Source organism: Stigmatopora nigra, chromosome 21 (assembly GCF_051989575.1).
Source record: "Stigmatopora nigra isolate UIUO_SnigA chromosome 21, RoL_Snig_1.1, whole genome shotgun sequence".
NCBI classification, from domain to species: Eukaryota; Metazoa; Chordata; class Actinopteri; order Syngnathiformes; family Syngnathidae; genus Stigmatopora; species Stigmatopora nigra.
The window spans coordinates 5,014,306-5,085,618 of NC_135528.1; the positions used below are offsets into that span (position 1 = coordinate 5,014,306).

The 71,313-nt window shown below is 39.9% G+C and overlaps 4 protein-coding genes across 11 annotated transcripts; 3 read left to right on the plus strand and 1 right to left on the minus strand.

The window, feature by feature from the left end:
* The first annotated feature begins 6,835 nt into the window (after nucleotides 1-6,835).
* LOC144214825 (hippocalcin-like protein 1) lies at nucleotides 6,836-26,301 on the plus strand. Its single transcript, XM_077743521.1, has 5 exons — nucleotides 6,836-7,235; nucleotides 20,787-20,958; nucleotides 21,642-21,923; nucleotides 23,062-23,167; nucleotides 23,258-26,301. The coding sequence occupies exons 2-5, from the start codon at nucleotides 20,863-20,865 to the stop codon at nucleotides 23,353-23,355; spliced, it is 582 nt and encodes a 193-aa protein (XP_077599647.1). The 5' UTR covers nucleotides 6,836-7,235; nucleotides 20,787-20,862; the 3' UTR covers nucleotides 23,356-26,301.
* A 369-nt stretch (nucleotides 26,302-26,670) lies between these two features.
* Nucleotides 26,671-29,675, minus strand: LOC144214901 (transmembrane protein 54-like). Of its 2 annotated transcripts, none has more exons than XM_077743631.1 (5): nucleotides 29,399-29,675; nucleotides 28,731-28,795; nucleotides 28,442-28,501; nucleotides 27,981-28,172; nucleotides 26,671-27,474 (listed from the first exon to the last, which is right to left on the minus strand). In XM_077743631.1, exons 1-5 carry the CDS (start codon nucleotides 29,409-29,411, stop codon nucleotides 26,983-26,985), a joined length of 822 nt encoding a protein of 273 aa, XP_077599757.1. In that variant the 5' UTR covers nucleotides 29,412-29,675; the 3' UTR covers nucleotides 26,671-26,982. The 2 variants fall into 2 exon arrangements, with proteins under 2 accessions (XP_077599757.1, XP_077599756.1); XM_077743630.1 differs by having other exon boundaries at nucleotides 28,599-28,795; nucleotides 29,399-29,656.
* A 765-nt stretch (nucleotides 29,676-30,440) lies between these two features.
* Nucleotides 30,441-38,066, plus strand: LOC144215147 (homeobox-containing protein 1). 6 transcript variants are annotated; one of them, XM_077743967.1, is made up of 11 exons: nucleotides 30,441-30,723; nucleotides 31,124-31,380; nucleotides 31,865-32,309; nucleotides 32,571-32,656; nucleotides 32,769-32,879; nucleotides 33,353-33,562; nucleotides 34,067-34,220; nucleotides 34,871-34,953; nucleotides 35,370-35,465; nucleotides 35,530-35,648; nucleotides 35,714-38,066. In XM_077743967.1, exons 2-11 carry the CDS (start codon nucleotides 31,299-31,301, stop codon nucleotides 35,846-35,848), a joined length of 1,521 nt encoding a protein of 506 aa, XP_077600093.1. In that variant the 5' UTR covers nucleotides 30,441-30,723; nucleotides 31,124-31,298; the 3' UTR covers nucleotides 35,849-38,066. The 6 variants fall into 6 exon arrangements, with proteins under 6 accessions (XP_077600093.1, XP_077600092.1, XP_077600095.1 ...); XM_077743966.1 differs by having other exon boundaries at nucleotides 31,267-31,380; XM_077743969.1 differs by having other exon boundaries at nucleotides 31,267-31,380; nucleotides 35,533-35,648.
* A 6,227-nt stretch (nucleotides 38,067-44,293) lies between these two features.
* khdrbs1b (KH domain containing, RNA binding, signal transduction associated 1b) lies at nucleotides 44,294-54,419 on the plus strand. Of its 2 annotated transcripts, XR_013330290.1 has the most exons (11): nucleotides 44,294-44,667; nucleotides 45,717-45,838; nucleotides 46,137-46,253; nucleotides 46,557-46,703; nucleotides 49,299-49,429; nucleotides 49,502-49,703; nucleotides 49,788-49,855; nucleotides 50,005-50,063; nucleotides 50,144-50,341; nucleotides 52,457-52,530; nucleotides 54,084-54,419. XR_013330290.1 is itself a non-coding variant. In XM_077743526.1 (9 exons), exons 1-9 carry the CDS (start codon nucleotides 44,571-44,573, stop codon nucleotides 50,251-50,253), a joined length of 1,053 nt encoding a protein of 350 aa, XP_077599652.1. In that variant the 5' UTR covers nucleotides 44,294-44,570; the 3' UTR covers nucleotides 50,254-51,573. The 2 variants fall into 2 exon arrangements, 1 of the variants encoding a protein (XP_077599652.1); XM_077743526.1 differs by lacking the exons at nucleotides 52,457-52,530; nucleotides 54,084-54,419 and having other exon boundaries at nucleotides 50,144-51,573.
* Nucleotides 54,420-71,313: the final 16,894 nt, after the last annotated feature.

Genomic DNA, 71,313 nt, shown 5'->3' on the forward strand with positions numbered 1-71,313 from the left:
AAAATGAAGTAAACTCATTAAGCTGCCGCAACGTGGTTACTGATGCATTATGCAAATTGCAAATGGCTACAAACACCAATACAAGTGGTGAATATTTTAACTTGTTGCGCCGGGTAACGAGACGTAACTAAAAAAAATGTATCGCTTTTGTTTGTTTTGCACTGATCCGTATCGCACAGCTATCGTGTTTCCTCCCAGTAAAAGAGGGAACGTGAACACGGATATCGTTTTATCCAGCAGGCTGACATGAGGAATTAAGATAGAGAACGCAAGGGGGGGTGTTTTTCGAGGCTGGGAGAGGCAAATGTCATAATATTTGCTTCGTTAGGCTCAAGAATGTTGTGATCGGTGGATGAAAAATAATGATGATACTGATTAAGTGTTGTGTTTGTGAGAGGAGATGGCGGACCTCACAAGTTCTCGGATGAAATTGCATTTTGGGGCCATTGGGGGAGATGACAACAGACGTCAATCACAGGCAATATTGCACGGAAAAGTTTGTTTTTACAATTTTGGTTTCTGTAAGAGTGGGCTGTCTTTTTGAAGGGAAGTGATTTAATAGTTTGTAGTTTCAACAATGTAGGAGATTTATTTCTTTTACACAAATTGGGTTTTTTTCCAGCATATTTTAGATGGTTATGTTAAAGAAAATATGACAATACGTGATTGTGGATTTAATTGATTGAGGCACAGTGCTGTTTTTCCAATCTAAAATAAAGTATACAATTTTAAAACTTTTTTAACGCAAGTACAACAAGGAAATAAATCAGACTACCAATATTAATACAAATCTTAAAATTAGATTAATGTACTTCAATTGCAATCTATTTTTGCTACTTTTGGTCAGGCCATTTTATTTAATTTACTGTATTTTAAAAGGATAAAAATGTCTTCAACCACTGTATGTAGTTGTTATTGATGATGCTCATAGTCATTTCAGCCATTTCCAATAATGTTTAGTCGAAGAGGCTTCACAGGGATATTCTTAATTAGAAAAAAAGTGTTATGGGGGATAATAGGGGGGGAAAAAATGAAAGTGCCTCTTGTTTTGTGGAACTGCAGCTCCAGATGAGTCATTCCTGCTGTGCACAGCTCATCAATATTACACAAGCTTCTCAATGCAGCCAGCCAGCCCAGTTCGCATTATTAATTTAGTTTTATTTTTCTGTTTTCTACTCCCGCCTCACCTTTAATTCAGAAGCAGGATAGGATCTAAAGCTCAGCATCAAGCCTTTGATTAAATTAACAGATCACACCAGGGAAGTTTAAAAGAAGCAATGCTATACGGCTGCCTGACATTCATGGATATATTTCTATGTTCCCAGAAGGAGAACATAGCGTTCACTTGTCCGTTAGCGATTCTGCGATTGTGGATTAACGTGATTGACAATGCACCGCCAAATGCGTTAACGACGACCTTTACGTCGCTAAAATTTGATATCTACATACCCCAAAATAAACGACTAAAATCTCGTAATATTATGATTTTAACCCTTAAAAAAACAGACAAGGAACGACTTCATTCTCTTCATATTTGAATTGAATTGAATTTGGAATACAAACGTTCCCCTACTTACGAACAAATTAGGTTCCGAGCGCTTGTTCATAAGTTGAAAGTGTTCATAAGTAAAGAAAATGTTCAAATAGAAGTTGATTCAGTGCTATTTTTTGTATTAAAATTTATGTTTTTAGGCCTATATAAGTATATTGAAGGTTTATAAGAGTGCATTTGCCGTCCCCTGTAAACCACCAACAGGCTTCGAATAAACTCTAGCGCTTTTATTTTGGCGAGCACGCACTGCTACTGTATTACATAAGCATGCAAGAGTCTGGCCCTCGTCTCCACTAGCTGCTATTAACTAGCCAGGGGCAGAAAGCCAAGTTTAATCCTCTCATGCAATCAGAGGCACGGTTCTAACCGGCGACTGCAGCGGGCAACAGCTGTGTCTCGCATCACACATCAGTACGCCTGCTTTTCATTATCTGTCTACCCGTGTGAAAGGCAGTCAAAAGGGCTCCAACAAGGGAGAAAAAGCCAAAATGACATGTTTTAAAAATGAGAACGGTTCATTTTTGGGCCTTCAACGTTCAGTATTTAGGGGGTAAGATGCCATGCAAATGCAGAGGGGATTAGGCAAGAGTTTAACCTATTAAATATTCAGCTGCATTTCTTGGCATTTGCGGTGAATACACACCCACAGGCCGTAAGGTTAGCGATACACCATCTAATTATATTCAATGAGAGACATGCACCCAAAAAACGGGCCATTACCAGGATAATGGTTGCTTTTGATGAATGGGTATTTAGGTGGATAGTACTGCATTTATGGGAACAGCTGTATATAACGCTAAAGATATTTTGGACTATTAGCTAAAAGGTTAAGAGGATTGTATTGGGAATGAAGTTTGATGGACTAAATGCCAAAAAAATGAAACATATTTGGCAAATTTACATTTTCTTTTTTAAATGAGTCTGAAAGCAAAAATGCCATCGTGATCCATAGTCCAATGATGGTGGAATATATTTTTCAAAAAGCATATATATGCCCACTAAAAACAAATCCATCATAGGATTATTTACTCATTACTCAAGTCACCTAAATTCATCATCATCATCCAGATTTAGTTTCTATGCAATTACCCACAAGTTCAATTCCATCTTCAAATTTCATTACTAAAACACCATGATGTGTTTAATATAATTAAAGAAAAAAAAATACCTCCCTTCATCTGTAAATAAATGCCCTTAGGTCACTATTTTTGTAAATATAATACATCTTGGTAAAAACAAAAACTTTGACACGGATTATTTGGGACATTAGAAGCAATGTGGCATAATACAGTTCATTTTTAGACCTTAGAAAAAAAATGAAGCTTACAGAAATAAGAAAATGATCATTTGCACTTTGAGCAGAGTACTTTGACAAGTGTGTGTATGTGTGTGTGTTGAGGGGGGGGGGGGGGGGGTTCCTTGTTAAAGCTCCAGACTTTCATCACGACACGCTCACTCTCCGAGTCACATTTGCAGCTTTCTCTCAAAGCATTAATATAAAAGATGACACGCTCCGTGTCTGCAACAAAGACAAAACTTCGGCTCATCATTACCAAGAAGCGAGAAACTCTCTGACTTTCAATCCCGGCAATATTTCCCATATTACCATTGTTGCTTCTATTACGAACACGGCGCTGTTTATACTAGTGGAGGGTTTAATATCGATATAATAGAAGAGCTCGTTAAAGGCAGCCAAGCGTCATTTTACCCCCATCGTGCATCGGTGCCTTTTGTCAAGTATTCCTGTGTTCGTCTTATAGGTGAGGGAACATCTTTTTCCTGACTGGAAAAGCATATTTAGACGCATTAGTGAGAGTTACTAGAAGGAATATTTGATACTGCATGGTCAAGACTGCCGAAATAAAAGAGCTCAAATGTTTTACATGCTAATTCATTTGTCAATTTCTTCAAAATGGCACTGCGATTCATTTCCATGCAGAAAATGATGCGAGAAAATGAAATATGACAGTTTACAGGTACGAGTATGGTCAAAAAAACTATGAGGGAACCTTAAAATGCCCAAAAACAGTTCCAAAATCAATAGGAAATGACAAACTGGTTTGACTCAGATCTAGTTGGCTTTAAGTTGATATATATTTATATATATATTTGTACTTTAGCCTTATTGGCTTAGACATCCAATCCATTTTGGAGAAATCATTTGACAAGGCCACGTTATGAGTAGATGCACTTTGATTTCCCTTCTGTTGCCCTTTACTCGTAACGTTAAACAATACATTTGAGTCCACTGCAATCTCATTTTTGACGATGTTAAAAGAGAATGTTGACCTTTAAAACCGACACTGCAATATGCCTCCTCCGTTCATACTCGATAGTCAATAAAACAATCATCAGGCCAAGGAAATAATTTGTTCCAATCCCAATTTGACCCAAGAGAAATTCAGGCCAGCGCAGTGCTACTCTAATTAAAGGTTAGAGTTGGACTTCCGGACTATAGAGAGCGAAAAATACTCGAAATATTCCACCTGTCGAAGAGAGAGCAGTTAGACTCTCATCTTGTTGAATGGATCGTAATTCTATAAGCAAAATTAAATGATCCACTTTCATTTCCTGAGTATTTCATTATCAATATCGCCGAGAATACGAGCTGTTCCTTAGCAACGGTGGTTAAAATGCCTACTTTGCGGGTGCCGCCCGGGTTTTGAATGGCATTTGAATGTAGTTCTTGGGGGATTTGCGACAGCTCACTGCGCATTGGTAATAAGGTGGAATGGGAATGGCTGGCAAATGGGAGGAAAGGTAAAAAAAAAAAAGTACCATTTCACACTTCAGTCCCTTGAATAACGTTAGTTGCCATCAACAGTTTTAGCTTTTTTGACTTTGCCAGGCTAAACCGGATTGGCCGCCTCACGATTTTAGAAGCCGTGAACCACGTTAGGATTTAAATGGATTGCGCGAGTCAATTGCAAGGCCTTTTAAAAGAAATTGCAGCTTTGCAGAAATGCATATGTGGCAACAAATAATCTTAGGGGTGATTCGCCAGGATCAATATCAATGATTTTACAAAAAGAAATAATACATAAACAGTGCAGTTGCCGTCCAGGAGTGAATAAATGTTCACCGCATACTTTTAATTGATAGCAAGGTGAAAAATTGAAACAAGGAGGTTTAACCGCCCTCACAAGCTTTGTTGATTTGACATTTATTCCACCCACCTCGTATAATAAGACTACATGATGAATGATATTAAATAACCAGTCATACGCTGGCCCTGAAAAAAACTTGAAAAGGTCACATTCTGAGAGGAGAAATGCAGATGTAAGATGACATCAAAGCGTCACGGTATCGTAAATCTTGACGTGTTGTCACATCAGGAAAGTCCAAAGTTTGCTTTCTTTGTATAGAATTTATCTTTTTCGGGATAAATTCCGTTGAAACCAGCTCTAAAAATTATATTCATGAGAGTTTAATATCTAAGAGAGAGAGTTTAATATCAAAGTACTGTTTAATATCTAAGTACTGTTTAATATTTAAGTACTGTTTAATATCGAAGTACTGTTTAATATCAAAGTACTGTTTAATATCTAAGTACTGTTTAATATCGAAGTACTGTTTAATATCGAAGTAGTGTTTAATATCAAAGTACTGTTTAATATCCAAGAACTGTTTAATATCTAAGTAGTGTTTAATATCTAAGTAGTGTTTAATATCTAAGTAGAGTTGAAATTAGCTCTCAAAATTATATTCATGAGAGAGAGTTTAATATTTAAATATCTACTGTTTTCAACAGTACTTAGATATTAAACTCTCTCTCATGATTATAATTTTGAGAGCTGGTTTCAACAGTAAACTCTCTTTCACCATTTGACTGACGACCAAAAGACCGGCGACCAAAACGTCCGAGCAACGGTTATGGAAGCCTGAGTTTTATGATTTCAGGAAGGTAAATTCTTGAGTCTGTCTTTCCAGCAAAATAAACTGAAGGTCAGTTTGCCAAGGCCTGATGGACATCTGACCACTCCGCCATGAGGAAGAGGTATTGCTGTTATGCAAGAGCGCCAAAAAATGCAGCAAGTGCAGAAGAGAGTAAAGTGCCAACAGAACTAAAAGGGAAGAGAGAGTCGCTGGGTAATTCAATCACGATGGTGTCCTCATTCACAAGACAGAAAGTCATGGCCGGTTAATTAAATAAGCAAAAGCTGACTTGGGTATTTTTCCGGGTTTGAAAAAATGGCCTTTCTTTAGAAATGGGATGTGCAAAGTATTTGAACTGGGAGAACTGGTGAGTTATTATAGTGTATTTGGTGGAACGGATGTTACAATTTTTCCAGCCGGGTAACAGACATGACTACTACCCATGAATGTTTCCTCTTGGCGCCACGCATGAAAATTGCTATTCTGCTCGGGCGGCTTACCGCTGCGTTTGATCTACTTTGATTGCTATGCCGACTCTCCCTCATCGAAATGCGTCGTCAATAACAGATGTCAATAAATCGCTCTTTTTGATCCCATGCGCAATTCCAACTTTGCATTCGTGGTGGGTTTTTATTCAGCGTTGGCCATAAAAACAACTTAACTCTGACGGTCGGGGTGATGGAACACAAAGGAAGTCTGAAATTGGAAAGTAGAATTGCTCCCCATTGGATGTCGTGTCAATTGAACTGATTTGTTCCAGCAGTGAAATGATATTATCACACAATGATTATGGGAGCTGAAAAAATGTATTGTTTTGATTGATGTAATGAAACACAGCAGGAACATCAAAAAAACAACCAACTGTTCGAAATGTTAATGTCATTGTGCACCATTAAGTTGCATCCACTTCTACACAAATGATAAACATGAATTACATGTTTTTTCCATATTTCTTACAAACCCTGAATGTAAACAATTAACAAGCTAACATTTTCACCACCATTGACAGTCAACTACAAAAATGCCACATTTATTAATGAACAAGTATCTTCACTTTGTTCAAAAACCACAAGAAGTAATAGCCAGTCTATATTCTTTATCCTCTGCAAAGAACAACTACTGCACTTTAGCCTATATCTTCTCCACATATGTCAGTAAACATGTATTCTAGTGACCCCTACTGGCTGAGACATATGGTATAAACACACTAATCCCCAACTACATATATAGCAATCAAACATTCAATGTTAGCAATGCATGTTTTGATAAAATACTATACGAGTATCCTGCCATTAATCTGATTGGTCCAATTTAGGAGAGAGATGGGGAGAAAAAAAGTAGGCGGAGCTTGACACCACATCTATGCCAATAGGGAAAAGGCTACCTAATTAAAGCTCAAGCAAGTACTATAATCCCGGACAGCACCACCCGATCTCCTCCCCCCCTCCCCTCGGGTTTATCATCCACTCCTCCGGCTGGCAGCATTGAAAAACACGGCGCCGTCCTCCCAGCGACCGCAGACTCCGCTAGAGGAGATCAGGCGGAACATGCTCAGCGGGATTGGGCTTGAGTAAGACTGGAGTGCTTGGTTAGAAGGGGGGGAGCAAGCTTTCCACCACCCGTGGCGAGCGCGGATGTGTGCATCCAGGAGCCACAGAAGTCGTGTCTGAAAGCGGGTCGCCATCCAGTCAGCATCACCGGACCTCCGGGAGGAAGGAAGGGGGGAAAGCACCCAGCATCCTCGCATCCGTCCGTGGCTAACCGGAGCAACGAGGACATCCTACCCTCGCTAAACGGTTTCTAGCGGGTAAGAGAGTGCTCTGTTTTGCATTTTTTATCTGGAGGAAGGTCGCAATTGTCTTGTGTGACTTGTGTCGGCAGCCAATTGGAGCTGAAACATTCACTCGCACGCAGCGTTCACTATTAATGCTTTAAAATGGATCGTTATAGCGGTTTTGTTTATTCCTACAATAGAAATACAGGGTTTTTTACTATGAATGTTCTTATATGTGATTGCACAGAAAGGAGTAGTCACTGTTTGGGACTTTTGGGAGGCGGTAATTCAAGAAATAATTGGATTTTGCTTCTATTTCTCGTCCGAGTTAATGATATGTCACTTGGGGTATGTCGGGTCACGCCCTGAAAGTCCGATTTATCGGCGCGAGTCCAACGGCGTTGTCTTTTTTAGCAATTGGCAACGATATACGTAGATGAAGTCAACAGAGGCAGCGGGTTCGCTAGAGTGAGGATGCTAATTATCACCTGTCATTGAGAGATGCCACCGACGGTCGGGATAACGAGGATGAGCTACCACGAGAAGAGTAGAGTGGGGGGTATGAATTTTCTAACTGTAGTTTGAACAGAAATTGAAGCAAGATTTGGATCTATTCAAGTTGTCAGCAGTTGGTTCATTAAAATCAAAATAATGGCAAATCATTCTTGCCATTTTTTGTGTTTTGACATACATGGTATTTTATCATTTCCAGTTCCATTGGGAAATATTTGGTGCCTAAAATAAGTGCCAAATTGTTGAAGATTGTTCAAAGTTTTGGTTAAACAATTGTGTTTTTTTGCTGTCATAATTGTCTTAAAATAAGATGCTATGCTGGTGGTTAAGAATAATATAATAAAGCAATTGTCCCTTAAGATCTAAAGTGAAACCTTCAAAGTACAGTGTTGTTGGGTTTTTTAGCAACTTGCTTATATTTAGAATTTAAGAGAGACAGAAAAGGTAGGAAATATGCTTTTTGTTTTTGATTGACACTTCAAATTGCAAAATTGGAAATGACTTCTACGAGATGGGAGTCTCAAAAGAGATGCCATGTTGGCACCTAAGCAAAAAAAATGACTATTATGCCATTTCAGGACTATAAAATCAAGAAGTGATGAACAGTCCGATATACATTGGCGAGCTGACATGGCTGAATATCAGTGCCAACGTGGGCATCATGCGGCATCGGCATGTGATGGGCGGCTTGCTTGGACAGCCGCACCATCTGAATTATGCTGCGGATGCGCTTTGAGGCCGAGGCAGCGTTTAGCTTGCATGCGCTAATCTCACAGTTACATAAGTTGGCGTCATTTGTGCGCTCGTCAGTCGGTCACCCCCCAAAAAAACCAAAACAACTGTGGTTGTTGTCGTTTTTGGGAAAAGGACTTGGGAAATGTAGGTATTTTCTTTCTTCCATATGTTGGCAAAGTGACGCCACATGTTGCCGGTGCCGACCGACCTTGATGCCGGCAGTCACGTCGGCCACGTGTCAGCACGTATGCAGAAAATAGAGGAGTAGCAAAGTCACTTTGAATGAAGGCTTGTCCCTGTAAGGGAGGTCAGTGCTGGTTTATGAGGACAAAAGCAGCAGGAGAAAATCTACTTTGCTTTCTTCCAACAGCGTGATGGATGTGGCAGGCAGACCAAGTCATCTCAGAGGACAACGTTAACCACTTTGTGGGGAAATAAGTCTTGCAAAAACATCCATATCCAAACCAGAAGGTCAAATAGAGAAAAAATCTGGCCTTTTCTTGTAAGAAAACTAGAGTATTGCTTCAGTTTTTGTACTGTACTTTGGTTCAAGAGGTTTTTCCTCCACGGTTTTTTAGTTACTTTCTCAAAATGTGTCCTTAGGATAACTTCAAAAATGCCAGATGAGTTCTTTTGAGGACGAGATGGGAGCATGTGGCTTACGGTAATTCTCCGTGCCAAGAAAGACGGCAATGCTGGGGGTTGGAAAAGAAAAAAAAGAAAAAAAAGAAAGCAATTGCCCCAAGGGAGGCCTGTCACAAAGTCTTCAACTGTTTCATCATGAAACTAGTGAGAATCCAAGAGGATTTAAAAGAGTAATTCCACCCCCATGTGACTGTTTTCATCTGCAGAAAGGGGAGGTGGAGAGGTGGGTGTGGCCAGCCTGGGCCGGTGGGGGTCTATGCATTTCCCCCTCATGATAGTTTATAATCTCTTCTGATCCCTAAGGTAGGGGAGGGGCTGGGGACGTCTGGATCTGGACCGGGATAAGGCCCGAGAGGGAGCAGACGCTGGGCTGAATGTGAGAGACGGAACTCAAGTTGCGAACAGCTGAGTCAAGGACGTCCTCGTGCTCGGCTTTGGTTCGCGTCCAGACAGTCGGTTGGTGGCCGTGTACTGGAGGTCCTCCAACTGGGAATGCTTCAGCTAAATCAAATCGGCTCTCGAATAGTCCAAGGTTAACCATGAATAAGCACTGGAATTTCATGACGTTTGGTCGCTGGTGTTTTGGTCACCAGTCAAATGTACTTAGATATTAAACTCTCTCTCTTAGATATTAAACTCTCTCATGAATATAATTTTGAGAGCTGGTTTCAACAGTAAACTCTCCATCACCATTTGACCGGCGACCAAAAGGGACCAAAAGACCTGCGACCAAACGTCCAAGCACCCTGGAATTTTTGGTTCTGAAGTTTGGGGACGTAAGTCAAATAATTCAATTGGCACTCTCGATTGCGAGTCCAAAACAAGAAACAATTTAGCCGGAAATGTTAAATAGACAGCTGCTTTGGGGCATACGACAATTGACTGTGTTAATAATTAACACTGTTCATTGTCTATGACACATAAAACTAATTTACCATTTAGTCACTGAGCAATAAAATAGTACACTTGTCTGAATTCAGATTCACACATCGCCGAAATACAGTTTTTTGTTCAAACTGACCTTTGTTGCCTTAATTAAAAGAGAACAGACGCCACAAACTGGTCAACTTCCAACACTAAAAGCCACATCAATTTCCTCCATTCTCTTTTTAGCCAACTAAGTTGTAAATAAGCCTGACCACTAACGAAACAGTACCCATCGCCCACCCAAAAAAAACCTAGAACGCGGCATTATTTTAGATTAGAATGCTAAAAGCCCATCTCGCCGCTTCAACCCGCGAGGCAATCCAATCAAAAACGGGCGCCGGCCCCAATGAATAGACGCATTCTCGACGTCACCCAGACCCAATACGAACTGAAGAACTTGAAAAGCAGCCACTGTAATCATGCACACACAAAAAAAAAGCAAATAGGCTTTCAAAGAACTGGCAGTCATTTAGAGGTTGCGCTTCTGTGGCCATTAGTAGGCTGAAAGGGCAGCCATTTAATGAAAGAGATCGACATGGTGAGACTGAAAGAAAAGGAGGCTGCGCAGACCAACGTTCCTCGTCATGAAAGGGCCGACTCAACTCAAATGGCGCACACGCTCTTCTATTCAGATCTTATCTCCAAGAGGCCTCCTTTTTTTTCTCCACAGTACGTCCATCAATTCCGCTTCATGCCATCGATGCATTGCAAGCCCCAGGAGGGAAGGGCCTATTTTTCTCTTCACTTTGCCCTTCATCTTTACCCAGATCGGATTTTATTGTCCTCTTGGTTTGAAACGACTCTTAGCATAAAAATACAGGAGTCTGACATCACTCTTTATGACAATGGTAAATGGATTTGTGGGACTATAATAGTAAATCATAAGAGTTGGTTCCAAAATTAAATATGTGAATTACTATGAGTGAAGGATAATGCTACTGGGATACAAATATAGTTATTGACAGTATGGGAAGTATGAAATAAGAAAGGTGGAAAAATTCAAATTGAGGCGGAAAGGCTAGTAAATTAAAGTCATGTGATTTTGCATCATTAAGAAATGATGCTGTATGCATAACTGGAAAAAATACTCCTTAAAAAAAGGAGTGATGCTAATTAATCACAACTAAACTGCAATTGCACAAGTATAAGTACACAAGTATAGAGAAAAATAAAGTAAAGGCAAAATAATACTCCTTAAGAAAAGAAGTGATGCCAATCCATCACAATGAAACTGCAATTGCACAAGTATAAGTACATAAGTATAGAGAAAAATAAAGTATAGGCAAAAAATACTCCATAAGAAAAGGAGTGATGCAAATTTATCACAACTAAACTGCCATTGCACAAGTATAAGTACACAACTTATATTATATATGTTAATATAAGATTGCAAAGTAACAAAAAATATCTTTGTCAATACTTTACAAAAGCCTAAATATTAGCATTATTATAGGTATCATTCATCCAAATAAATATCAATTTAAAAGGCCCATGAATAAATAAATCAATATATATATAGATGCAGTAATACTACTTAAAACCAGTAAGTGGTTTTAGTATAGTAGCATGCTGGATATATTTCTTGTACTTCACTTTTTTTTAATACACTGGAGGTTAAAGTTCTTGGTGAAAAATGTTGTGATTTTGGAGCTATTTTTTTTAAATTTACCACACCGCCTGTCACGGGTCTCTCATGGGCAATAACAGGCCAATCCCAAGAAGGAAAAGCGATCAAATGGAAGCGACATCGGCCAGCTCGGGCGTACTTCCGAGCGTGCGTAATGACTGCCGACTCATTTACGCCGTTGAGGGAGCAATCGTACTGCAAGTTTTTATTCTCTAGAGCGAAAAGCCTCGGGTCCAAGCTCGGGTGATAAATGATGAGCCGCTCTCACGTCACTTTGGATAAAACACTTGAGTTGGATCTCATTTCATTGCGCACGAGGGGCAGCACCACCTGATGTTTTTCTACTCAACTGTAGTCTCTTGTATTTAAAAAAAAAAGGAAAAAATGGATGCGCTGATGATAACACGGTAGTCTCACTTTTTTTTTTTACACACTGAGTAATACTCGGTAATTCTCACACTATGGGATCAGCCGTCGGGCTAACGTTTGTACACATGAGAGCGTATACGTGGGATGAAGAAGTAGAATTCGTAAACTGGGACGTGAGAGATCGGAAGGACTCAAGCTGTTCTTTCACGAGGTGGTGAAAGAGAGAAATGAAAGCGAGAAAATAGAGAGAAAAGATGTCCTCAGCGTAGGTTTTTTAATGGAGAAATGATGGAATTTTGATCAAATTTAACTCCATTTTTTTTCTTCTCCAGGACAATTTGAAATCCTCCCACTTTTATTTGGTCAATTTGATCATAATCAAGTTAAAAAAAGACTAAAAAACAAACTGAAATTATTATTTATGACAACATTTTGTCTGATTTTGACTCTAAAATTAAGCAGCTACACTGTTTAATTGACTTGCTCAATCTAGTGTTCAGTACAACAACGTAGGCTAAATTCAAGATTCATGTGCGGGCCAAATGTAATGATATTTTCAACATATTCCCATGAAACAATATAAAGTTTGGACGCAGCAAGCTCGGGTTAAAAATGCTGCAAAATCTTTCTAAATCTAGAAGTACCTGAATGCATGACAAAAATCCAGAAAAAAATCCCCCTAAAACCAATAAACAGTACTTTGTGTGGACGCCTCACTGATATTTAGGCTGCTACACGTCTAGTGAAAAAAAAATGCTGCTAAGAAGCCACGATGTGACAAGCGAGCCTTCAGGTGTTGAAATAGGCAAATAGCGAACGTGCCAGCGCAAAATCTGAGCCAGAGCGAGCGAAGCTGGGATTTCCTCTGATCTTTTCCAGCCTCGATCTTGAACACGAGCGAGAATCCCCCACAATGCACGGCAGCGGGCCTCTTCAGCTTCCCACATAATCTCCCATGAAGAGTGTGCGCTTTTCTCAACGGGTGCTGAAACTAGACAAGCGTCAGACTCAAGTAACAGAAAATCTGGTCCGTGACACCATCCGTAATTCAAATCTATACGTCAGAAAACCATTTTTTTATTTTAATTTTTAATTTCCATTTTTTATCGGCCACAATGTGCGATATTATCCAATCCAGAACAATCCCGATAGATAATGTCATAGATAAATGTCATAGATAGAAGCAATACCATACAATAATGATACCCTCCAAGGCCTAAAAATGTGACTGTTGCCGAGCCAATTAAAAACAAAAATGTCTATTTTTTCCACCAAAATGAATCCTAGGGGTTATGAAATATTCATGATACGTCATCGGAAAACAAAAAGTAACCGCTGAATCCATTAATATTTAAATGAAGTTATTTCCTTGGGAATCTATGGGAGAAAGTATGCAGCATCACAAGTTTGGTTGAGGCAACAAAACAGACTTGAATTGACTTCTATTTTACACTCTAATAAATGCTGATTTAATATTTGACATTTTGGGGACTTATAATTGATAATATTGCATAATTCTGGCCAGTTTTTGATTTGCAGTTTCAGTGAGTAATGTGAGAAGTTACCACTTTAGTCTTGTAGTTCTGATTTTAAGTCTATCTTTTAAAGGTAACACTGTTCATGCTGTTTTTTCTATTTGTTTTTGCGAGTATAGCATTTCTAAACTTTATGATGCATCACTGCAATGATCACCCTTGCCCTGAATTTGTGAGAGATTGCCTCCAGCTCCAAAAAGGCTGCTGCGATAATAATTACCATCTCCATCTGGGGATGTGTGTCCTCGCCACATGGCCCAATAATGTGCAACGTTCTCCTTTGTCTTGCCGATGCAACGGCGGAATTGAATTTTGAAACATTTGTTGCACTGCCTTGAAAGATATAGTCGATATATTAGTTTGGATTTGTAACTGTTAGAGGGCAAATGACAGTACAGTGAGATAGTGGATGGTTAGCCATCACTGGGTACCGTAGTGTCCTCGATATATAGATTCTCTCATTTACATGGATCGCGAATGTACTATTGGTAAATTGCCTAAGAGTCAGTTTGAATCCTGTATGGGAATTTTCTTCCGGTTCAACGACATGGCTATACATTATTTTGAATTTGCATATCTAACTCATTTAACAATCATTAGATTCTCATCAGGATTTGAGGTGAGGTGCCTAACACAAGCATGGGCAAACTACGGCCCGTGGGCCACATCCAGCCTCCAAGGCCTTTTAATCTGGCCCGCCAACGTTGTCCAATTTATTATTTCTTTCCCCAAGATGGCGTCGTCAGACGGAAGCTTGTAGCTGTGTCCACTCGTATTGGTTTTTCATGTACTACAGCCCCTCTATCTTTTTTTAAATGACATTTGAATATTTCTTAATACATTCCTTTTGACTTGACTTAGTACTTTATACTTTAATGATGAGTAATGAGTATGTTAATACTTTAGTCATTTTTTTCTGTTTATATTTCATATGTACTGTTAACGGATGCACTTTTTTATATGTATCATATCTTGTGCTGACCCGGCCCATCTGTCCAATTTTTAAAGTCAATGTGGCCCCCAGACCCTGGCCTAACATAACCCACCTATCACAGCTACTTCGATGGCGAACAGATAACAGACTTTCCGCATCTATGCTTCATTTCAGCGCCCTTTGTTAGTAATGAGACGCATCTCAGTTGCCTTTCCCTTGACCTTTTTTTGTCCTCACGACTATGACGGGTCTCCTTACAAAAGCAAACCACTTTATAGGATGCAAAATAACACTACTAAAAAGCTTTAGCAATACAAATTCTTGCCTTTATATTGAACATAATACACAACATTCAATTACGGTTCAGATTTCATCAAAAAAACCTGCTTTTTCTTTAAAAAACTGACACATTTTTGTGACTCAGTGCAGTGCGTGGGCATGCATAGCCACGGGCTGGTCCATCTCATTAAACCCGCTCGCTAATTTGTCAGAAGGGCAAAAGATTGATTGCCTACGCCAGTGTCCACAGCCAGGTTGGCATCCGGCACCCCCTGTGGTTGTTTAGTAACGGGGACAAAGGCCAATAGGCCGAACTCTGTCGTGTTTGCCACTTCCTAAAAGATCTAGAACGGTGCTACCGTGGGGATGATTGCAACATGGTGGCGAGCCAGTGGCCCATAAGCATTTAGCCCAGATCAAGCACTGGGGGGAAAAAGCTGACATTTGAGAAGGGTTGTGTTTTTTTTTTTTTTGGGGGGGGGGGGGGGGTAGGAAGATGGATAGCATGCAAAGGAAAGGGAATAAGGGAGACCACACGGGAGTAAAAAAGAGGAAAAATGTAGGTGTTGCGTGTCATTGCATCGATTGCAGAGAAGGATGGAAATAAATCTCCATTCTTTGTCGCCCCTGCAGCAGTAGAAAGCGGCGTGGGGGGGCTTTAGTGGACTAGAGGTCATTCTACCAGGTCTGGTTGTTAGTATGTGTGCCTTACAGGTCAATAATTGGACAGTATGACTTATTGTTGTTGTTTCTAGACTATATACACCACTCTGAGAAATGTGCCTGTGATTTTTAATACCTGCAGTATATGGTATTGCAAAAATTGCGGATTTATTGAAGACTAAGATGCCTAAATTTCTTATTTTGGCAATATGCCATTGACTGGTAAACACAGGAATGTATGGAAACTTTGCGAGGAGGTTTTTGCATGCTCATCATTGATAAGAGCCGTTCTGGTAATCTCTCCATAATCTGCAATGTATCTGTGGGATTACATGACAAACTCCTATGTGGACACCTGTACAAATGGCGCTCAATAGTTGAATAGATCTTGTTCAAGCAATATCTTGTCTGTCTATCCATCTGAACACTTCTGATTTCCTTCCACTTATTCTATCCACTCTCTCAAATCCATCCATCCATCTCCATTTTCCATTTTGTCATCTGTCCATCCATTGACATCCCATCCCCAACTGTCTCTTCATCTATTCATCCATCCCTTCTGTCACTCCCACTCCCGGCCTATCTAACCACCCGTTACTCAATCTATCATCCCGAAATCAGCCATCATATCTTGCTATTTGATCCTATCAAATGGTTGCATTGGACTAAATTTAAAAAAAATCACTACTCACAATCCATGTGAGGATAAGCAGTACATAAAATGAATACATGACCACATAGGGTTTAACTTCACACAATATTAGCCATCTTTAATTTAAGCACCTATCACCAGAGTGTCTCATATTCCACTTTTCAATATCATGTTCCTCCTGCAAATGAAGGTGACTCATGTCATCACATTTTTAGGAATAAAAAGAAAGCAGGCGAGAGTTGAAAACCTTTTTTTTTATGGCAAAAGGTGCGCAAGTGCAATTAAGCCTTCTCTCTTTTGAGAGGGTATTTATGAAGATGTAGTAGACGAGATGAGAGAAGCAGTCCTCATTCTTATTTTAAGCACTCCATTAACATCCCTTTTGCTTTTAATAATGCTATCCACGTGTTCTCATCTCATCTTCCCGTCCATCTTTTTTAGGTCACATAGAATGGACATAAATTGCAGACATTAAGGCCTTTAGGCAACATTTTTACAACGTTTAAGGATAATGGCGAGGACGGTAAGATTATACGTTAGACCATCTAAATAGCTTTTGTGTCATTTTGTCTTTTTTAAGTGATTTTAGTATTCCATTCGAATCGAAGGCTATTACGGATGATACTAAATTTCCTTATCTATTTGAATTAGGATTTATACTTTTTGTAGTTTCATATTAACTGTATCTTTTTATGCCTTAACTAAATTTCCTTTTCTATTTTAAATAGGATTTATCCTTTTTTGTAGTTTCATCTTAACTGTATTTTTTAGGCCTTTTTTAATAAGATTTTAAGTAAAATTACGATCAGAATTTATATTAACGACATTTAAATTTTACACATTTGCATTTATAAACCAGGGCAACATGACAGCTGGTTTAAAGTGAAAGAAAAATTCAGGTGTGAATTGATAGTACTATGATTATTGTTATGATCTGTATTTTTTTATTATTTTAAGTCTGGCAACCCAGCAGTACCGAAACACTATCTTACGATGAAGTCATCTCCAAAAGAGAGACGGCAATCGATTTTGAGGGTCATTGCGGCCATTGACATCATCGCTTGATGGACGTCAGCAAGTACACGGCACAAAGCGGCTGTTCCAGCTCGTGTAATTACGGTCATCGACGGGCGTACGATAACCGTCCGGCTATTACCTCCTTCCGGCGCGACAGAAAAATTGCACGGGACAAATTCTGTGAAATTGCCAAAGGAGAATAAAACACGGATGGGCAATTTTATGAAGAAAGCGCAGGGATGAATACACATGCCTTTTGGAGTCACTTTTTGTGTTTTGCTAGAAAAGGCACAAAGAAAAAGGCCTCCAAAAATTCCCCTTATTTCTCCATAACATTGGAGCTCTTCATCTCAATTCGCCCAACGACACGCTCTGTCGGAGTTGGCGTTCGGACCATCGCGCAGTAACGCGTGGCATAATAAAACGCCCACCTTTGGTCGATATGCTTTAATATCTGCTATTTCTCACTGCTGCCCACAGAAATCATTGCTGCTCCGCGTGAGAGGACACGATTCCTTGCTTGGACTTCTCACAGTCTTTCTTAACGCTTCTATGTATATACTCGTGTACGTTTCATTTTATGAGGGAATAAATTATATGAATACGGACTGTGACTTATGGGTTTCATTCATTCTTAATTTCAATGTTATTTATCACTAGATATTAATTTTGGACTATTTTTGGGGGGTTATTATCATTTTAATCAAGATAAATAGTAGTGTTGCATGAATGTACTGTAAAACAAAAGTGATGTAAAAGAAAGACTTCTTTTATAAGATAAATGTCAAACAAGCGGCTTGGGGGCCAAATACGGCTCACTACATCATCAAAATTCACCTTTTTATTTAGAAAAAGGAAAAACAATACAAAAAAATAAAAACTATGAAATATATAGGAGGATATTTGCAACTATGTGGCTCAAAAAGAGGATTACGTCCAATTTTAATGTCTATAAATGAAGTAACCACCATCAGAAAAGCCGTCAATTCATTAGTCCAGAATGAAACCATCAACTATGACAAAAATGAAACCATATCCATGACAAAAATGACATTGAAACCCCTGTTTTAAGAACAAATATCATTGCAGTACTACCGAACACTATTGTGCTGCCCTGCCTTAAACGGCCCATGAATAATCTACTCCCCTTTTTTCTTCATTTTCTCTTTTTCCCTACGTTTGCTTCACACTGCTTAAAAAAAGCGCTATTTTGCATTTTTCTCCTTTCTGATAAATACTTTAAGCTCCCCAATAGCGTTCTCGAAGGGGGAGGACTCCATCGATGGATGACATCATCACCCTGCCCCCATTGTAGCGGCAAAAACAAGTCACACGTGCAGATGTCGTTGACCCGCTTACAACGCTTTGGAGCAGATGTTCAAGTCTTTGCGTTTGTGCGTGTGTACGCGTCCGTGCGTGTCAATTTGCGACGAAGCCTAGGCAACAACTATCGACGGGCGAGCCAACACTTGGATGCTGGAGTCAGATTAGAGCTTTGGGGCTCAGGGTAGAAAGATGGAACGATTAAAAGACGGTAATGCAGGATTGGAAGCGGGTTTTGGGATTAGCGTGGAGAGCCAGGCGAATGTGGAAGGAAACGTCGTGAAGATAGCGAGAGTGACAACTTCGAATCAGAAGAAGAGAAATTGAGGTGGTGGGAAAATGTCAGCGATTGGAGAGCTGTGGTCGACAGCCGTCTGTCAATTTTTGGCACTCTCCAGGCTATTTGTCACAGTCAAACACCTTCTCAAGACAACGTGTTGGATTAGGAAAGGGACAAGATGCTCAATTGATGGAGTCACTGCTTGCCGAATGCCAATTAAAAACACTTTTGACCACCATTACAAAGGCAAACATTGTGGAAAATTGCTTGGTGTTGATGAAAAGACTTCATAGCGGAACAAGGACAAATAAAAGTATGCTTTTTCCCAGAAAATCTCAATTTACTTACATTTTTTCCCTTTACATTGCTTTGTTTTTAAGGGAAAGCAATGAATGAAAATCAACTGTCATGAGATTCTTTCACTAAATTATTAATTATTTTTTGCTGTTTCAACTCAATATTCCAAAATAAGGTTGTTATTTATGATTCTTTTAATATTTCCTGTCAAAGTTGATCCGTTCCCAGCTCAAACGATATCAACACCAATCCGATTTCACATCAAAATCAAATAATAAGTCTGCAATTGAACTGCAACACTTGCATTTTTAACTAAATACATAAAGCACAAACGCATATCCTGCTATGGGTACTATTGATCCCTCTCCATTCATCATTCATGCATTAAAATCCACATAATAAAGTATCCATTAGTACTATTTGCTGTTGACGCAAGGCAATTAGTGTGAGTGTTTTATATTTTAACTGAAAACTTTTTAATGAGGACGCGTTTAAGCTTTGTCAGTACAATTAAAGCAAAGATGTCTACTACTCTTCCAAGCACTTTAAAGTACACGGAACAACAACTCTACTTACAAATACTACCCCATTGGTCGATGGTCTGAATTCTAAAAGCCGCTAATAGTTCTTCCCACGGCATTTAATCAAGCATAAGCAAGTTAATATCCAAAAGGGGAGGCAAAGCAACCAATGAATTATAATGGACGGCTCTCTTATGTGCTTTGATAAATGCCTACAAGCATCAACGTCGAGCTTTTAAGCCGACTTCGCGTACACCGACTGATTTAATTCATTCCTAGTCACTCTATATCATTCTATTAGCCGGTTGAAGAGGCGTTCAAGGAGCGTGGGTTAAGACCCTCGCCATTTGGTATGCATAATTTGAGTTAGTACCTTAAATGCAACACTGTCTTTTCTTGGAATGGACACATTGTGTCGAATAGATATTATATTAGACTCAGAAGACCTTTATGGTTTTACTTAGGCGTTGTTTTTGTTATTTTTTCCTACTGTCCAGATCATTTTGAATATGTTTCAGCCAATTATTTTGATTTATTCCAGCAATGTCTTTGGCTAATGACCACGGCTCAGCAAATTGTTGCCCAGTGGTGTTTATTTACTCAAGTGCAAATGAGCTGGAGCATCTATTGTTGGGCAGGCTTTTTAAATGGGATGTTTTTTTTAACATGCTTTAGTACATTTGTGCACTATGGTCTTGCTATTTTTTTTATGCAACAAAAGTGTTGTGCTGTAGTTTAATACAGAAAAACTGATTGGATTTGGGCAGGGTTGAAAATGAATTGAATTTTGAAACAGAACAGTATTCTCTGGACTATAAGTCACACCTCAGTATAAACTATGAAGAGAAAAGTATGATTCATAGTCTGTAAAATATGGTACTTTAGACATTTTTATGTGAGCTTTTATTATTATTAAGAGTGAGGATTTAATTTCACATGAATACTTTTGTTTCCGTCAGCTTTGTGGGTCAGAAAGATTATCGACACACACCCATTGGCCGGGTCCAGTTGACTTGACACACAAACACAGCTGGCAACTGTCAACGTGATCAGTAGTTTGCGTGCGACGTCATGAGGCTGCAGGATTATTTCATGTTTTGCAAATGTCAGGTTAGCGTTTAGCTGTGTTTTATAACATTCTGTGCAAGTGGATTAGTTTGACATTAGTCCAGACGTGGAATTTGATGAATACGCCAAAGTCAAAGTTATTTACACACCTACCACTATTTATTGCCCAAGTGACACTATGACTGCATATGATTGACAGGTGTAAAAAGCCACCAACACTGCTGAAAAGCCCCCCGAAGAAAAAGGAGCGGGACCCCTTCGCTCAAGCTGTCGCCATGGGCAAACAGAACAGCAAACTGAGGCCGGAGATGCTGCAAGACCTGAGGGAGAACACAGAGTTCTCGGACCACGAACTACAGGAGTGGTATAAGGTAATTCTTCGCACAAAGTTGGGAAATAAATTCAAATAAATGGTTTATGCTCCTTATGTAATGGGATGAGCCCCATTCCGTTAAATCCATGCTGAGGACTTAAAGCAGAATATCATTAAAGTGGGAAATCATTCCAGTGCGCTGTTGAACAATCCTAATTTAAAGTCACAGAGAAATATCTCCTTAGGATCGATTTTTTTAATTCATTGTGCAATTAGAAAACAAATTTTATATTCAAAATAATATGGGAGAGATTACAAAAAAACTAAATAAAATACAGTTTATCTGTTAAATGTAGTTGCCCCAAACAACCGTTTACTATGTTTCCTACATTGCTTGTTGGATTTATTAAAACACAAACAACTTGCTTTTAAAAGTAAATTCAGACTCTAAAATGTGACCTGATGCTTCCAGTGTTTTAATCCACTGGCCAGACTGGATTAAGAGGTGAGGGCCTGTTGACCTGACCGCATGGTCCCTATTCACATATATTTATGCAGTATACGCCTGTATTAGACTTTTCTAAAGTACTTCAGAAAATGAGAAAGCTGCCATTTTGCTTTCCTCTGACCTCCTCAGGTCAGTTCCCACTTATAATGGTAACCAATGAGTCACAACTGGTTTTAAATTAGACAACAATTGCACTATAAAGCCTACAATAAATACACTTCTTCCCCCAAAAGGGTTTTTTAAAGGACTGTCCCAGTGGAACATTAAACGTGGAAGAGTTCAAGAAGATCTACGCCAACTTCTTCCCGTACGGCGACGCGTCCAAGTTTGCCGAGCACGTCTTCCGAACGTTCGACACCAACGCCGACGGTACGATCGACTTCCGGGAGTTTATCATCGCCCTGAGCGTCACGTCGAGGGGAAAGTTGGAACAGAAGCTCAAGTGGGCCTTCAGTATGTACGACCTGGACGGGAATGGCTATATCAGCCGTGACGAGATGCTGGAGATTGTACAGGTGACACATAAACACAATTTTAACGTGTAAAAAGAACCGGAATAAAACGTGATCTAGCATCCAAGTTAAAATATTGCACCAATTGTACCATCGTGGGCATGCGTGTGTCCAAGTGAGGTTTTTCTTAGGGATTACAAAGTTAAATTTAACCTGACTTTATCCCCGAGTGTGCACAATAGCGGGATTATCTTCCAACAGTTGGAGTTTGTGCACCGTGACATGAGACAATGGATTCCTCGTGTCAGTCGACATGACCGTGTTTGACGACGTGAGGAGAAAAGCAATGAGTTGAGGTCTTTTTATGAAAAATACTCACGTTCGTACCTCTTGTGAGGCTGAACCAGGGGTGGGCAAACTTTTCGGCCCAAGGGCCACATTGACTTTAAAGATTTGACAGATGTGCCTGGTCAGCACAAGATACGATACATATAAAAAAGTGCATCCGTTAACAGTACATATGAAACATAAACAGAAAAAAATGACTAAAGTATTAACTCGTCACTCATCATTAAAGTAAAAAGTATAAAGTAGAAAGTCAAGTAAAAAGGAATGTTAAAATATCATTGAAAAAAAGATAGAGGGGCTGTAAAACACGAAAAATAAATAAGAGTGGACAGATTTACTGCCACTGGCTTCCGCGTGACGGTGCCATCTTGGGAAGAAAAAAAAATTGGACAACAACGGTGCGCCGGATTAAAAATCCTAACGGGCCGGATGTGGCCCCCGGGCCGTAGTTTGCTGAGCTAGGGGGTTCGGAAAATGAATGAACAAATGCCAAATCTAATCCAACATCGTTTGTCTTGATTTTGGAGTTCAGGGGGGGTTAATGTCGTGAAGCCGAGACGCTTCCAGAGTGGAATTAACACAAACGCCCTTCCTTTCTTGAGGCGTCCTACTGATCTACTATATGTTTTACGCTCCGCTCTCCCACTGGAGCCATTTTAATGGCTCTTTAAACCAATTGTGGATCTGCACCGCAGGCTACCTCGCATAGGTTAATGTAATGCCATGCTAGGGATCGCAGCGGGAACCCGAGTGGAACCAAAGACGCATCAGATCAATAAACCCCCATCCGTTATCAGCATCAAACACACACTTCTATTAGCGCCTCAACCCCCCTATTTTGTGCACTCTCCAGGCTATCTACAAGATGGTCTCGTCCGTAATGAAGATGCCAGAGGACGAATCCACGCCTGAGAAGAGGACGGATAAGATCTTCCGACAGATGGACCTCAATAACGACGGTGAGAGTGGGATTATCGCACTCCAGATTTGCTTCCAAAATGATTTATACTATCAAAAGTCAACCTAAATGTTCCTCCATGCATTTTCAGGCAAATTATCTCTGGAGGAATTCATCAAAGGTGCCAAAAGTGACCCCTCCATTGTCCGGCTACTTCAGTGTGACCCCAGCTCGGCTTCACAATTCTAAACACCCTCCCCCCCCAAAAAAAAAAAATCACCCCCAGGAAACCCACTCACTCCCTCTTACCCACTGTGTTGCTATGACAACATTAAGGATAAATGCATGACGATTCTTTCATATCTTTTTTTTAATATTTATGTATGCAAAAGGAGGGAATTGGAGAAGGAACGTATCACTGTCATCTGTTTATTTTTGTATATGTCGGCTAATATCGAAGGACGAACGCGTACCGTACGAATCTCATGTTTCCGAACGCGCTCTCGCATCATCTAGCACACGTGTATATCATGTATATATATCTATATATATCACGTCTAATGTGTATCATAAAACCAAGCTCATTGGCAAAGGCGGTACAGTATTAAGTTGTAGTCTCATTGTTTTATTTGTATGGGATGTTCGGGCGAAGGGAATTGGAATTTATTTGGATTTAATCCTTTCATTTTCAATGTGATTAGTACTGTGTTTTTCCAAGTACTTGGCCGGTGTTATTCATTTGTATGATGGTATAGCAGAGAGGCCTTTATTTTTACAAATACATTTTTTGGAATGATATCAAGGTCACAAATGGAGAGTATTTCATAGGGGGCAGTATCTAAGTCTGGGAGTTAAAAAGGGCATGGAGAAGGTTATAATAGTCCAAATAATATAAGATAGATGCCATAAAATCACTGTCCCTACATTGCAGTTTTTCACCTATTGCAACATAACTTGGATCCTATTAACCGCGATAAACGAGGTATTACTGTAGTTTATGACTTTGGTTTATTACGGCTTGTAAGTGTCTACTGGCATTTATTCGTTAGAGTTTGAATCTAATTGAGATCAAATTGACGGAATGTCGTCATGTCTCAATTAAGTAACGATTAAAAAAGGAAGCGTGCTTTGAGAGGGGAGTTTAATTCCTCAATTGACATCAATGAGAGTAAATAGTCAGAAATATGCTAATATTATACCATTTCTACCATCGTTATGTGACCATTTTTATTTGTTTATGTTTTGTATATGATGCTTTCACCTGATTTTATCTAAACATGTCAATTGTTGCATTGAATATGACCCTAAAATGAGTTTACAGTGATATAAGGTGAATTCATAAAAGGTTGAGATCAAATACGGATTTAACATTAAAAAAATAATAATAAAAAAAAAATAGTAGCACACTACGTTTGCACAGTTCGGTTATGCGTTTGCATGTATGGAATGCTTGAGATTTATCTGGAGAGTGTTGTAATTAATATTAAATAGTTGTAATTGCATCAGGAATGCATGAACTTAAAGATAATGGAGGTGGGCGGGGTTTATTGCACGGTAGTATCTTTGTGCAGAGAAAATTGATTTGTCTTGTTTTGGCTCACAGGTCACTCACTAAGGGCTCGTTCATCACTCGCAACGTTTTAATCACCTCCTGGATTAGTCTGCTTAGCGAGCAGTTAGATGATGGGATAGGTTTTACAAGATTAGGCCGCTATTTTATTTACTAGCCCAAAAGTCTTGGGTGTGTTTATGTTCAAAATCCTCACACATATAGAGAAGCAAAAGGTTTATTTAAGTCATGATTATTATTTATTGAGTAGTGGAAAAAGTATTTAGATGATTATGGTGGAGATGAGAGTTCAGGAGGAAACTTTTGAGTCGAAAAAGATTGTAGAAAATCAGTAAAATAAAGTTTTGAGGCGCATAAGATGAGACATAATGGAAAATAATGATATTTTAAAATGTGGTGGAAAATATTGGATTATTTGTGAATTTACTGGAAATAAATGACTATAATGTGAGAAAAATCAGGTTGATTTAGTGTTGGAATCTTTCCTCTATTTTATTAGTTTTATTCTCATACAATCTTATCATTTTACAACTTATAATTAACTTTACCTGACATTCCATTGATTTTTTTGCACCTTAGTTGACAAAACCGTGTCCTTCTAATGGTTTGAATGTATTCGTATAAGTGACTTTATCCACTTAACATCCCGTCAAAAAAAATCTTCTAATTTTCATAACTCCTAACTCACATATTAGGAAGAATTATGGAATTTTTATCTCATACTTTGAACATTTCTTGTTACTTTCCATTGAAAATAGCCTCCCAATGTTTCTCGCTCAATAATACACACAAATTGTCTTGTTTTTCTTTTAAAAATTAGGAATGTACTATTTAAAGTTAAGAAAAATATCATTCTACTACATACACAACCTCTAATATAATAATGACAAACATTACAACCACTCTACAACTCAATTTCAACATAGAAATTTCAATTTCTGTTCTCTTTTCTTATTACACAACCACTTCAGCCTTTTAACTTTCTTAATGTTGCCCTTAATATACATTTATTTCTCCATTTTACTTAACTGAGGCAGGCAAAAACAATGGAACGTTTAAAATTATCTATTTTGTTGCTTTAGCATTTAGTGCATGTTGCTTCTATCAAGTGTTTTCTGTAACTAATTTTACTATTTACAAGCATGAAAAGTCACTAAAAAGCATTTCTTTCATTCGTTATGATCAGAACTCATGCATCATTTTGCATATCAGCATATTTTGGAGAGCATGAGTGTGTGTTTGAATGTTTTTTTTGTACTGTCAAGCAGTACTTGGTGAAATGTGAGCTATTTTTTATTTTATTATAAGGATTATTTTGGGGGGGAAGAGACCATGTAGCTCTACTGTCTCCTGCTGGCAAGATGAGGAACAACACTGTTTTTTTTTTATTGCCTCACATGAACGAACTTGCTCTATTTCTCATGTCAGATGATTTCTTTCTACTTTCTGATTACAAATTGCTGCACTGCAAATGCACCATTCCTCGAAATTTCTGTTGCATGAAATAAAATGATCATGTGAGGATTTCTTCTTTCGGACCTGAATTACCAATAGTGATATATTTGTTTTAAAACTGCACGTGTGGACTTTTGTGGTTTCTGGTTGGAAATAAAATTAAGATATCATCTCTTCTGTGCTGTCATTTTTTTAAAACAAATATTTTGCTCAGCAGAAGTGAAATGAGGGTTTCAATATTAAAATGGTTATACTAATTTGTACTGATTTTTTTCTTTTACTTCTCCATCTTTTGATAAAGAATAAAATCAAGCAAATGTACACTTTTGAGTAACATTTAACTATATTAGCAGCTGGGACATTCTATTGGTATTCTCTACATGAATAGAATACTTTTTAAATTTTTAAAATGACAGCTAGGAATGGGCGTGTACGCACCTTTTCTTATGTAACCAGTCGTTCCTGTCAGGTAACTCATCAAACTATTTACCCTAACAATGAACACCAATTTTCCCTTCCAAATAAATACACTCAACAGGTGACGTCATAAATCTTTATTTCGAAAAGACAATAAATAAAGTTACATCCCTTCACGGGAAAAAAAAATGAGAAAAGGTGTTTTCAGGTATAAAATGATTCGTTAAAGTCAATTTCAACCCATTGAAATGGGTACCATAATTCTAATGTTGTTAGTTTTGATTGACGGGTAATCGCTAGCATTTCACTTTGATGGAACATTGAAACGATCCAATCAATGCTCTGGATTGTTCCAATCTCTAATACTGATACAGACGCAGACACTACGTGGATGGGGGTTGAAGTCCAAAAAAAAAAGCAAGCTATCCATCCGTTTAAATCCAGAAACTGGACCGTTCTAGAGCGCCTCTTTCCAATAGGCGGCGTTGTTCGGGGTGTGGTGGCAGACCGCTTTGAGGGGCATTGGGTTTGGGTGACTTTTGCCAGCGAGGCTGCTGGTGAAGAGGCCGCCGTTCAGCCGGGGGGAGGCTCCTATGGTGCGTTGGGGGAGGTTGGCGGCGCTGTTGCCTGACCGGTTGTGAAGGCGGCGGCGGTCTTTTAGGCTCGTTGTCAGTCCTGGGGGCTTGAGTGTAGCGCTCAAGAGGTGTGGAATCTTGCCGGTGTTTGGCTTTGTTGACCCCAGATTCGACTAGTTCTTCCAGCGGCCTCACCGCCTTGATGACCGCTCGGACCTCCCGCCGTCGTTTTCTGTATGGCCAGCAGGGAAGGCCCAGGAAGGAGGCGGACGCGGAGAGGCAACGGGCGGAAAAGACGAACTGCACCACACAAGTCACGATGAGGGGCACCCAAAGGATGAGAGTGGTGCTCTGATGGGAGGGGGGGGCATCCGATTGTTAGATGCGGGTGAGGTTTAATTTTTGAGGCTTGAGCTTTTCCACTCCGCAATTTGAATCTAGTCTACTTTGCCAGTCTGTTTACATCCATGAATTTAACTGCAAGAGGTCTGAGAAGTAGTTGTGTACCGAAAATATCTTTAAAAATGTAACTAAACCCCTTTTTGTTCTACCAAAAGCACTATTTGAAAGTACTGGGTGCGTTTTTTTTTCAAGATATGTTTTGCTGATACCGATCTGATGCACATATTTTTTTAGATATGTAAAATGTTTTAAAAAATAATGTAAACAGTACATAATAAATCTGAAAACACACTGCACTGATTCTGATCATGTGACCACATTCTACAAATACTCCAAAAATTACTGTATTGCATCGAAACCTCATAAAATTCTGACATTGCATTGATAGAACAAGAACGTAATAATAAAGCCAATCGCTACCTTAACGTGGCTCCCGTATACGCAAACACACTTACGTAGATCCGTGTGGGGTCGAAAGGACACTCATTGGTGATGCTGGAGTACCCAATAGCGTCAGGGAAGCGGCAATGTGTCAAAAGGCTACGCCCACCATAGATGATGGCCCTCACTACGGATACCAGGAGGCCGATGGCGGATGCCGATGCAATGAGCGATGAGACCAGGCTCACGCTAAAGAGGGACCATGTCTGCGTTTAAGAATGGGAGATGAAAAATTTTAATTAAAAGCATGTCTGGAAACATTTAGTTTAAAAAAATGGTCATTTGTGGGTTTGGTAGTCATTAGAAGCAATTGGAGAAAACATTTTAGTGAGGAAAAAAAACATTAGTAAACATATGTCAAAACATTGGTGTTATTAGACAAAACAGAGCTGAAGTTTACACAATAGTCAACACACTTTCCAGTCTACAATGTACACAATTTTCTCTTCTGAAAAAAGAGTGGTATACTACTCACCAGACTTCTGCTTTTCTTGTTTTTGGATAAGACAATAGCCACTATGCCAACCACAATTCCCTAGGGTAACAAAAAACAACAACATTAGAATCTTATAGAGTGAAAAATCAGGGGATTATTATAGGAGACATTAACATTCATGGGTAAGAAAACACACCAGCAGTCCACATGCGAGAGCCGCGACGTTAGAGATGGCATATTCCATGGCTCGGGCCTGTTTATGGAGGTTAATATGTCTAAGCACCACGCCGTGCACCAGCGCTCCCAACAAGAAGTTAACGTGGCCCACCAGCACCATGCTGAGGCCCATCTTCATCAGTGCTGCAGGCTCCTCAAGGTTGGCACAACAGACCCCTGAAGAGAAAGCAATGTTTAGATGACATCAGGACCATCAGGGGTTGCCATTCCCAGTTCAATCCCTCGCTCTCATATCGATCGGGTAGACACATGAGTCAGGTCAAACACACAAAAATGTCTCTTGAATTAATCATTAATCCCCTCGTGGCTTGTACTGCCAAAATGTCTATTCAAAGGGTGAAACTGAAATATGATGAGGAGAGGACAGTATTTATCATCTCTAAATTGAATGTATGGGTAATACTATACATGAATATGGGTTTTGGAACAAATCAGGCAATCATATTTTTTTGGGATTATGGCCTAAAATGGTCAGAGGTCAAATTTTAATGAGGTTATCGGTTGTTAAGATGTGTAATTAGTATTTTTCAAACCCACATCCCAAGATTGTTTTGCCAAGAACTTGAGTTTAGGTACTTGAAAAGGCAAAAAAAAAAAACACCATCTAACTGATATTGGATCATTAAGATCATCATGGATGTAAACTTTTACTGAGGTACAACAGATCTCAATTCCCAATAGGTTTTTTTATCTGTGGCCATAACTTGATCTATAGTAGACCATCCATACATGTAAAAGCAATATAAGTCAAGGGATTACCTGTTCTGGCCATCTTGATCAGGTTACCATTCGTTTACATTGATTCAGAGGTTTAAATTTGTGTAAAAAGACAGCATGTCTTGTCTTCAGGGCTAACCTAACTTGTCACACACGCTGGTCAGGCACGTTTATCATGTCACAAGACACGACCTTCAAAATACAATGACAACCGTTTCCAGACAGAAATGTCTATAGAAATAAACGCATTCACATATTTTAATACACTTGAAAAAATAATTGTGTGTAGGGTTTGACTAATAAATATTTCAATGATGATAAATTATCCATTGACAATACATGTTAGTTTTATTTTGAAAGACATTTTTGTAATTCGTCATTGTCGCTTTTTAATTTAGACCCAGGTGTGTTGTTGATGGCACGCCTGTCTTTCGAGGTTATAAGTACAAGTTTCGACTTAATAAAGACAGATATATTGCTCAAATGTTGATTTGTTGTATTCATTTATTATTCTTTCTCATGATTATTATCATTTTTAAAATTAATTATTTAAAATAATCTTAAATTTATACATATATTTTTATTTCCAATCGCAATATGTCATTTTGGCTTGGCTCTACAATGATTTAATGTTTTAAAACATAGGTAATAAAGATGAAAATTAGTCCTTGGCTACAATCTTACATATTCACATATATAGTATGTTATTTAACATGAATATAAATATGTTCATTGATATGTGCTGTAAGCTAACACGGGAGATTTGTCGCCACCGTGTGGACAAACTTAGGCAATACAAATATATGACAATAATAATAATAATTAACTCGTTACTATCAATGTCGATCGTGATTTAATGATGACAACCAGCATACTGTACAACAATGTACACTATTAACATGATCAATCATCATTTGTCTCATTCAATTGGCTTACAATGGATCCACTTTGAGTAGAGGTGCATGTAAGAAAGTGCAAGTTATCATTATTTTTCTTGCATTCCTTTTTTTCCCCCCTAAGTATTCTTTTTGGAGTTATTTTTACATTTGTGCTGGGTGGGTGTTGAGTGCAGTATTTGCAGCGCAACCGGAAGTCATAATCATCCAGACGTACTTGACGACGGTGTCGGGTGAAGGGGGGTCATAAATCGAGACTCCTTGTACTGTATTTGCATACAGTACTGCTGCATAGCCCAAAGACAACATGACCCAGGGGTGGGTGCTCCTTTCCCAACTGTGAAAAAAACATCCCAGGGGCCGGGGAACTTGGGGGAGGCTAAATATTTATATTGGGTGACAGTTTCTCCAGCCCACCGTCGCTGTCCAGCCTGACGGCGGCAGCTGTCCGTCCACCGCCGCCGAGAGGAGGTAAGCGAGACGCCGATCGCCGTGGGACCACCCCGCTGCTAGTTAGCGATGTGCTAACTGTTATAACGACAGGGCTAACCCGTTATTACCAAATGCATCGCATCCTCATTACCCGTTAAACATCATTTTTCCTTACGTCTACATTTATTAGATCGCGTTATAAACGACTTTTTTCGCATCCAATGTGCAAGTTTAGATAAGTTAGCGGAGACGAGACAGTCTACTCTGTCAATTGAAACAGCTGCCAGACTAGTTCCTGTATTTTTCAAAATACAATCACTTGTCGCTATTTGAAGTCTAACGTGATCATGAATATGGCTTTTATTTTTGAGAGATCATGATTCCGACTTCCATTTTTTTATTTGAACAATAACGTTTAACTTAACTGCTCGTTCCCGAGCAGGCTCCAGGGAACCAGCCGGAGAACCGCGTTAGCCTAGCTGAATTAGCCTTCCGGCAAGTCATCTTGAGGTTGTCGATCTGCCAACATGCTAATAGCCGCTTAACCATCGCAACACACTGCGGTGCGTCTACTGTCTCAAGGAAGCCTGGGGAAGTGTTTGCCGAGCGGAGCCATGCGACAGTGGTGTGTCCCCGCTGCGACCCGAAGCACGGAGCCACTCCCGGGGCGCCTCTCCCTGTCACCCCTTCCGTCAGGTAAGCTAACGAGGGGGGCAGGTGGGTCTTCTTGGGTCAGGTCACTAAAATCATGCAACTTTGATGACGTGCAAAAACAATGAATGCAATGCACTGATTTCACTCTGCTGCAACTTGCAAAGGAAGTTTCAACTTGAGACTTGATTGAATAAACAGATTGATATTCCTGGATGTATACACCAAGCATTCCTTAATACTTGAAACTTTCAAAACTTGTGTGGATTTTTGTTATTACTGGAACAATAAATATTGCAGTGCATGATGAGACATTTTAACCACTTAATATGATCATAACATTTTTCTACTATGATGACTGAATATAATTATGTATACTTGTGGTTCTGGGTTCGAATCTTGCAGCATTTTTTGATACACCAGTTTTCCCCACACATTTTCTTTTTAAGGGCTTAATTTTTTATATGGCTCTCCTCTCTAATTGCACAGCTACCTGATGTCATGTTGTCTTCCTAACTTTTTTTTGCAGATGTCAGAATGGAGTGCTGCAGAGTGGAACCCCGCTACACCATCGAGCAAATAGACCTCCTGCAGCGCCTGCGCCTCTCCGGCATGAGCAAACCTCAGATCGTTCACGCCTTGGAGTCCCTGGAGAGGCTGGATCCGGACTCGGACCCGCGCCCCGCTCACTGTGACTCCCACCCGACCGCTCCCAATAACATTGTCAAAACCCCCCACGCCAATCCCACCGCTCCGGCGCCGTCCTCTTCGTCATCCACCTCCTCCCTGTCCCTCACTTCGGCCACCACGCAGACCTCCGGCCTGGACGGAGCGGCGCTGTCCCCCAGCAACAGCTTCGAGGCCTCGCCTCCCCCCCTGTACCCCACCGGCGTGGCCGTACAGCGCTCGTTCAGCTACGACATGGTGGGGGAGGAGGAGTGGGACCTGGAGGAGAAGGTGGAGGAATACATGAGGTGAGAAGGGGGCGGGGTCAACCGTGAATTAGCACCGAGTGAGAAGATGAAGAGAAGAGAACAAAAGGGCAGACAAAGACAGATTAATATAACATCGGGTAATAGCGAGCCGGCTCCCCGGAGCCGCCCGGGTGGTCCGCCGTTACTGTAGTCGTGTTAATTCAGGTCAGGTGCGTAGGGATATCTTGCTTTTGGCTGAGAACGTTAAGTGAGCTAAAGTTGTTCTGTGGTGATGTGAGCAATGTTTTTTTACTTTGGCAGGAGGGATAGCAACCTGGTAAAAGAGGAGATCAAAACCTTCCTCAACAACCGAAGGATTTCTCAGGCGATAGTGGGACAAGTCACAGGTAAGGAAACACAACAGTCGAGAATTCATATTGCTACTAAGGTATGTGTTGTGGGACCTCAAAATGTTTACCATTGATAGGCAGTTTACCTGTAATGATGTTTTTTTTTCAGGGATCAGTCAGAGTTACATCTCGCAGTGGTTGTTGCAGCAAGGCTTGGAGATGAGCGACTCCAAACGTAGAGCTTTCTACCGCTGGTATCTGCTGGAAAGAAATAATCCAGGTGAGCGATCCTTCAAGACAAAAGAGTTGCTTCTGGGATGTTCAAGTATGCTTCTAACGTTGGCTTGCTTGCTGCATGCAGAAGATGAAACACACACAACTTTGATTTAACTTGCCATCCCCCAAAATAGTTGACTTGACACACACAAACACACACATGGCTACTTTCTCCCTTCATCTTTTTCTTTCAATTTTTTTACCTGATCCACCGTTGAGGCTTTGCTGTCGTTGTTGTCATAGCGGGAGCAATGCTGGTGCTGGTTTTCCCTCCCACACGGTCTGATACTAACAATAGTCCTCCGCAGTGGTTCCGATCCGACTTGGCCACGGCGCTTTGCTTCCGATTAAAGCTTCCATTCGCTCGGCTGACGCGGCAAAAAAATCAAAATCAAAGAAATGAAAAAGGCAGCCGATTGCACAATGGAAATTCCACTTGCCCCCCAACTGACATGTGCAATCTTACCCTGACTGAAGGGCTGAGGTGGAGCGAAAGCCAGCACAGCGTGAGTCCCAGGGCCAGGGGAGGGGACAGAGACGGGCTGGCGGCGGGGGCGAGCGGCTGCCTCCCCAATCCCAACACCAACCTCAACCCCAACTCCAACCCCGTGTGGAGCAGGCAGAGAGAGCTGCTGATGCACTTGCTGCCGTGGTACACTGCTGCTGCCGCCACTGCAGCCCAGCCAGGTAACCTGGAACCACCCCCCCAAAAAAGTGCTCCCCACCGCAGGAGTCTCATCTTGTCCTTAAAAATGGTGAACTTTCTGGGAGACAAATTAATGAACCAAAACACTCCAAGCGTTTTTTTTTTTTTTTTTTGGTGCTCGGACGTTTGGTTGCCGGTCTTTTGGTCGCCGGTCAAATGGTGACAGTGAGTTTACAGTTGAAACCAGCTCTCAAAATTATATTCATGAGAGAGAGTTTAATATCTAAGAGAGATAATTTAATATCTAAGATAGATACTTTAATATCTAAGTACTGTTTAATATCTAAGTACTGTTTAATATCTAAGTACTGTTTAAAACTAAGTACTGTTTGATATATAAGTACTGTTTAATATCTAAGTACTGTTTAATATCTAAGTATATTTTACCGGCCACCAAAAGGGACCAAAAGACTGGCGACCAAACGTCTGGTCACAGGTTTTTTTTTTTTTTTCAGTTTATGACCAGCCAGCCTTCTCTCCATCAGGCGCAACTTTATCCATGAGGTCCATGGTGAAGGAGGAACCCGACTGGCGGACGGGCATCATGGCCGAAAGACCGGCAATCGTCGGGGCGCCGCTGAGGCTGCGGCGAGGAAGCCGCTTCACCTGGAGGAAAGAGTGCCAGTCCATAATGGAGAGGTGACTTCACTTACTATTCTTTTCAAGCTGCGCTCATTTTCTGATGTTTCCAAGAAGCAAACCACAGTGGTTTCCTTTATACCAATAAAAAGCCAACCCTAATCACTGGGTTACAACCACGTTCCATTCCTACACTGGCGACGTCATATGACTTTTTTTTCCCAGGCAGCAAACGCCATATGCTTTTCAGAGCATGAGCTTTTTCCTCTCCCTTGTTTGTATACAGACTGTATTAAGCTGTTTTTTATTACCTCTGCTTCTCAGTCTCAAATAAACTTGTCTTCCTTTCTCGGACGCCCAGAAGGATGCTGACAAAGTAGCATTGCCCCCCACTACCTCCCCGCCTCCAACACCTCACCCCACCGCTGACAGTCCCACCCACTGTGTGCAATTGATTTGTCCATTAGACGCATGCAGTAAGTACTAGGGGCACTCACTGTAATAAGACCACACGGGGCCTTCTGCAGTGGCCATCCCAAGGAGCTGTTTTTAAACCCAAGGACACACTTGTGACCGACTATACGTCTTGTAGAAAAACACGTTTCAATATGGTTATTTACAAATCTCTCTCAATTGACTTTTATTGTTTGTGTGGTTTAAATGCCTTCCCTCAACACTTTGTTTCAAGAACATTTCTGTCTCTGTTCCAGTTTCTTTGTGGAGAACCAGTACCCCGACGAGGCGAAGCGGGAGGAGATCGCCAATGCCTGCAACTCGGTCATCCAGAAACCAGGTGCCAAAATGCAAAATAATGTCACCAGTAAATGAGGGTTTTTTGTATCAAAAGTTAGTATTTTGGCTACAGCAGCTAAAAAGCATTGATATATATATAAATATACATATACATACATATATATAAATATACATATACATACATATATATAAATATACATATACATACATTTATATAAATATACATATATATAAAAATATACACATACATATATATAAGTATACATATACATACATATATATAATTATACATATACATACATACACATAGATGCATGTATCATCAAGATCATAGTTAATTGTGATTGGTACCATCAGATTATTTTATGCTAAAAAGCAAAGAGATGAACAGATATTTTAATTCTCAACTTGAAAATATATTTCTTTCTAATAACTATTTCTTATGCATTTTTTCAGGTTGCAAGCTGTCTGAATTTGAACGCGTGACAGCATTAAAGGTGTACAACTGGTTCGCTAACCGCCGTAAAGAGATGAAACGGCGGGCAAATATTGGTGAGCATTAGATAGTAGACCAAGAAAAAAGTCCATGTGGAATTAACTTTTGATTTACTTATAGAAGCCGCCATCTTGGAAAGCCACGGTATCGAGGTGCCGAGTCCGAACTGCCACTCCAACGGCGAAGAAGGGGAAATACAAGAGTTTACCGATCAGGTCACCCAAGGTTTCTCAGAGCAGGTAACGCCAAAGCAGAAGGATATATTTCCAAACTGCCTATTTCAACGGTACTTCTTCGCCAACAGGACGAGGCATCCACCCGAAGGGTGACGGAGCCGCAAGACCCCTGCGTCAGGACCGCTCTGGAGGGCCCCCCTAAATCAGACATCCCAGAGCAGAAAGAGAAGGATTCAAAAAGGGAAACCGTGGACGAAGAGTGACCAAAAACTGGTGAAGTCGTTTGGATTTTAGTCATAATACTTTCCAAAAACAAAACAAAAAAATGCGTCCGCTTCCTGCCGGGAAACGGGCTGCCATATTTATCAAAAGTTATCCTGCTTATGTTAACAGCAATATACAGTACATATATATATATACATATAAAAAAGTATGTAGTGCATTCCAAGGTGGTATTAACAAACCTAAAATTCCTTACAATTAGCCAAAGGATACCTCACCCATTTTAATCTTTTTTGATTTCTTTTGTATTTCTTCGCCTTCCATTTTTCTTTTGACGACGTAGTAAGTGCCTGCGGGTCAGGTTAGTTAGAAAGACCTTTTTAAATAGCGGCATAAGCATTTTTATTTTGGGCCCAGTGCCGATGTTTGACCTCAAAAGGTCACTTTGGCTAAATCGTATGGCCAATGTTGCCATTTGAAAAGCCCCGAGGGACACCTGGAATCTCAGGAAATCCAACAAATGGTGGCTCAACATGGTGAACAAGTGCGCCAGATGTGTGCATGTGTGTGTGTGAGAATGTATGCTGGTGTTTAAGCTAAAAAAGAGATTTTTCTTCATCATCGCCGCTCTCACTCCAAACAGATTGTTCTATTTATACATTTTTTATTAGTAGAACAAAGCGAGGACTATCCATCATGTCTTTGTTCCACTCGATGCTGCTCTTCTTGCTCTTTTTTTTTTTCTTCCCCTCATCTAACCTCATTTTCTCAAAGCCTGCAAAGCTTCTCTTTCACCAAAACAAACGTCAATGTGATTAAAAATCGCGTCTTCTTTTCTACTCATTGGAATAAGCTAAAAGCTTCTTTTTTTTTTTGCTGGTGTACTGCACTTCAAAAGTGGATCTCACTCTAATAGTAATAATAATAATAATAATAATGCTTGTGTATATAATAACCCCCAGTGGATAATTGCATTTGTGGGTGCTTTTCTTCAAACTAACAACATTAGCAAAAATATACTGTAAACTGTAGAATTGTAAAACTTGAAACATAACTAGAAGACTTCAACTGTGCCTGAGTCGCTCTCGAGATGTTCATCAAATGGACAAACGTGTTTGTAATGTATCATGTTTTTTGCTTTTTTTTAAATAGTCAAAATACCTCCCTAAAATAAACAAACCTGCCTTTTTTCCATCAGAGAAAAAGAAACGGGTCACAACTGTAAATACCTCAGATCGTATAAAGTTCATTCTTTCGTTAACTAAAAGTGAAAGTAAAAATAGTCGCCGTCCGTCAAAGAAATTTGAATTAACGCTGAACCTGAAAATGTGCAATATTTGACTTTTTGATGCACAACATGGGTCAAAAATGTTTTTTTATTCTTCTTTTGAAATCAAATTTATGATTTAAAAATGCCATTTGCAATTTTTGTGATTGATGTTGTTTAAAAACAAAATCAAAATTATTTATGTGCAATAAAAGCAAGCCATTTATTCCATATTTGGCCATCTACTTAATAAATAAATGCATTTCAAACATTTCTTAGCATGCACCCAAAAAAAATCATATAAAATGGTTATTAATCATCTTTCACCCATGTTGTGCTTTTGAGGGTTAGTGAAAAAAGTTTTATTCAGAACTTAAGAAAAGAACAATGGATTAGGAATGTATAACATTAATTGTGTCAAACCTTGAATTCTGAGTGCTAAATTCAGTGTAACGACATAAAAAAAACCTTCGCCATTGCATCAGTTCACAATGCAATTGTTCCTAAAAAGACATTAAAATATTCCCTTGCTAAACCCATTTCTAAGCTGTCGCTAATCAAAAAAGCTGCACGTAGTACGGCTGTTTACGTTCCGGTAAGCGACTACGCTTTATTCCTGTTTGTGTATCTTGCCAATAAATAACAATGGCTATTATTAGGGTAAAATAAATAGCAGCCCGCCCCCATCCGCAGTTGAGTAGCCCCAATTTGCATCCCATTTTCCCCCCGAATTGCGTTTACCTCCCAATGCCAAAGGTACGGATGGCAGGTGATTTTCAGTGCAACACTAGCCAACATTCTTCCAATCCGCGCATTATACATGCCGACGGCAGCCATTGTTGTGACTGTTCATAATACAATGTCTTGTAACACTTATGTTCTGTGGCGGGTGGTCCGCCCTCCAGAACGGATTAGTATTATTATGATTAATATGCTCCTTGCTATCTGCTTTTATCTGACAGCAAGCAAGAATAAAAGTATTGTTAACGATGTTCTGTGGCAATGTCCTTTTTTGTTATCTGTCATAACAGTTGGGATCCCATGTCTTTGAGGGTCTTTGAGCGCATGGATGTTATATGACCTTCCAGTTTTGTGCTTCGTAAGTAGGTCTTTTGGTTACTGGGGGGCACTATTATTGATTTTGGAGAATGTGATAGTTATCTTTCATTAGTGGTATTTTACTAATCAATCAAATACTTAGAACAATACTGCAAAATAGCAAAATAGAGATATTAACCATGTATATTTGGATCCAATGTTGTTTTGCTTCCCATTTGTAGTACTTTTAAACAAGTTTATACATATTTTATACATATGTAAAGCCAAAAAAAACTAAGTATTTTACATTTTTCTAGTAGAAATGGGAATTTAGGTGAGCCTCATTGACCTTTTATCATTTTAAGTGAATAAATAAAAGACATGAAATTAATCATGCAATTGCTTTTGCACTTACAACATGTGACTTTATTATCTATTACACAATAGTCAGCATTTGCTTTCAAATTATTAGCAGCAGATGGCAGTAGCATCATCTTGTAACAAATTGGGGCGTTTGGCTGCTTTCATTCAATACATTTCAGTTTTAATAATTCCATTATTTTAGAGCATTTCTTCAGCCATCATAATAATAAAAACACAAGTATAATCATCATTAAAATTTAATCTAAAGTTTCATGTCTCAACCTATTCCAAATACGTCCCACTAAACCTATTTATCCTTTATTTAGTCTTTTAAATATCCCAGAAGTGATGAATTATCTTTATGGATGTCCCCTTTAAGCCCTGTACTTGATCTAATTTTGTAATATAATTCATAGCTCGCTTTTATTCCTTATTTTGTTTTTCCTTAACCCCAGTATTGGAAAAGATGCAATAGTAAATCATTGACATTTTTACCCCGTTGTAATGTTATAGAATTTGACGACCCTAGGCCCAAGCTCCAATAAATTACTAATTGAAAGATGACTCCACAAGTGCACGACAGCAATACTCGTCATCCAATTAAACGATACGAAGCAAAATGTTGCTAGCAGCATTTTTCATTCACATACTTAGAAGCCTCTGCACAATATTACAGATGATCTCGCATAATATAAATGTTCCTTGCATTACTTCATTTTTACATATTATAGAGTCCAACTTAATGTATCAGAAAAGAAAGTGCTTCCACTATCAGTCATTCCTTCTTATGTGTATAGTTTTTTTTTTTTTTTTTGGCTTTGCTTGTGGAAAACAGAATTCATGACCTGTCACCTTTTCTGCTGACGAAACAGACCGTCTTACTGCTTCGGTAACTTGTGTTTGGGTTTTTTTTTTCTTCTTCTTCTGCTTCTTTTTAAGAAGCCCGATGACACATGTGGCATGAAAAGTATGCAATTCAATTTGTCAGCACTTATTGCTTCACCGCTCGGCTAGCGGCAGTTTTGATTAGCGGCTTTTTCTGCTGATTTGGACTCTTTTTTTATTTCACTTGTTTATTTCACACCAATATGTGAACTGCCTTATCCCAGTCTGATTGAATTTCACCTTTAAGTGAGTGTGTTAATGTTAAGGTTACCTTTAGACCCGCAGTATAGTAGAAAGGGAATCTATTTTTTGGGCTAAATAAATACAAGGAAAAAATCTGCTGCTAAAAGCTGACCTTGCAACACATTTTATGTCAAAAAAAGAGAGATTAGATGAGAAAATATTTTCAAATAAAGGGAGGATGTAACCCATAACAGCCCACTTTGGCCTGAATCTGTCATGGTCATGTAGTCCCCACCCTCCCAAAAAAAAAAGCTTTTCCTTTTATATTTAATTTTTTTCCCCTTGTTTAACAATAGAAAACTCATAAAAAATATTCCTCAAATCCCTCTTCTCACATTTTATTATCATTTTTTTCTACATTATTCTGCTTTCTCCCTTTGTGCTTATTTTTTTATTGTAAGCAAATTTTCTATCAGCCAAAGTAAAAGAAAATGGAAAAAAATCAAGTTTATCCTGCAGAATATGTTGTGAAATACCAAATAATTACATTTTAAACGTATTTTTCTAACACTATTTTGATTTAAATGATTATTTTTCCCTTATAAAAATAATGTGTCATATAAATATGATACAAATTAGTCAGAAATTTTATTTTGCTGCCAATAATTTTGTGGTTTGACCTTTACATGGTTATATTATATTAAAAAGGGATAATTAGAAATCTATTCACTTTGCAAGTTTTTTTGTGTTAACAGTTTTAAATGTGATACTCAAAATACATATTTTCACCACAAAATAATTAGTCCTAACTTCTATATTTTAGGCTATGGTGAGCCTAACCCATTTATTTTATTTAGATTTTTTGTAATGATAGTGTTTTAACAACAGTTTGTCAATAGAAAGATGTAAAAAAAAAAATAGTGTCGCACTTGATACTCTTATTTTCTAGTTTCCTTGCTTCCATTGCTAAGATGAAAAATAAACAAATGAGATGAAATTCCGTGTTAAAATTCAGTCAAGGTATCACCTTGATGCAGCGTGATTAATCAAGACATGCTGCATCATCTAATTAAATCCACTCTTAGCGGAATACGCTTTTATTTCCGTCTTCATTCTTTTCGTGCTTCCCTCGCTCACGTTGCCGTTGTCCTACCCGACCTTGAATTATTCTAATTAAGCTCATTACCGTGTGACTTGAGAGACTTTCTGTAGCAAAGCCAGCACTGTTAAAAGAAAAAGCAACCTTGGAGAGAGCTGGACAGGGATGACAATACTTTGCTCATTTACGCGGGGGGAGGGGGGTCCTCGGCAGGAGACGCTTTGTCTCTTCCACAGGTAATTAATACGCTTATTAACTCCGACTCATCAGCATAATCAGAACTGCAGGCGGAGATGACTCAAATGGTGAATTGTTTCATGGCGAGCAGATTTGAGAAGATTGACAAGTGACTAAAGAATTGTATGCCGTAAAGAGAGAGAAAAAAAGAATTAAAAAAAATTCCTGGCTCCAGTTTCTTAGCTAGGTCTACAATGTCTTCTGTGTCTCGGATTGGATAACTTTATTCATCCCTTATTTGGGAAATTTTGTTGTCACAGTAGCAAAGAGGGTGAGAATACAGACACAGAAAAAAAGACATTTTAGACATAAATAGATAGGTAATAAGTAAGTTAATACATTAATAAATATAGAAATAAATAAGCATGTTGCTGAAATATATTTATACATATACATGCACATACATATATATAAGCACATATATACATACATACACATAGATGTACATTCATGCATACGTTAGGTCCTAACACAGCCATTTTTTTGTTAAAGAGCCTGACAGCTGATGGGAGTAAGGATCTGCAGCCTGGACCTGAAAACCAATCTAAATGACCAACGACGACAGAGTAAAAAAGGTGATCAGAATATACATGTAGCATGTACACACACAAATGAATATGGTATATAATATGGTGTCCTATTCCCTTTTTTCATCCTTGCCACACACACACACACTGAGGATAAAGAACATGGTTGAGAATCAAGGCCAATGAAATGGTGAGGCGCTGCTGAAAAGCTGAGTCAGAAAACATTGTTCTTAAATGAACAGGAAAATGGAATTATAGATTTTTGCAGATACGCTACGGAGCGACAAGGCAAAAAATTGCGTGTTTTGAAGAAATGAGTTTAAAAAAAAGTGTTTCCCATGAAACTCAATGACCTGTTTCGTGTTGGCTCTTTTAAAGTATAAACTTATTGTACAAATAACTTAAATACTTACTAATTTACTTGTATACCTTCAAAAATACTTCATGTGAATTCGACAATAAATAGGATATTTGTTCAAAAATCAACAATGACATGCAGATGTATTGGACTTAAAAAACATGGAAAAAACTATAAAAATATTCTAAAATGATGCCCATCTTGAAGTTGTAATTGGTTAATTTCCTCACGGCTATTTTATACTTTGCTTACTGATGCAGTCCAATGCAAAGTGCCTCCTGAGCGATTTCCCAGAGGTGAACGCGACAATAAAAGGCTAACGAGCTACAGGGTATATTATGTGAGGATATATATACATATCTAATATATATGTATCTATAAAACCCTTATTGCCTTTTCATTTGGGCTCAATGAATGTGGCTACGCATCATAAATTACTGGTGAAAATCTCTGGAGTGGGAAGAGACTCTCACTCGTTTTTATCGGGACAAACACACACAGGGGGTAACAAACTAATCAAATGATACTAGGTAAAATATTTCAGGCTTTTGAAGCATGTTGTGTGATAACAGGGGTAATATTTTAAGGGGTGTGGCAGAAATTGGGTTATGTTTGTAGGGGAAATGCATGAGGGCAATTGGGTGAGGTGTGTTGAAAACAGACAAAGGTTTTTGTAACCCTTTGTCATTTGTTGACATGTGGGATGAACTTGAACGTTGTTCTAACCCAGGGGTAGGGAACCTATGGCTCGGTAGCCATATGTGGCTCTTTTTATGGGTGTATATGGCTCTCCACCTTTTTAAATCATATTTTTTTCTTCATTAGACTCTTTTGCATGCATTCTCTCATTGATACTCATTGATTTGCAACAATGAATTGATGTTCTCAAAATAATTCAGACTTTTTTTTACTGTCCTTTCATATTTGAAGTCAATGTGAATTCTAGTTTAAAACAACACTTATTTCTGGCATTACTGCTGCAGAATTTTAATCATATTACATTTTGAGGGCACATTCTTGGCAGGATTAGTCAAATTCCTACTAAAATTGAGGTCTCATTTTAAATAACTCGAGTCGAGGTACTTGTAAGTCAAGGTATCACTTTTAGATAATAGCGGTCATACAACAATTTGCTGCAAACTCAACTGACTTGACAACAAGCGCCCCTGTTAACTTCAATGTGCCGTATTTTCAGGACTATAAGGCACACTTAAAAGTCTTAAATTTTCTCCAAAATAGACAGGGCCACTTATAATCCAGTGTGCTTTTTATGTGGAAAAAAAAGATGTGTCATTCATTGAGGGTGTGCCTTTTAGTCGTGAAAATACGGTCATTCTTTCTGCACGGTTACCATTAAGAGATCTATTTGGGATGGCTGTGACCGGGGGTGATGTAGACGAGCGGCAATGTTTGCATTAACCAGCTTCCATCTTGCACCTGTTAACCCCCGAACTGTGCTGCTTTTCTTCGTAGGGACGAGCACGCAACTAACGGATCGGAACTCATCCACCTGCCAAGAGGAGTAACTCTTCCTTTTTATGAGGCCATCAGAATTCCGCTCACAGGCGAAGAAGGAGAAAACGTATTCCTTCAATGACAAGATGAGTCAGGGCGGCCTTTGCGAGCCCCCCATCCTAATAATGCCGTAATGGTCATAGATGGATAGGAGATCGCGACCTGGCCTCAAACGCATTTCGATGCTCATTTGTACCGAGCAGACGCACACGCCTGAATGCACCTCGCGGTTAATTGTGATGGCGTTTTTTTTTTTTTTTAATGGTTTGTTGATTGGTACTTCTACTTTCCAAGCACTGACCTGGACCCACTTTGTATGCATTAGGTCAAGTCAAAGCATCTGACCCTCTCGTGGGCTCCACTCAATGGCATGACAGGTTCATTACAAGCATCCAGACTAGAGGAATCGATTCCCAAAAGGTCCACTCCCGACATTCCCAACCACTAAGTGTGTGGGATCGATATTAGTAGAGGGGGAAAGGCTTCCTGTGATGGAACCAATTTGAGCTTTTCATGTGGAACAGCTACTGCAGTGATCAAAACTCCCACTAGAAGGCAGTAAAGAGCTATGAGTTTGGAGAACGCTATATTGGCCAAAGCAATAGTAATTGTTATATATACAGTAGAAAGAAATAACAAAGTCCAAGTCAGAGATTCGATTCATTCCAAGTTTCTTACTTTTGTTGCACATAAAAAAAATGGCAATTGCATGTATGAATTGTTGCATAAATTAAACCAGATTTCTTGTAACAAAATCCTTATTTTGCATGCATTTCTCTAGTGTATATCTATACTTTACTTTATAAAACATAAGCAAATCCTCCCAGTTTAAATTCATTGGAATTTTTGTGGCTGACAGCAGCAGACAACCATAATATTTGAATTCAGATATAACACTTAAAATGAGATATATTATGTACTACTTTTTCAAAAAAAAGGGGGCGTTGTTTTCTGGTTGCTATGACGTTGTTGTCACGTCAGTTCCGCCCCTCGCAGACCCGTTTTCCGACTCTTCCTTTATGCTCTCATTTCAACCCAGTCGGCGTTACCGAGCGGATCGGATTAAAAGCCGAGGCAGTTGGGACACACAAAAAAACGTTAAAACAAAGCATCGGACATCGAAGCCAATATTTGCTCAAGGGAGAATTCCAACCGCTTCACTTTGTAGTTACATACCAAGGACTATTCATTTCCCCCCTCGCGATCTTCGTTAGGATCTTTTTTTTGGGCCGCCATAAGCTTTTTAACTCCGCCGGAACTGAACCCCCCATCTTTTCTTTCCCAACTCAAAATGGAGAACGGCGATGGTAAATACCTCCCCCAACTACTGGCGGAGAAGGACAGCCTGGATCAGTCTTTTACGCACGCCATGAAACTTTTAGAAGCAGGTAACACCGAATTCGCATGTCTTGTTGATCTTTGTGTGTGTTTGTTTGAAGTTTGTCGAGAGGGAAGGGCGGTTAACGACTACGCAGTCGATCGCCATGTGGCGATGATCGAAACGGAACATGTACTCCCCATTGTGACTCAAATCGGAAGCGTCCTATTCTTGTTTAAATGATATACATTTAAGTGTTTTTCTGTGTGATTTCTTTCTTTATAAATGTATTCCAAATATTACGCTGGCTGCTTTTATTTTCTAAGTTTTCCATCACCATTTCCCGCTTCCTGAAAGTAACTCAAGAATATTGACATCGTCTTTGACACAATACAAACTGATATCGACAGCTTTCTGCTATTTTTTTAATCTAATGTTCTTCCCACTTGATTTTGCACTTAATAGCCCGTCTTGCAATTCAATTGTTGGTGCTAAAGTGCAAAGCGATCCCCCTTCCATCCCCCCTGCACAACCACCAAAGAGGGTCTTTGTCTGTAATCGTTAGCCAACGCTTTGCATGATATATGTGCAAAAATAATTACAGATCAGACTTAAATATCTGATCCGAAATTGCAATACAGTGGGAGTTACCATGCTCTATTCCTAAAAACTCATAATATTCCTGCAGCTCAGAATGTTGTGTTAAATTAGTGTTTTAAAATTTGTAAACAATGCATGCATTCTCATAAGAACGCAAATTTAGTTGTACAGTATCATTTTAGCATTATTCTCATGCTTTTACATCATTTTAAAGTCTGACTCTGTTTGCATAAGGACGCTAAATGATTTTGACATCTGGATCGACGTTGTGTTATAATTACATAATCAGATTTAAAGTGAAAGGTGTAACGTGTGCAAAACCTGTTGGTTTGTTTTCCCATTAAAAATCATCATGTGATGACCCCGTGAATAAAAAAGTTTGCGCAATACTAACTGGGTGGTCCATGCATTCCTCATGGGAATAAATCAATTACAAGTCTTGTCCTGTGAATAATTCACATCAAAATAACTCCAAACGTGTCCTCGGTGGTATAAATAAGCACTTCATCCTCGTTCCAGAAATCGAAAGAGTCCAAAAGGGCGAAACTAAGGAGGGAGACGACACGTACCTTGATCTCTTCACAAACAAGTTCATCAAACTGAAGGAACGCGTCCTCATACCCGTGAAACAGTACCCCAAGGTGAGCTTTTTATCCTCTTCATCTCCTTGCCGTGATTGTATTTACCCCGACGCGGTCCAACTTCAATAACATCAAGCCACAGGGTTACTTGAGGTCTCAAATTAGTCGTCTTACCTTGATCTTAAAACTGAAGTGCTGCAATTACAACTCATAGAAGTGTGGTCTTTTTAAAACTCCCCATCACAGATATTCCCCATCCTCCTGCCTTCTTTTTTGACTGTGTCACTGTCTTAAAAACATCATTTACAGAAAACCTCAGTGTTGCATGTTTACTGAACGTCCTGTTTTCCTTTTTCAGTTCAACTTTGTGGGCAAAATTCTGGGACCCCAAGGCAACACCATTAAACGTCTCCAGGAGGAGATTGGCGCCAAGATCTCAGTTTTGGGCAAAGGCTCCATGAGAGACAAAGCCAAGGTATGTATGTACATTATGTCAATTGTCTTAATAGAGAACACATAGCTGTCCATTTGAAACCCTGTTGAAATTATACAGCTTATTTCTCTCGCTTTACGCATCTGGAATGGCGCACCTGTGGGTTTCCCAGAGCCTTTTTAAGCATCTGGTCCATCCATGTGCAAGCCTTAAGCGTAAACCCGCGTTCACATGGCTTGAACCCCCCTTGTTGCTGCACATCTGCTCTTTTAGGAAAGCATTTGGAGTTGAAAAAGCTACTATGGAAGGCCTTAAATATGACTTTTGTCGTTTCCCCGTTTAAAGGAGGAGGAGCTAAGAAATGGAGGCGAGCCAAAGTACTCTCACCTGTCTATGGAGCTGCACGTCTTTATTGAAGTCTACGCCCCACTTCCAGATGCTTATTTGCGTATGGCCCACGCGATGGAAGAGGTCAAGAAGTTCCTGTTTCCGGTGAGTTGTGCTTCTTTTTTTTTTATTTGCTTTGAGTGTACAAGTTGGTTTGTGAATGGACGTTTGGTCGCCGGTCTTTTGGTCCCTTTTGGTCACCTGTCAAATGTACTGAGATATTAAACTCTCTCTCTCTTAGATATTAAATTATCTCCCATGGATATAATTTTGAGAGCTGGCTTCAACAGTAAACTCTGTCACCATTTGACCAGGGACCAAACGTCCGAGCACCAATCTGGTTTAGAGCAATATCCAAACAAAAAAAAATAGTGTGCCGCATTGGTTTGTACATGAATTAAATAAATAGCGACACTCGCAGATTATCATTGTTTTTAGATTGACAGACATATTGTTATCTACACGGATTCCCCACATTCAATGTCAGCCTTTTTATCGGTTTAGTGTGTAAACAGAGGCTTGACTTGCACAAGCATGATGGCAATATTAAGATCTAATCCGCATTGTTAAAATTGTTTTATACCCCCGTCTGCTTTTTATACATTTTTTTTTTTGATGCAACACTGCAAGTGGCTTCATCCCTGCCGGCTGACTGGCAGCTTGAACAAAAGCGCCCTCATTCAGTGGCGGTACGCTTTTTCGAGAGTGCCAGAGTGTGTATGTCGGTGGCTCTGTCCACGACATTGAAAGGTCAATGATGCACGTGTATCCATTCTGCCCGTTTCTAGATTTGTTTCATGCCAAAGTGCTCGAATCGGAGGCATAGTTGGTTTGAGGGATGGCTGTGTGTTCACAAGCGGTGGATTCTTAATTAGGATGCAGCGTCCTGGAGAGGCAAGAGTCGTAATGTATGAAATAAAAGCTGCCAGATGGCCCCAATTTGTCTGCTTTTATAGTTTTCTTATGGATTCAGGTCACGATTTAATGCCTTTTTCGTGCCAATCTTGTAAATCAAACAAAATCCTTTTTCTGTTGGCTTAACACTTGTTCTAATTTCCGCGATTGTAAAGGCTAGTTGTTAAGAAACAATTCATACATCAAAAGTAATTGGTCCCACTCTTAAAATGTTGAGGTTGTTTCGGGGCAAGTGTTTCGGGTTGCATTCAATGCTAGTCGTGGTTAACTCAATTGAGGACATTGATGTCGATTTGACAATTTTGCTGGCACTGCTAAAAAAAATAAAATAAACAAGATCTAAAGTCTGTAAGACGCGATCATTTAAGGGTGTTTTTTTTGTTGTTGTAAATTGCTGAGCGCCTCAGAAATTGAACTACAAAGTTTGGCCTGGTCCTTTTGAAGCGCAAATTCGTTTAAGCTCTCAAACGTGGCGCTTTGGTGCCGTTTGACTGAGGTTATACAAAGTCTTGAATGGATTACCGGGCACTTGTCCTTGGGTTTTTTTTTTTTGCTGAAGCTTTTGATGGGACTCCATTCAAAAAGGCAAAACCAGGCCTTTGATTTCAAATGTTTGGAGTCTTGTCTTACAGCTTGATTCTCCTGAGAAGTTCACTGAGATAATGGAACATTTCAATTGGTAAAGATGTGTTACTTGGCTTGCCCGCCAGATACGGCGACGGTGTCACGACACGTCGCTCTAGATTCATTCGCCATCAGTCAAATGACTCGTGCTTTTAGCTTGCCGTTTAAAGTAATTGTGAGGGGTCGCCGTCTTCTGGCGTCTAGGGCTCCCGCTTCTTTCTGCCGGAGGTCTGCTGTATGAAATAACAATATTTTATTGGGTCAGAGTGTGGCTCTCTTTGGGGCTGTGGTGCCAGGGCAAGCGGAAGCGATTGGTTTGTTTGTTTTTTTAAATTATGAATTACATAAAGCAGGATGCAGGCGCACCCGCCTCCAGTCAAGAAGTCACGTGAGGTTGTGGAGGAACTTGTGGTGTTTTGATGTGATCTTGATGTGTATCAGGTCCAGATTTGACCACAATGATGGGTTCTGATCCAATAGATGTGGCGTTTCAGTACTGTGGTGCTTTGGATTGGATAACTTTATTCATCCCGTATTTGGGAAATTTGGTTGTCACAGTAGCAAGAGGGTGAGGATGCAGAAATAGAAAAGACATTTTAGACAGATAGATAAGCACATATATACATACACATAAATGTACATGCATACATGCTTTCAGATGCTGTCAATCAAACCACTAGAAAAGCATTCAGTTGTTAAGACATTGTAGTGTAGTATGCTTAGACCTGTTCAGAATATTTGTTTGTCTTAAAATGGTTTTTCATTTATGAGGAAAATGGCCACTATAGTGCAAATAGGTTTAAAAAAAAATGTGGACCATGGTCTGATTTAAAAAATAAAAATGTATCACGATATCATATTTTGCCATATTGCCCAACCCTACTTACAGCATATGTGGTCCAAATCTTGCATGAAATGGAACTGACTGACCCTGCTTTTATTGTGAATGCCAGTGGAACGCTGACTTGTAGATGAAGCAAAGTGACTTCCCATTTCCCTGTCATTAGGCCGCTGCGGTGACCCAACTCGCGTGATTTGATATTACATAAGGCATATGCAGGAGATGCTTATCTGGACGGATAGCAAGTCGGCACGCTGCAAGAGTTCCACTTGAACGAGCCTCTGTTCTGTAGTCATGTTCATTTTCCGCTGACCGTGCAGGACGTGACGGACGATATCTGCCAAGAGCAGTTCATGGAAATGGGCTACCTGAACGGAGGCCCCGAGCAAATGGGCCGAGGAAGAGGCGGCATGCCCATGAGAGGGCGCGGCGGTCCCCCGGGACCACACAGGTAAGGACGACAATCCGGCTGGGTGACGTTCTCGGCCTATCGACAACCATGTTCTTGCTTTCCGCCATCCAGAGGCAGAGGGATGCCTCCTCGCGGCGCAGTCCGAGGCGCACGGGGCGCCGCCCGGGGAATGGCGGCCGCCCGAGGAGCCGTCGGCGCCAGGGGGGCGGCAGCGGCGGCCCGTGGGGTCAGACCGCCCGCCGGCGGGCCCGCACAGAGGATGCTTCCCCACCAGCACACTCCCGCCGCCGTCGCAGAAAGCTATGAGCAATATGTAAGTCATTCTGACGAATTTGTAGTGTTTAGATGGTGGTGAAATGCGGGAGTGTGTGTTTTAACCAGCCTCTTCCGTCTCCAGGCCTACGACGAGACCTACACTGACCCATCCTACGAGTCATACGAGAGCTACTACGCCCAACCCCAGGCGTGAGTTGCGAATTTCACCTGCCACCTCATCCCAGGAAGACAATTAGAATCTCAGCAGACATTTTAGTCAACAGGTACTGGATGCTAGTTCGCCAGTAATTGTTTTTGTTGTTGTTGTTTGTTTTTCCGCCGCGTCCCTCAACTACCAGAGAGGCAGAATATTACGACTACGGCCACGGAGAGACCACGGAGACGTACGAAAACTTTGGTGAGTAGCGTATTTGATGGGTTTTCAATTGCAAAGTGGGCTATTCATCCACTGTCATTTAACGTGCGGTCATTCCTCAGCCCAGGACGACTGGAACGGCACCCAGCGAGCGGCTCCGGGCAAAGCCACGCCCGCAGCCAGAGGGGGCACTAAGACGCCCTTCAGGCAGCATCCGTACCAACATTACTGAAGCGGACGCGGCCTCCCCCCTTTACAGGGTTGTCCTGACGAGCGCCTGTCGACATCGGCAGCTCTCGCATTATGCAGCCCAAAACCAAGTAATTGTCCGTTTTGGCTTTGGTTCCTGTATTGTTTCTTTTGTCCCGCCTTCCCCCTTTCCCCCTCCTTCTAAAAAATTGACTTTGCTACAACATTGGGAACTAGAAATTTATTTTAGCTTGTTTTTTTATGTTCTTTTGATTAGATTTTTAATTTTTTTAATTTTTTTGATTTGGCTGCACAACATATATATTCCATTAACATACGACATCCACCCATCCACACACACACACACACACACACACACACACACACACACACACACACACACACACACACACACACACACACAACCAAAGTGATTTCTAGAGATTTTCATATTCTTTTTACCTGTATTGTTTATCTGACCTTCCTCCCCACCCCTCCCCTTTGGCTTTTTTGGCATTGTTTTTACCCCTCCAAAAAAAACAAAACTGATTTGTAATGATAATTTCCATTTATTAGTGGCTCACTCTCCAATTGTCTTAAATGATCCATTACACTTTGTGTGTTTTAAATAAAGAATCTGTCAAGATTCAGTTGCGGATTCCCATTTAGGCTACATTTCAAAATTCTTTTAATATAGTCCAATAAAAAGAGCTTTTTGTTTTAAACTTGTAATGTAGAAACCAAAAGAAAATTAAAAACAAGTCAAGTTTAACGTTAATGGAACTCCATCCATTCCTTCTTTGTGATGGCTTCTTTTTAAATAGTTCTAAAAACATAATTCTTTATTTAGACGTAGGCTGCAATATTTGTTATTGTCCTTTTTTTAGAGTTTTGAAATATAGCCCTAATAAGACACTGTTGTTGAGATGGCCTGTCCTTACATCCTTAATTCGAGTCATGTTAAAAAAAAGCAGAAAACCTACTTACTACCCATTCCCTGAGCACAAAACAATGGCCTCCTGTTATGTTGCCATACAGTTCAGGTCTTGGCGATTTGATTCTGCATAAACTGCATGGGAAAAAAATTAAAAAAAATAAAAAACAAGAGAATCCAAAAGGATTTGGACACAAATCTCCACATGGGTCGTCTCTCTCCACAGAGAAGGGATCCTGCAGCTCAATCCCAACTCTTGTACATATTTTAAAAGCTCCTAACTGTACTTAGTCTGTACCCTCTCCATAAAAAAAAAAAAATGCATTATGCTACCTGTGTACGCTTGCCTAAATAGGTTACTAAATCTGTCCAAAAGATGTTTTGCAGCAGTTTGTCAATAAAGCTTAGTGGGTTTTCTATGAAACATAACTTGCTTTGATTTGTTTTCCTGTCCTAGTCCAATTGTAAATGGCCTTTATTATTTTTTTTCTTCTTACGAAAAAACGCATTTTAAATCTTAAATGAATTTTCCATTGACGTGTACAGACTTTAACCCTCTTAAATGCTGTCTTGAAAAGAGCTTATTCTCTCTCTCTCTTTCTATACTTTTTTAAAAAGGACTCTCGAGGTAAGACCGCTAAAATAAGCCGGAATAGCTTCCTAATGTGCATAGAGTTGTAAAGCATATGAATGCCTGGGTATGTATAATATTTTGTCAATCCTCTTACCTGTGCTCTCGTTTTAACCTTAAATTTGACAATTGCTTTCATCTCGCCGCTGCAAATTAACTGAATTCAAACCACCATTCAGGATCTAGGCCTCGTTGTCATGAATGACACACTAATGGCAGTGCAATGGAGAGGAGACTTTTAACCTACTGTAGAGAACTCCACTATAAAGGTAACCTAACCCTAAATGTTTAATTTAGTCGTGTGTTTTTTTATCCTTTTGACATAAACTTGCTTTTAAAAGTAGTAACCCAAGGACGTAAAAAAAAAAAAGACTCCAAAAGTTTAAAAAAAACATTAATAGTGGATTTTATGTACTAAAATAATTCTGTGTACTAACCTAGTGTTAATGCAACTCTTTGCTAAAATCAACAAAGCCAAATCGAAGTCAATAGCTGTTTTTTTTGGTAATATTTTTAAAATGGAAAAAAAAAAACATGTTCCACTTGTACAAAGTTATCAAGTTTACTTGGGTTGCATGAGCAGATGTTCTCTTGTAGACATGTTGCATGAGATCCATCTCGCAAGTCTCTGCTTGTGTGCTGTTGACTTGAGTATTGATTTGGATTCTTTGCTCCCACTAGGCTTCTCGCTTTGGTGCTCGGAGACCCGCCCACCTACCCACGCTGCTGGAGGGAGGCCACGTCACCCCCCCAAGGTTGGTTACTCGCTCTATCTAACCCGCCTTTCTTTCCATTTTGGAGCTAGCTCAATGTTTATCAACATCTCATCATCAAGGCCTTTGATACCCTCATCAAAACAGGAGATCAAACATAAGTTTGAGAGCTCTTCGGATATGCAGTCTTAGATGTTTTTTTTCGATAGATGGAGGCCATTTCTCTGCTAGTCTGTCCATAAAACCTATGGTTTCAATTCCCTTAAAATATAGAATTTTCTAAGGCCACGCCCATTTGTCGCCAGGCAGATCGCAATACTTGAATCCTAGTCTGGCAATACTCTCTTAGATCACTTCCATTTTGTGATGTTATACAACTATTTTTGGTGCTTTTTCCGTACTGTCGTAGTTTTAGACTTCTGTAAATTAAACTGCTCGGCAAACCTATCCGATGAGTTAAAAGACATCTGGTGACATATTGTGTAATATCGTAAACAAATTGGTTCATCGTTTTCGTTGGTTATGTTACATTTTCCGTTCATTTTTTTTACCAGTCGAAAAATACATACGTTGCTATTGGCAAAACGTATCTCGAGGAAAAAATTGTAGGTAAAAAAAGTGGGTATTTGGCCTTGGTTAAGTTGTCATTGTGTAAAATATTTGCACTTGTTTTTAAGCTTTTTCATTCCATACACATCAATTGTTGGGACACTGTTCTGCGTGGGTTTTCTCTGGGTACTCTAGTTTCCTCCCACATTCCAAAAAACACATTTTGTAGCCTGGCTGGACACTAATGAGCAGCTGTTGCTGGGGGGATAGAACGGAAAAGGCAGCTAAAGTGACTCTGGCAATTCTCGCCACGGAAAAGCGGCGTCTAAGGGATTACTCGCCGTGTAATGTCTGCCTAGAGAACGGGGAAAAAAGTTTAGAAAAAAAGCTCTAATCAACTTAATTGCAGCGCACAAGCATTCAGTTGGCGAGCACAAAATCCAGCCAAATTATTCAACTACGTAAAACCAGGATCTAATCAAACCAAAAAGTCGCCTTTTCTCTGTTTTTTTACTGTTTATTTCGCCATTTTCCGCACGGTTAACTCGTTTTTGTTAAGTAAACAGCTTTGTCTGTTTCACTTTAATGGCAGAATTACTAATGCATAGCCCTGAATCATATTTTGGCTATTTTAAATTGATTTTTATAGAGAAATTCTAATTGAAATCGATTCAATGAGTGTCATTTCACATTAGGATGTTGTAGCATTGTTTTTCAACATAACGGGTTGAAAAAATAAAAGAAAGCAAACAGTACTTGAATTGTTTTCAAGCAAACACTTCGTCTGAGTGCAATATGTTGATTAAAACGGCGACCTGTGACTTTAAAGCCGATTGTTTGTCCACCCGCTGATGTGACTGTCCAAAATGAGTCGGGGCTAATGTTGAAAATCTGCTGCTTTTGTGGATGGGAAGCACAGGTGCTGTTTGGATTGATTTTTTTCCCTCTGTCGTGCTATCAAATCTGGACGGATTTTTATCACTTGGCATCTTGCATTGACGGCTTTTTGTTGACATCTCACCCCGTTTTCTTTGCTTTGGTCGCAGCCCGGCAGGAGACGCGAGAAAAGCGGGTGAATGGCGAGGAACGGTCGGAGAAACGTGTCCAAGCTCCGGACAAAGGCGTCAGCTGGCATGCCCCGGATCCACTAGAGACTCATAATGAACAACACCCTTGGGTTGCAAGTCTGTAGCCAAGTGGTGCTTTTATTATTTTTTGCTGATTTGAAAGCGCTCCACAAACTAATGTAATTGTTAGACTTTGATTTTTTTTTCAAACCAACTCCCTTTGTTGGTATAGTCGGGCCGTGAAATTGTTTTTAATTTCAGTCTGATGATAGGTTAAATTTTGAAGTCAGAATATTACTACAGGGCGACCCTAAAAAAGGTCTTTCACAGGGATTAAATAATAGGTTTTGACAAATATGGCAGAAGTTGATTAATATGTGAACTAAATTTTGATGAGGGGAAAGTAATGGTTCTGCAAAAGGCATTTACATCCATGTTTTTGCATGATGAATATTACCTCCAAGTGAAAAGAAAAGGCATAAACAGTAATACAGAGTGAAGTATTTTGGAAGATCTTTTTTCCTTTTTAATGTTTTTTCAAATTTCCTAATAAGAAACATGTTGGTAGATACAGAACAAGCATATGTTGTATTATTTTGTTATTGTGATTTTTCACCGTCCATATCTTATGGAGTTGCCTTGAATTTTGTATTTTTTTAAAGTTGCAAACAACTACAGTTAGTAGTTTTGCTACATTGTGTTTTTTTCTGGGGGATTTTGTTTTTTGTTATTAAAAAATTGTTAAAAAAATGTGAAAATCCACACTGAAATTGGCAAATGGAAGACCATCCTCCACTTGCTACAAGGACTCAGCACTGAAGTAAAAAATGACCCCACTTCTTGTTTTTTTTTGTGTATCTCAGCCATGTCTGCTCTCCATTAACCGCGACAATCGAGGTATTACTGTAGTCCAAAAACCATGTACACATTCATTTCTCTGAAACCATTGCATCTGTTTACATTCTCTTGTTTATATCTGCTGCTTTTCCTCAATTAAACATATGTAAAACAAAAAAAATGTTTTTTTTGTTGGGGTTGAACTGTGTCCATGTGGAAAATCATTTGAAACTAATAATATTTTGCATGCTCTTTCCTGGGAAATATCGAATTAGGACTCGCGATACAATTTATTGGCGACCTGCTGCAGTGATAAAAAAAAAATGGGATTCATGTTCTGGGATTCTGTGGGTGTCTCCAGCTGCCCCCAAGAACACCGCATGCTAATGTCTGTCTGGATTTGCATGTACCCGCATGTCAAGCACCCGCCTCTACAAATGTGCAATAGCGCTATGTTTTTTTTGTTCGTTTTTTTTTTCTTCTCTCAGCTGTCCAAGTATGTTAATGAAGCAGAACCAAAGACTATAGCGAAAATCATAAACACCTCAGTCTGCTGGCTTGCTTTACCCTGATGATATAGCGGTCCACATGGCATCAAGTAGGAGGGGTGGGTGAAGGAACAAGGTGGGAGACGCATGGTCTTTATCAGGCAGCACGTGGGGGTGGATGTGTTAAACACGTCCATGGCGATGGAGAGAGATGCCAATCCGGCAGACAGCCCCGTCCTGACGGATTCACACCACAAGAGGAACATCGCATCCCGACGCTCGTTGCAACGCCGGCCACTCGGAGAGGCGGTTGTCATGGCGACGCCAGCCTCACCATCTGAGTGGCCTTGACTCTGGAGGAGCTCAGGAGGAACGGAAAGATGGCTGACGCTCATCATTGGCATCTTAAATATGGAGGAACGACGTCCCTAAAAATAATCAGGATAAATAGGCATTTGTTAATGTTACATATTAACAATAACTATTTATAGCATTTTAGTGTATTAGTTGTGGGCTAAGCCAAACTACTTATAGTCCTGTAAATATAGTAGTGTGCAGAAATACCCTCTATTTTGTGCAAAAAAAGCTTTATTTGTATACAACAATGAATTACATGGAGCGTAAACTCGATATAAAAGATACCTGAATTTCTGCCCTGCATCCCTTGTACCGTGCAATCTTAACTCATTTCTGGCCCATCTATTTCATTCCCTCTGTGGAAGTCTGGCTTTCTGTAGCGGTTCCCTTTCCCAATAAAAAAAAAAAAAAGCAGTGCCAGTGGAGTTTTTGGACGAGACCAAGCAACTTCATTATATTTGATGGCAATCAGAAGAGACAAAGAAGCACAAAGAGTGCACTCTTCTTCTTCTTCTTCATTTCCGCTCTGTAGTCTAAGCAAAGGTCGGCTTCCGCCAGGCCCATCGATGGGATTTGCCCACCTTGGCCGGCAACGCAGGCAAGATATGATCCATGTTGTTTGGGAAACTCACACAAAACACACACACCGCCCACATACAGATGTGACAAGACGGCACATTTGTTTACTCTGTTTTTATATTTCTGCAAGGCCTTTTTCTGCTCCCCTAAACAGAGCAAGCAGGCCAACTTGTTAAAATAAAGCCACAAAAAGCATTTATTTGACAAATATTATCCCTGCAGCCACTTTACCCAGCAATAAATCCATAAAAAAACTAAACCTGCTTCTCTTCTAACCTTTCTCTTTCCTATATAAAAGCATCCAACTCACTAAACGCACTTTATCATGTTATACTGCAAATCCCAGAATGCATTGGGTAAACTTCTGGAGCCAATGTCTCGACAGGAACTTTTCCACACAGCTGTTCATTAATTTGTTTTGGTCACGATGGGACGCGGGTAAGCGCATAACACAATTATTCATATTATTCATAATTTTGCATGATCTGTTTGATGGAAATGTTGTTATTTTGTAGGCCGATTGCGAACAGGTGTTCTGTTATATTTTGATGCACATCAGAAATTGCTACTTGAAGTAATGACTAAAAACGCTCACTGTGATTAAATCCACCTGAATATTGTTAATACAGCATCTATTTATTAATGCATTGAGAATCCATCCGTCAAAATATGCATCCGCATAAATGAAAGCAAGAAGATGTATACGCTTTATAAATATATAGGAAATCAGTGTTTGCAAAACTTGGAAAAAGTTGCAAAAATTGATGAAATTGTCTTGACACGTGTACTATGGCTTCCCCTACTGGAGTATGACGTCACGACGCTCCTTCATGTAGTGTTACTAAAAAAATGTATGCAATGTTTTTACATATAATTCATTGATTTATGCTTCCATATAATGGTTCATATAAGTAAAACCATCTTATTTACTGAACATTCATGAGACATTGTTACCAATACATGTTCCCATATGGATTGCAATGCATAATACATACATTGTGGCTAATAACAAATGTTTAATTGCATGTATTTTGGGATTAATAGACAGATATCATGTCTAAAAAAATAAATAAAAAAAATAGGTTTAACACATGTGGAGAGAATTGCATAGTAGGCATTCCTGATGGATACCCCCACAAAAAACTGACAATTGATCATAAAATGTTATTAGTGTTCTATAATGTGTTCATCACTTTTAAATCATGACCCCTAGAAAGTACTTTAAATCAGGTTCAACTGCAATTTAAATGAAATGGAATGTTTTTGCCTCCATTTTGAACTGTTGCCGAGGTTACTAAGTGCATTTTCTGCCCCGAGAAGCGGTTAAAGTAAAAATTTCAAGTTTACTTTAAAGCATTTTGTGTTTTTACATTAGTTCCATCCAGCATGTGCATGACCACTGCGAGACCCCGAGATTGCAGCTTTACGCCCACGCCGTCGTCTCATTTAATTTTTTGCAGATATAAAAACATTTAGGCTTGTTTGCTCCATCTCTTCTTTTCTCCCTATTTGCGATTCTGCCATTTTCATGGTGAACTGGATTCCAGTCCATTTTCTCATTCCAATTCACGACAGAACAGCCTCATCAAATAGAATAAAATTGTATTTTTCCAAATTTTAGGTTCATTAGAAACCTGAGTCAGCAAAATAACACTAAAACCAATTCAAGCAACCTTTGAAAACATTGTACAGAATGCCAAAAATGCACCAGCACTGTCATATATTTAAAAAACAACAACAACAAAGGCCTAGACTGGAAAAAATACTGTTAAATATGCAAATGCCACCTTGGTTTAAAAAATCTTCCAACACAAAGCTCCTCCACTGCAAGATTTTGTACCAAAAATGTGCAACACAGTGTTTCTCCAGACAAATATTATTTAGTTTTGTCAAACTTTGTTATTTGTCTACCTCAATAATTTGCGATTGTTACAAGGTCCCTATCCCAATATTACACACAACCTAATGCGCAGTGCCTGTATGTGTATAAAAAAACATGCAACTAGTGTCCCAGTTACTTAGAATAACTCAAAAGAGCAGCAGCAATCTCGCAGGAGTCGCCGCCGTCTTCAAGTCGTCAAGGTTGTGCGCACCAGAGGGTCCCGCCGTGACGTGGCCGCGTCCCCTTAAAATGTTAATGAGTTTGTTATCGTTGTTTGCATGCAAAAGAGGTGAAGTGAAAGGGTTGGATTATTTAGCAAAAAGGTCCCCGTACTTAGATACACGGAGTTCCACCTTATTGAAGATGACTTTCTAGAACAGTGGTAGGGACCCTGTGGCTCGGGAGCCACATGTGGCTCTTTTGATGAGTGCATTTGGCTCTTGTGAGCTAAAATATGGAAGCCGCTGATGACAGAACTGAGATACTACATCTAGAACTTTTTTTTGCGGTAGACTTTTATGGAATGCATCCTCTCATTTGATTGGCAACAGCATAAGACTCTTTTAAAAAATATTCATTTTTTCGACTTTAAAAGTGGTTAAATTACAAAAAAAAATGAAAAGACACTCGTTTACATGTATGTATTGGCGCCTGCTGGTTCTAATCCGACTTTCTTTTGTTGCAGATGTCGCTTTGCACCATTGGCGACGGGGCGTGGCGCCTTGGCGAAGTCACTGGCGTCCTTCTACAAAGCCGCGGAAGAAGCGGCCTGGAGAACGCGGCGCCCAGAGCACAAAAAGGTAGCGAAGTCGACGCAGACGCCGTCGTATCGTGGCAATCTGCCCCTTGCGCGTCCTTGAAGTCGGGCGACGCCAGCAGCTGCCGGGCCTCGCCGTCACCTGGGACTTCATTAGGCTTCAGTTGCGGGATGAAACGCAAAGGGAGGCAAATGAGAACGCAATCCACTACGATCTGGTCGAAAAACGACACGCTCTCGCGTCTTCGTGACGACTCAAGTCAAATATTGCCAGACCCCTCTCGGCCCCATTTTCTCCGCTCGTCATCCTTGGTGATCTCCCACCTGGATTGGTGCAGACCTCAGCACTCAAACGGTGGAGGCTTCTGCCAAGGAGAGGCAATTAGTGGCCCGCTTCTCCCTCCCTGGATTACAAAGCCAGCAAAGAAAAACAATGTACTTAGAGGAAGATCGCTCTATAATACAAATGCCGCTTTCATTTTTTGAGGGGACCGCATCCTCAAAAAAAAACATAAGCTTAGCATAGAGCAGGGGTAGGGAACCTATGGCTCGGGAGCCACATGTGGGTCTTATGATGGGTACATATGGCTCTTAGCTAAAATATGGAACCCAGTGGTGAAAGAGGCGAGTCCCGAATGCACCAATAGGAACGTCATGTTGAATGAGGACACACACTAGACACATACACACATTTAGGAGCCATTTTTTACAGCGTTGTGATCGAAATTTTGCTCGTCAGGCTTTAAGATGATTGGCCAAGAGGTTCAGAGATGGGAGTTCATGTATGTTAAGTCGTATTAAGTTCCAGAAAGGAAAAAATAAGGCGCTTTGGTTAATTTAGCACTTATTTTGAAGAGAACTACAAAGTCACCTCTAGAGCCAGCTCTTGTTGATGTACACATTGAACTCATTTATATTCGTTGTTTAGCAACAGCGTAAGAACGTTGTCAAAGGAATTCAGAGACTTTTTGTGCTCTAAATGTGATAAAATGACTGCAAAATTTCATGTATTTTGACTTTTAAATTGTGAGTAGGGCTCGTAAGGAATAACATTTAAAAATAGGAATTGTTTATGGCTCTTTCTCTTTCAAAAAGGTTCCCGACCCCTTGCTTGCTTAGGTATTAGTGCAGATGTTTTTTTTAGAGTTGTACTACACCTACAGCTCATTATTAGATAGAATAGGCTCCAGCACCCCCCGGTCAGCCGAGATGAATGAATCAAAAGGGTATAGAATCAATTGTAGTCATTGTGGTTGTCCTTCTGGCAATCATTGGTCGAGCTAGAGAATTGTTGAATGACAAACGTTTGGAGTCGTGCCCTAAAAATCGCTTTGAGGCAAACCAGAAAGCGGGTGGGTTCATTCGGGAAAAAAATTTGGAAGTCTTCCGCTTTATCGCGTTCAGCTTCGTGAGCGGCGACCCGCCCCGAGGCCGCAAATGAAGTCAAATAAAAAATAGGGCACACATGAACACATTTTAAAAGGCTGTATAAAAGAAAGGACACAAAGATGGCTTTGGTGTTGCCATGTTGGCTATATAAGAAAAAATAAATGAAATTTTAAATGAACTTTATGTTCAGCGTAAGGCAAATATATCCAAGTTTACTGAAGATTTGTGAGGAAAGTTAAAAATTCAATATGTATTGAGGTTTATTAGGTTGATGCTTTTTAAATAAACTTGATATGGTTACTAATATTCATCTTTTTGTCTTTCTAGTGGAATGAAGGAAAGTCATTGTTGATTATCCTCCCAAAAAAGGAAACAAGCAAATATTACTACAAAATTACAGGTAGGACCATTTTCTAAGTACATAATACACATGATTTATGTATAATGTTGTTTCTGTACATTTCCTATTGTTTTAATAATCAATAATTGGAACTGAAAATTGATAAAAGTTTAACTTTTAGTATAATTTATGCATAATGTTGTTCCTGTACATTTTATATTGTTTTAATAATCAATAATTGCAACTGAAAACGGATGAAAGTTGAACTTTTAGTATGATTTATGCATAAAGTACATTTCAAGTTTATCACATTTGCTTTTTTGTGTATACATAAATGTTCCATATTTTCAAAATGGAACTGAAAAAGGATGAAAATGTACCTTTTTGTATCATACAATGTGTCCTTAGTTGTTATACTGGTAAGAGTCCCGCTTAAGTTAATTATGCATTATTAACCATATAGTCAATAATAGCTAGATCATCAAATCAATGAATTCCCTCGCCATTATTTCTCATGGGAAACAAATAATCCAAACAAGAACCCCTCCCAGCATCAACAGATTGCAAAGTTTCTGCTGGCCTAGTGAAGGCAACCCGTCGGAAAGGTGTTTAAGATGCACATACGTAATCTACGGCTGCTGTAACACAAAGAACGAGTGCGCCAACAACACGGCCAAGCGATTCAATATGTAGAGCAGGTTGGACTTACAGCACCTCTATTGATCTCGCCGGCGAGGAGCTTGCATAATTCACACGGGGCCCATTTTGCACTCAGCCCCGAGGCCTTATCGGTGAATAAGGTTCCGAAAACAACAGTAAATAATCGGCTTCAGTAACAACCAAACTCGCATATATTTTCCTGTTGCAATACAGAAAGAATGAATGCCGCAACTGAGCATAGCAAATGAAATCGGTGAAAACGGTGCACTTTTGTCTGCTTATTTCAGTACTTTCTTAGCAACTTGTCATTGGCAACACATCATTTGTCACTTGGTCATAGCAATCTCCAGTCAAATGTTTTGATCAAGATAGTAGAATATGTAGCGGTGGCTTGACTTCCTTCTGTGTTGAATTCACTCACCTCATTAAAACTTTGTTTTGCACTATTTGGGTGTATTTCACCATGGAAAGGATGGATGTATATATGTGCTTATATATGTATATGTATGTGTATGTATATATATGTATGTGTATGTATATATATATATGTGTATGTATACATATATGTATGTGTATGTATACATATATGTATGTGTATGTATACATATATGTATGTGTATGTATACATATATGTATGTGTATGTATACATATATGTATGTGTATGTATACATATATGTATGTGTATGTATATGTATATACATATATGTATGTGTATGTATATGAATATACAGATGTATGTGTATGTATATGTATATACATATATGTATGTATATGTATGTCACATATATGTATGTATATGTATGTATATGTATACATATATATATATTCATGTATTTATTTTTTAACTTACTTTTAACTATCTATTTATGTCTACAATGCCTTCCCTATTTCTGCATCCTCACCCTCTTTGCTACTGTGACAACAAAATTTCTCGAATACGGGATGGATAAAGTTATCCAATCCAATCCAATCTTGTGCCCATCAAATTCAGTAAAGTCCCTCCTTAAGGAACAGGGTACTTTACTATAGTCCCCCCATTTCTGCCATTTCTTCCCGTTATAGGACAGTGACATGAAAAAAAGGGAAACATACAACACTTTTCAGGCTGCTATTGATAGCGAACAATGGCTGACAGGGACTGTTTAATTTAACTAGACCCCCCCACACTCAAACCCGCCACCACCCGGCAGCCTTTCAGCATCATTACACACACTGATGGAAGTGGATGCAATAAATCCATCCCACGCCGAGGCCCTTTTCACTTTCGCCCCGCCGTCTATGCTACTGAATTATAAGGTGCACATTCCCCGATTTTTATTATTTTTTTCCCTCCCTGCCTCACCGAATCCCCGCTGCCATTCCTCGGGAAAACGCCCACCCGCCATCGGCGGAGTCGAGAGTGGGAGCGCAGCCGACTGACTCCGTGCCTCCCACAACGTTCGCCCTCGACTTCTCATTTGCAACTTCTCTACCAGGCGACAAAAGTGCTTGGCAAAGATGAAAGTTTCTCTCTGTTGCACTTGTACTTGGCAACCAGAGTTCTCTCTCTCTTACTTTCTTTCCACTGACTGCAAAAATAAAATATATAGCACGTGGCACTAGACATACGCATCTAGCGAACTGAACTGGAATGTTTGATTAGGATTCTGGCATTGACTGAGAAATGTCTTTCAATATTAAAGTGGAATGCTCCAATTTTGTGTCCTTGGAAAGTATACGACTTCTACTAATACTGCGTTAAGGTCATAGTACTGTAGGTTGGGGAAATGTGGATTTTTTTACCATGTTGTGATGGTTGTTATGCCTTTATTATAGTATTTTGGAGTCAAGTCAGATTAAGTATGTTGGTTTTTCAACATTTCTGGATTTTGGATAGTGTTGTTGCTTATCTGGAAGTTGCAAAGCTTGCATGTTGTTCTTCTCACTTCTTGGATATCATCAAAAGGATAATCTCTTTATCTGGATGTAATCTTCTTAGCACCTTCCGCGCTACTTGTTTCTGTGTGGACTTAACTTTTGAAGACAAATCTTTTCCAGCATCTTAAAAATGCAGATTTTTAGTGCCGGTTGAAGAGTAAAGAAACAAAAAGTTAGCTATTGCCTGTAAGCTTTTCTTGAGATGCTTCTTTCTCGTTTTATTTTTTATTTTTTTTTACGCATGTGAGGCAATTTCGATCCCAATCCGGGTTCAGCGAAGCGGCAAAAGAACTTTGAGAACGTGGGCTTGTGCGGCGTGACCACACATAGCCACCATTCTCGTTTCTCATCCCTTCACATGACTTTTTGAGATTAGCAGCATTTTCTTGCCACGCCCGATTGGACTCACTCACGCCGCCGCATGTTAACGACAGCTTATGAGCCTTCCCGATATGGATGGAAGTCACGCGGGAAATTCCTCATTTACAGAAAATTCCTGTCCGACTGTCGATATTCCCGAATTTTCCCGATTGTCACTTTTCACTGTAATGTGGGTTGAAAACAAGATTTGAATCATTGACGGTGACATTGGCGCATTTTCTCATCGGTGGCGGGGTGATAAAACACTTGAGTGCTCGGTTGCCTCGTAAATCCTAATATAATTCATAAATGAGCCGCCACCTCTCCCGCCGCTCGCTTACTTAGCCGCCCCTGTTCCGAGCGTCGACTCATTTATCTCGCCGTGCCCTCGAGACGATGTCACGAAAGCACGGCGACGCGTTACAAACCGGGATCGTGTGGCTAAATGTAGCCGTGGCTGAGCGAGTGGGAGATGGTCTGCCTCGGGCTGTGATTTGACACCGCCGTTTGATCACTCTTAATACCATTGATCCGCACACTGTGAACGCTAGTGATCATTGATTTAGTTTTTTTTTTCTTGCACTGAATTCGAACTGTTGTCACCTCGGGGTAACGCGAGCCAGTGCTGATGGTTCCGGATCGTTTTCTTCTTGGCTTTTACATGAAAACTGCTTCGCCAAATGCCGTTTCGTGCTTGTATAGACGCTGTTTTATATCAAAATGAAGTGGAATTGGAATAATCGGAGTAAGGCCCCTTTAAACCAGGGGTGGGCAAACTTTTAGGCCCGGGGGCCACAATGACTTTAAAGATTTGGTAGATGGGCGGGGTCAGCACAAGATACGATACATATAAAAAAGTGCATCCGTTAACAGTACATATGAAACATAAACAGAAAAAAAGGACGAAAGTATTAACATACTTATCACTCATCATTCTAGTAAAAAGTATGAAGTACAAAGTAAAGTCAAAAGGAATTGAAAAAAAGTGAATGGTTTTAATCTCAAATGGATCAATTTTCACAACCAATGTCAATTGTTTTTTTATTGTTTTTGACATTTATTTAATGGTTGCCTACACCACAGTCCACCTTTCTTGTACAGTCGGTGATCCGAAATCCACCCCTCCCGTGGTTTAGGACACGTGGCATGGCGCTCATCCGCGGCAATAATTGCTTTCGGGCACAATACATGCGGGCTTTGCACTCAGCTTTTGAAATAACAAACAATGTTGTCGGCGCTCCACTCGCCACCCACGGGCAACAAACACTGGTGATTCAATGCCGCTTCGCCGTTCCTACAATATTTAGCAAAGAAGACAATCTCACCGAGGGCCATATTTGTGCTTTGAGGTTCCCTCTTTTTCTTTCTTTTTTTTTTTTAATAACACAAAACATTTCTTTGTACGCCGTCCAATAGATCGGCCTTGTGGGGAGAAGGGATTATTGGGAATGTAAACAAGTCTGCTTCTTCTGCATTGTCTTCCACCTTTGTACGTTGATTGTACTTCCTGGTTGCACCTTATTGATATTCTCATTGGTGTTCTCCGCTTTGATAACAATTGTCAGTCTTACGTCATCTCAATCTGAACCGAATAGTTTCAACCTTCGATTTCAGGCTAAAATGCACTCTAATGTTTATTTTTTTCTTCCACATGTTGTTTGCCACACGGCTACTTCTCTAGTACACCTCGAGCCATTTTCGCTTTCTCTGTGTGTTGCATCTTGAGTGAGAAAGAGAGAGTCTGTCAATGCACAGAATGCCACATGAGATTGGACGCAGGCACCGCCTGGCACTAATCCCTGCCAGATGCTGGATATTGCAGCGGGATGTCTTACTTCCTTCCCACTGTCTCGTATCGTAGTACACTTTCTGCGAGTCATATGCAAAAATACTGTCGTGGAATCCACTTTTCATGTATGCATCTGCATGATCAAATTAGATTAGATTAGGACTTTATTTAATCTCGTATTTGGGAAATTTTCTTAGTCACACAGACACAGAAGACAATGTAGACCTAGATAAAATAAAGGCACAAAAAGACAAAATTCTCATTGCCATGGGTGGTTATCAAATTAGTGGCAAGACGTTGTTCCATTCCAATTGCATTATTTTACATGTCTTTATGTCCCCCCAATTAAGTTGTACTTTTGGTCAATTGCACTAATGACTGAGGAAAAAAAGCAAATTAGCCTCCTGCTGGTTCTCTGTATGGCGGTCATGTTTGGGTTGCACAATGCAGGTTATATTTGTGTGGCTTTTGTAGAGATTATTGAGGATGACTCAGTTCTTTTAGGTGTCTTTTTTGATGACATGGAAGCACAATGAAGGAGATTGTCATCATTGTCTGGCAAGGCCTCGCCTTGACAAGGTGACTCATTTGCATCCTTAGCCTCGAAAAAATACGCCATTTTTCCTTAAAGAGTGGACAGGGCATTTACTGAATGGATGGCCTGTTGGGTGGAAATTGTAACAGACAATATTCACCGGCCATGGTGCATTGGTTTACCGACCCGAACCGCAGGTTCAATTCCCACGTTGCTTGTCAAGATCAATTCTTTCCAGTTGGTTAGATGATAGATGAACTCCCACTTTTGTGATTTGGAGCTATCTCGTAGCGGGCATATGTTGGAACAGGCAAAAACTCGTTGTTCCTGTCCTCCTGCTATTCCTATCTCAGCTCCGACTAGGCTTCATCCATCTTCTCCGCAATTGGACTGGCCACACTCGTATGAGTGCGTTGGAGCGTCTCCTTACACTGTCCTCACGCTGTCCTCATTCGCCAGTGGGATGTTTTAAAAAGAGCTCCTCCCTGCCAATGCGTTTGAGACTTGCATTCTTTATGGAATGGTGATGGAGGTTCTACCTGACCCGATTTTATTTTATTTTTTTCCTACCCCTATCCCTCCCGGACCACCAGACGAGACAGGCAGGTCAAACACATTGTTAAGATGCACGAAGCTTCTACATCCACTCCAGCAGGACACAGTGTTCAGGGAGATAAGAGCAGGATACTGAGGGAATACTTACTAAGGACAGGGAAGAAGTGAAATGATGTTCCAACTTTACATAAAGACCTCTTTTTGCTACAGTCTTAAGGCGGTGGATGCATAAGTTTTAATTCCACAGAAAGTAAAGTTAGACTACGGCTTCCAACCAATTGGCATTATTGGATGTATGATGTATTAAAGTATAGTAACAGCGTATCAGGATTCATGATGATGCAAGTGCGTCCTCCTTGAAATGGACCTTCAGTGCACTGTGCACAAACTCTGCAGTAAAATAAACTAAAAAAAATGTTTTATTTCAGTCTTGTTCAGCAAACTAGTTTACATTTTTTTTAAGAAAGAGAGAATATTTAATGTAAACTACTGTGAGTCACTTCCCTGATTCGGGAATCATTGTTTTCAACTATGCAGAGGCAAACCGTTCTAAGAATTATACAATTTCAATAGTTAAGGTTTTTTTTTTGGGTAAATTTGGGTGTTTTATGAATGATTTTGAAATATTCTGTCATGATTCTACTTTTTAATTAGTGTGTAAAAACTTGCGATCATGTGTGAGTGGATGGCAGTTGAGTTTTTGCACTTTTCTTGTCTGGAAATGTCTGCGCCAAAGCGACATGCTGATGTGTTTAACAGAAGGTAGGAAAGATAATGCCAGTGGCAACATCACCTCTGCACACTGCTCTTTTTCTTACTCTCTCTTCCTCCTATTCTTGCCGCTTCTCCGTCGTCTGTCACCTTCGCCCATCTTTCCATCGTGGTGGCATTAACGACTTTGCCTGGAGCGAAGGAGAAGCATCTTTTCCTGAGTTTTCGCCGAAATGTGCAAAATTCTGCCGCGTAATGCCTCCCTGGCTGCCAATCTTTCGGTGCCCTTGCTCACCAACGACCAAAAATGTTGGTTGTCTATACAGCTAATGACTTTCATTCGTGCCTTTACTCCCAACTTTTGGCTCAAATGGATAAATCTAAAGTGAATGTTATGTCACAATGTGCCATATAGTTCACTACCATGTCCAATTCCTGCAAGAAATCACAGAAAAACTCAGAGTTTAATATCTAAGTACTGTTTAATATCTAAGTACTGTTTAATATCTAAGTACTCTTTAATATCTAAGTACTGTTTGATATCTAAGTACTGTTTGATATCTAAGTACTGTTTGATATCTAAGTACTGTTTAATATCTAAGTAGTGTTTAATATCTAAGTATTGTTGAAACCAGCTCTCAAAATTATATTCAAGAGAGTGGGTTTAATATCTAAATATCTACTGTTTTCAACAGTACTTTGATATTAAACCGTACTTATATATTAAACTCTCTCTTAGATTTTAAACTTTCTCTCATAAATATAATTTTGAGAACTGGTTTCAACAGTAAACTCTCTGTCACCATTTGAACAGGGGACCAAAAGACTGACGACCAAAAGTCCGAGCACCGCAATAGCAATTCATGACCTTGGCGAGTCTTTGCAAAATATTTGTAACGACCTTTTAATTGCATTTTAACACAAAAGTTGTGATGCAATCTTGGCGAAAAGTCTACCTAAGTGTCATCATTTTGTGCAGAAAATTACAAACGTGCAAACCGACGATCTAGCGTCTATTCTTGCAGGCGAAGTCAGAAAAGTGGCGAGCAAAAATTGTCAGGGAAGCACTTTTCCAATAAGAGGGTCTTGTTCAAAGCCTCGGCTGGACTTTCTTGTCCTCTAAGCAAAGAGGTCACATCAGTTAAGATAAAGCCAGATGCACCACGCAAGCTTGGCGAGCTTGGCGAGTTTGTTCAACGCATTCCCCGATGCTCAATTTACGCATCAAGCTTTTTCTCCCCGGAAGAATCCACGCGGTGACCGAAACGCTGTGACAGCTCAATCAGCCGGAAGGCAGCGCACATTGTAGCACACAAAATACAGGCCTGCGGCTCTCAGGCTGGATTTACTTTACATGATTTAACTGACACAATTCCATTTGATTTTCTAGTTTTTTTTTTAGCCCCATACTCGTTGGAATATGGATCAGGGTATAAAATAATGTCAGAAAATGTACTCATCAGGCCTTTTTGAAAAGAAAATTTGAAATAAAAACAATATCTGGTGTTTTTAAAGACCTTTTTATGATGAGGTACAAAAAGGATCAAGTATTTTCCAAATTGTACTTCTTTTGATAAAAAGAAGCCGCTATTAATCCATTCTCTCCTCCCCCTATAAATGCTTAATGAGTTGTTTTTATGAAAGAAGATCCAATTCTATAAATGTGCTCACTTTGTTTTAAATAGCTGTTATAGTTTATATGTTAACTTTGTATGCTTGGCCTAGCAGTGGCAATTAACAGCTTGAAGCCTCTTTTAGAAAAGTGCCGTTTCTTATGAACCAAGTTCACTGCGATATCCCAGGAGCATTAAATAAGGAAAATAACTGAAATCATGTACATTTTAAACCCTTCAAAAGTCATCTCGGGCCAATTGAGAATAAAAGTCAATAGTTTTTATTGCAGAATGCAGCTTTTGTCAGATTTTCACATATATGCATACACATAGATGTACATGAATGCATACGGTAGGTCCTAACACACAGCCATCTTTTAGTTAAAAAGCCTAACAGCTGATGGGAGGAAGGATCTGCAAGCGCTCCTTCTTGCAATGAGGGTGCAGCAATCTATTGCTGAAAGAGCTTTGAAGGGACTCCACAGACTCATGCAGGGGATGGGAGGTGCTACATAGTTGTGTGAAGTCCCTCTGAATTACGAATGTAAGATTTGCAGATAAAGGTAAAACTGTAAAAACGTTGAAGCTATCTGAAATTTAGCCACTCAACTGTGAAGCAAAAATGGCATCTACATTGCTCTGAATTTGAAAATGTCATTTGAGGATAAGCGTGTTGTATTAAGGATGCAGGAAAGCCCATTCATTTTTTTCAAGGTCACTCGCAAAAGCCACTTTGTCCTTTGTCAACCCGAGCTCAAATAGAACTTTTCGTCCCACTTTGAGGGGCTGATCCCCCGCTTTTAAAAAAAAAAAATTATGGCTTTTTTTTGTCCCTGGCATCAGCAAAGGATTTCTGATGAACAAAGCAAACGAATGCTGGACGGAGAGCAAAAGCGGCCTGCCGAGCTGCCGTCCCCGGGGAGGGACACTTTCGTTTGATGGGAGTCGCGTTTTAAGCCCCGCGGCCAACACGAGCTTTAACATCTGCTCCTGTCGCACGACGTTGTGCCACAGTAATCTGCCGCCCACTGTGCGACCGCGTAAACAGCCGAGATTGTCTGGCCTGAGAAAAAAAATGGGAAAATTGTCATCTGCCATTTCCAAAGAATCTGGCAACCTTGACTACCTCCAAAGGGTCTGGCAACCTTCACCAACATAAATTGTCATTCAGATGGATTGGACCTCCATTGTCGTCAATAGAATTGTCTTGAAATGTCGAGATATAGACGTACAGAAAAGGTACTTTCCTTGAGTGCTTCTTATGTCCGTATCGTAAAACGCTCATGAACGCTTATGATGGGGTGGCATTAAATGTCGTTAATGTTAACGATGGCAGATGTCATGAAGTGTTCTTCGCAGGTGTCTTGTCACCATTACGATGCAATAGTCTTACCAAAAAAGGAAGAACAAGGACATTTTCAGAATGAAATAAACACATTAAAAATATTTGCTGGCCACCGGTACTTGGCAGGGATGAGCTCCAGCAACCCCGCGACCCTTGTGAGCGTAAGCAGTATGGAAAATGAATAGATGAACATTGAAATGGCGGTCCAGCTCTGTTCTGGGCTGTCCTTTGGATTTGTGGAGGAAGTGGGAGAGCGGAGGATGCTGACCAGGATGATGTCCATCATGGACAGCACCTCCCACCCCCTGCATTAGTCTGTGGAGTCCCTCCAAAGCTCTTTCAGCAATAGACTGCTGCACCCTCATTGCAGGAAGGAGCGATTACTTATTAACTATCTATTTATGTCTAAAAGCCTTTTCCTATTTCTGCATCCTCACCCTCTTGCCACTGTAACAACAACATTTCCCCGAATACGGGATAAATAAAGTTATCCAATCCAAAATAGTTTAAATATTTTATCTGCATTTAAAAAAAGTACCACATACTATTCTGGATTGGAGAAGTTAGAAAGAGCTTTGAAATGTTGGCCCTCCAAAATGGCATGTCCATGTTAACCAGGCGTCGACAAAGCGCCCCTCGCAGGTCCTTGTCAATGCGCCCACGTTAATATTGACAGAGCACTTTAGCGTCTCCTCTAAAACATATTCCGCGGGACATATTGGCGCTTCACCACGCCATTTCTTTTATCTCCTTCATCCCGGGCTTATTAAATGTCCGTGGGACCAAATCCATCGGCAATAGGTGAGCGCAGGTAAAGGGGGTTTCCATGGTAACGCCGGGGCTCAGAGCACCGTCGTCGACCGTATCCGTCTCACCTCTACTCGCCGCTGGGCTTTTTTTTTTCCCCACTCACGCGTGCACAAATGACTTCCTGCAAGGTGACAACAACAAAACGGCCGGCCCCAAATGTGATTTACGAGACAACGGCGGGCAGACATTGGACCGGTAACATTGGCGGGAATGATTCGCATGCCAGTCAGGAGAGAGGTCACCTAAAAGGGAATGTGTGAAAGAGAGATCCATCAGAAGAGCAA

Coding starts and splice junctions, on each gene's coding strand:
- khdrbs1b (XM_077743526.1), top strand. CDS start 44,571: ATGGAGAACGGCGATGGTAAATACCTCCCCCAACTACTGGCGGAGAAG. Junction 45,839..46,136: donor CCGTGAAACAGTACCCCAAG/GTGAGCTTTTTA, acceptor TTCCTTTTTCAG/TTCAACTTTGTGGGCAAAAT. Junction 49,430..49,501: donor GGTCCCCCGGGACCACACAG/GTAAGGACGACA, acceptor TCCGCCATCCAG/AGGCAGAGGGATGCCTCCTC.
- LOC144214825 (XM_077743521.1), top strand. CDS start 20,863: ATGGGCAAACAGAACAGCAAACTGAGGCCGGAGATGCTGCAAGACCTG. Junction 20,959..21,641: donor AACTACAGGAGTGGTATAAG/GTAATTCTTCGC, acceptor TTCCCCCAAAAG/GGTTTTTTAAAGGACTGTCC. Junction 21,924..23,061: donor AGATGCTGGAGATTGTACAG/GTGACACATAAA, acceptor TGCACTCTCCAG/GCTATCTACAAGATGGTCTC.
- LOC144215147 (XM_077743967.1), top strand. CDS start 31,299: ATGCGACAGTGGTGTGTCCCCGCTGCGACCCGAAGCACGGAGCCACTC. Junction 32,880..33,352: donor GCTGGAAAGAAATAATCCAG/GTGAGCGATCCT, acceptor CCCTGACTGAAG/GGCTGAGGTGGAGCGAAAGC. Junction 34,221..34,870: donor TGCCAGTCCATAATGGAGAG/GTGACTTCACTT, acceptor TCTCTGTTCCAG/TTTCTTTGTGGAGAACCAGT.
- LOC144214901 (XM_077743630.1), bottom strand. Junction 28,502..28,598: donor CTCTCGCATGTGGACTGCTG/GTGTGTTTTCTT, acceptor TTGTTACCCTAG/GGAATTGTGGTTGGCATAGT. Junction 27,475..27,980: donor TCGACCCCACACGGATCTAC/GTAAGTGTGTTT, acceptor CCCTCCCATCAG/AGCACCACTCTCATCCTTTG.